Source organism: Crinia signifera, chromosome 11 (assembly GCF_055691185.1).
Source record: "Crinia signifera chromosome 11, ASM5569118v1, whole genome shotgun sequence".
Taxonomy (NCBI): domain Eukaryota; kingdom Metazoa; phylum Chordata; class Amphibia; order Anura; family Myobatrachidae; genus Crinia; species Crinia signifera.
This window is the reverse complement of record NC_139227.1, coordinates 5,101,480-5,173,568: the sequence shown is the minus strand read 5'-3', so window position 1 is coordinate 5,173,568 and position 72,089 is coordinate 5,101,480. Positions and strand designations below refer to the sequence as shown.

General features: G+C 40.8%; 1 protein-coding gene and 2 long non-coding RNA genes across 4 annotated transcripts; 1 reads left to right on the top strand and 2 right to left on the bottom strand.

Annotated features, from left to right (window-relative positions):
* Positions 1 to 28,647: 28,647 nt before the first annotated feature.
* Positions 28,648 to 33,104, bottom strand: LOC146045190 (uncharacterized). The gene is made up of 2 exons (XR_014465378.1): positions 32,836 to 33,104; positions 28,648 to 28,876 (listed from the first exon to the last, which is right to left on the bottom strand). It is a non-coding gene; the product is annotated as an uncharacterized LOC146045190 (long non-coding RNA).
* Positions 33,105 to 36,677: 3,573 nt separating this feature from the next.
* Positions 36,678 to 47,028, bottom strand: LOC146045260 (uncharacterized). 2 transcript variants are annotated; one of them, XR_014465396.1, is made up of 4 exons: positions 46,870 to 47,028; positions 40,553 to 40,795; positions 39,791 to 39,898; positions 36,678 to 37,460 (listed from the first exon to the last, which is right to left on the bottom strand). It is a non-coding gene; the product is annotated as an uncharacterized LOC146045260 (long non-coding RNA). The 2 variants fall into 2 exon arrangements; XR_014465395.1 differs by lacking the exon at positions 36,678 to 37,460 and having other exon boundaries at positions 37,850 to 39,898.
* A 2,370-nt stretch (positions 47,029 to 49,398) lies between these two features.
* On the top strand, positions 49,399 to 53,510 carry IRX5 (iroquois homeobox 5). The gene is made up of 3 exons (XM_083164181.1): positions 49,399 to 50,041; positions 51,719 to 52,121; positions 52,387 to 53,510. Exons 1-3 carry the CDS (start codon positions 49,793 to 49,795, stop codon positions 53,238 to 53,240), a joined length of 1,506 nt encoding a protein of 501 aa, XP_083020307.1. The 5' UTR covers positions 49,399 to 49,792; the 3' UTR covers positions 53,241 to 53,510.
* The last annotated feature ends 18,579 nt before the right edge of the window (positions 53,511 to 72,089 follow it).

Below are 72,089 nucleotides of genomic sequence, written 5' to 3'. Positions count from 1 at the left end.
GTGCATGCGATGCGATGCTATGCTAGAAAAGGCTAGTACAAAAAGTATGTGCAGCACTTTTTGTACTGTACGATGAGGTGCCACGGGAGCGCGCACCCCATCGTACAGCATCGCACCGCCCACATCGGTGCGTGTGTGGCCTCCATTAGAGTCAAGGGACCCTAGACAGCTGCCTAAAGCTTCCTAATGGTAGAGCCGGCCCTGAGCATAACCAGCCCCGGGCTCATTGAGCTGGACTTGGTTCCAAAAATATGGGGGACAAAAATGTAGGGTTAACCCTGTATTTCAGAAACCAGCCCTGGACTCTTGGACCAGTCCTGGTTATAAAATATGGGGGCCCCCCAGTTTTTTCATCCCCCCATATTTTTGGAACCAGGACAGCTCCAAGAGTCCTGGGCTGGTTTCAGCAATATGGGGGACCCCTACGCTTTTTGTCCCCCATATTTTTGGAACCAGGTCTAGCTCGATGAGCTCGGGCCAGCTATGCTCGTGCAATTTTTTTTTTTTTTTTTACTAAATACTGCACACTTTCAGGTCTAAAAAAAAATTGCACATGTCAAAAAAAATCACACATTATCATTACTAAAAAGTGCACATGTCTAAAAATCGCACATTTTCATTAGTAAAACCCTCACTTTTTTCTTAAAAATCACACTATCTTGCATGCAAATTCTGACTTTTTGAAATCTCACCCTATTACTATCCCCCCAATTGTTCCTTAGGTTATTTGCAGAAATAGCAGTGAGCTAAGTTGAGTACAGGAGGTGAGTAGCGTTATTCAGTATAAATTTACTATAGGTTGATTTAGAGTAAACTTAATGTTCTTCCACAATTACATAGTAATTTAAAATGTATATGTATTCCCCTGTTACAAATAGCAGTTTGTTTGCAGGTAATTGAGAGCATGACCTCATCAGCACATTCTCATGGTATCTAAATAAATTACATATATTTTATTACATTATTTAATGCTTTTTTATAATGCTTAAATAGGTTTGATAGTTTTCCATTGACTAATAAAAATATGTTTCATTTTAGCAATTTTTGGTATGCATTAAAACACCAGACTAATAATAGATTATTTACTGCATTGTAAATGACACAGTGTAAGGTTTTGTCAAAATATAATTTGGTGTTAAAATGTCTGGACTTGGTTCAAAACCCCTTGGCCATCACCCTTTTTAACTAATGGTGTGTACACACGGTCAGATGTGCCTTCAGATACTATCCACGATCTGATCAGATAGGATCGTGGATAGTATCTGAAGGCACATCCGATTTGCATACAATCTTGACTATATAGTGCAGATCTGCACTATATAGTCAAGGCAGACAAGACTTTCTGCCTTGCGATACGTGAACGCGCATCGGAATCGGATCGGGATCTGAAGGGTTAAAACCCTTGCGATCTGCTTCCGATCCGATGTTGACTATATCATCAACATCGGAAGGCAAAAAGTACCGTGTGTACACACCATAAGATGATTGTACAGTATTTATTTTTCATTCGTCAATAATAATAAGATGTCAGTTTTATGTTAAAAAAAGTGCATTGTGTTGGAAATGGGGGTACAAGGTATGGGTCAGGTTTAATATCAGTGTTTTTAGGCTTGCAGGTAGGAGTCATCTATTAGTGCTTTTAATTGACCCAAATATATATTTTTACTCATTTTCATGTCTCCTGATCATTTATTTTCCACTAAAAATTTTTGCTTTTTCACTTTTTCCAGTTTTTTTGTTAAATGCATATTGCAGTCATTTTACATATTTTAATTATAAAAAAATGGTGTTTTCATGCTTTCATACTTTGATCCTAATTTTGTCCTTTTTTCGGATATAGATTGGTAGCCCAAGTTTCACCTGTACTTGTAGCTGGGTAACACATTGCAGGCCCACAGTTTTTGGAAATTTGTAATAGGATAATTTAAAAATAGAAGTGCGCATATCAGCGAAAAAAAAAAGGCTTTTTTAGCAGATAAGTGGAATCACTGCAATCGTAGATTATCTTGGTTAATCGGATAACTCTCTTGCCTTAATTATTATTAATCTACAGCAACAGAGAAATGGATCATTCCCCTTCGAAATTTATTTTTTTATAATATTTTTTTACAGCTGCTGCACCAAGGAGGTGTAACCCAAGAAGAAAGCTACCAACTACGGGAGACATGGAGGCTGGTAAATATCAGGTTGTGCACATAATAACACACAACATTACCTACAGGTAGATGGTTCACCATATCTCTGTACTCTTAAGGGGCCTACACACTGGGCGATTTCAGGGTATTTCCTGAGTGATCTCACTAAATCGCTTAGAAAGTGCCTCCTACATCGCTCCGCATGTAGGGGTCATAGCGATAGCAATGCGCGTCCCTGTGATAATATCCAGCATGCTAGAGCTTATCCCATGTGTACAGCCAAGTACACTGTGTATGGTGGTTAGTGAAAATTGACTTGCCTTTGCAGTCTATCTAGCCAGGGGATAGCAACACTGTGTTTTATGAAGCATATTGTGAATTTTGACTTAATCTATGTAGCATTATGTGATTTTTGGCTCAATCTGTGAGGCATCATGTGAATTTTGGCTCAATTCGTGGGGCATTATGTGAATTTTGGCTCAATTCGTGTTGCATTATGTGAATTTTGGCTCAATCCATTTGGCATTATGTGAATTTTGGCTCAATCCATTTGGCATTATGTGAATTTCGGCACAATCCATTTGGCATTATGTGAATTTTGGCTCATTCCATTTGGCATCATGTGTAAGGGGCAAGTACAATGGGGTCTAGTATTTTGTTGCATAAAGTGGAGAGGTGGTATATGGTGTGGTACACTACACTCAAGGACATGCTTCCTTTTGAGTGACCACACCCCCTTCTCTGGAGCGCGCCTTCGGTGTGCACACAACTACATCCTTCAATTTTGACACCAAGGTGTGCCTGTGTACTTTTAACGCCAGGGCCTATTTTTATTCCCATTCCCGCCATCTCTCTGTTCTCCTCCTCTCTCTTGCTGCTCTCTTAGCATGTGCACTGGTACCCAGTGGGGTAACTATAGCCCCACAGCACCCATGGTGGCGGGGAGTGTCACTTTTTATTAGCAGCAGGAGCCGGGACCTGCAGACAGAAGCGCCGTCAGCGGGAGGTAACGGCCGCACGGGGGGGGGGGGGTTGTTAACCCTACGGGGGGTTGTTAACCCTAATTTGCGGCAGGGGGGTGCAAATTTAATAACTATGCCACTGCTGGTACCACTAACACCTTCCTCCCAAACCCTCTCCTGTCATGGTGCCCCCTGTCATTTTCTATTGGATCCACCCCTGTCCATGGCAGTGGTCCTTTTGACACAGTTCCTGGTCACTTTTTTTAAGGCAAGTGCTGGCCATTTCTGGTTTTGTACTCCATTAGTGTTGCTGGACAGTACTTTGCAGTCACTTCCTGAGGTTTCCAGGAAGTGGACATGATGTCAGACTGTGTGACTTGTTTAACAGTAGGTAGAGGTTCGGTCATTTTTTTTAAATGACAGCAATTGTGTGTTCATGTACCTCAGAAAAAAAAAGAAGAATCTGAAAAAAGAAAATGTATTAATCTGGTTGTAAACATGAATTATAAACGTGTGTGTGTGTGTGTGTGTGTGTGTGTGTGTGTGTGTGTGTGTGTGTGTGTCAACAGAACCGTTGTATTTCAAAATCCTGGTTTTAACCCGATGGAGATTTTGAAATTCGAAAATTGTTTGCATCTTTGCATTTGTTAAATCTCTCTACATATTTATTTCCTTCCAGTTTGGATTAATATGTATTAACCCTGTGAAATGTTTGATAGAGTTTGGAGACCATTGAAGATCGGTGTAAAAATGGTCTGGCACGTGATGTGTAATGGGACCTTTTTTGATGTTTTTGAAGTGTTCACTGATATGGGTTCTGGGCGGGGCCAGACTGGGAGCAGAAATCGGCCCTAAAATTTTGAGCACACAAACCCACCTGCAGCAGGCAGGACCCTTGCGCTGTGAAAAGGGGGCGTGGTCTCATGGAGAAGAGGTGTGGCATCAGAAAAAGGAGGCTTAACACATTATGGAACACACCGTAATGCCCATTACAGGGCTGCTCCCTGTGTATAATAACAGGACACAACAGTCTGTTCCCCCTGTATGATAACAGGAAACCACAGGCTGCAGCCCTGCACAGTAACAGAAAACCACAGGCTGCTCCTCCTGCACAATAACTGGACACTACAGGCTGCTCCCCCTGCACAATAACTGGACACCACAGGCTGATCCTCTGCACAATAACTGGACACCACAGGCTGCTCCCCCTGCACAATAACTGGACACCACAGGCTGATCCCCTGCACAATAACTGGACACCACAGGCTGCTCCCCCTGCCCAATAACGGGACACCACAGGCTTCTCCGCCTGCACAATAACAGAACACCACAGGCTGCTCCCCCTGCACAATAACTGGACACCACAGGCTGATCCCCTGCACAATAACTGGACACCACAGGCTGCTCCCCCTGCACAATAACTGGACACCACAGGCTGCTCCCCCTGCACAATAACTGGACACCACAGGCTGATCCCCCTGCACAATAACAGGACTGAGGAGTCAGGACACCACGGGCTTCTCTCAGAGAAGTTCTCTGGGAGAAGCCTGTGGTGTCCTGGCTCCTCAGTCCTGTTCTCCCCTGTACAAATGCTATTTATCTGAGGCTGTAAAGCTGATTTAGGATGGACACGAGGCTGTCTGCAGGCCTGCAGCACTAGCAGGGGGAAGTAATGTGCATGCATAAACCAGCCGGAAGTAGGAAGTATGGTGCCTTGTTAGGATCAGCACAGGCAGGCTGTGCTGCTTCTATCCTGGCTTCTCCTCCTGCCCCTCGTCCCGCCCGATGCCGGCCTTGTGCACTATCTAGACAGGTCCTCAGTGCAGGAGGCCGGCGGCCATGTTCCCAAAGCAGCAGCCATATCCTTAAAGCCGCAGCCAGCGCCGATGAACAGAGGAGAGTTCCAGCCGCTGCCAGCAGGAAGCGGGACTCAAATTCGGCCCACCTGGCCATCGGCCCTTACGGCATTTGCCAGAAGGGCCAGATGGCCTGTCCGGCCCTGGTTTTGGTTGCCCTGGCAGTTCTTCTGCCACAGTTACATTCTACCAGATATACTACATTTGTGGTGTTACAAGTTATGAAGTCCTTGAAGTTCAAAGCAGATCCATTTACTGACATGTGTATGTGAGTTTTTCACTTCTGATGTGTTTTCAAGGTATACATATCCCACATCTGTGGAATCATTTTGGTTATGATGGGGTTAATAGACTTTAATGGTAATCCACATTTTGCTTGGTGTCCTTCAAGTTTGTGGATTTTCTGTATATAAATGTTTGTTGGTTGAGGAGGATGTCATCTATGTATCAGCACCATTTGAGTATAACTGCACCCCAAGTTACACTTAGTAGAATTTCATTGAATTCCTAATAAGCCATGACTACAGTATGTCAGCAATACTGGGGGCAAAACAGGTGACTATTGTCGTCCCATTCTTCTGTAGTTAGTAGTCTCAATTGAAGTTATTTTCAAGTATGAAATGATTCCGTAATGAATTTCTTTTATTCTTCTGAGTGTTATGATCAGCCCAGTGACCATCTGATGGCTTCCTTTTCTTTGTTGTGTTCTACTATTGTGTATTATGATGTCAAGTCAGCAGTTATAAGTGATTCCAATTTTATTTCTTGTTCTTTATTTCCAAGTTAAGAGTTCTTCTTTAGTTCTTGTTGTTGATATTTTATAGATCTTTATTGACTAATTGTGGGAAGGTATTGATAACATTTCCTCTTATGTGGGTAGTATAAAATTGTGATGCTTTCTTAAATTTCTTACTATGACTCTTGATTTCTCCTGACTTGATGTAGTCCAAATGTATGGGTTCCTCTGTGAGCGTCACCATTGTTTCTTTTTCTTTACTTTTGAAAAATTTGCACAATAATATTTTTCTTGTAAACTTAATGTTTTTATTCTTGGTTGATGGGCATTTGTCGATGGTTCATTCTGTCTTGATCTCTATCTCACCTATATGTTTAACTATATTCCTGAGGTATATTGTGATCATTGTTTATTCTGTCATGATGGTTTTTTTCATAAGATTGCAATTTGTAATAAGTGGTTATTTTTCTATCTTAAACTTTAACAGCATGTATTAAACAATTGCACTCACATGCTAATACATATAAATAGCGTTGATACTATAAAATGTGTGTATTCTCACAGGATCATCAGTCCTCTGAATCAGTGGTAGTCCTCCTCCACAGATGTTAGTAATCGACAACATGAACCTCAAGTTGACTGGTTGGTGTCCAAAGAGATGCTTCTATTTTTGCCTAAATGCTTAAACGGACCTTTGTTGGCTAGATTTTTTGATAAAACTATTATCTTTTAACTATTATAGTTTCCTAGGTACCTTAATTTTTTCCATCTTTCACTTATAGATGCAAATCTAAAAATACAGTTACTTCCTGGCCTTTAAAAATATTATAAATAAATTAAATAAAAATTGCTCATGTTTAAAGAATCACAAAACAATTTTTGGCCTTCCACCAGCATATCTCAATATCACACAGTTTGATCTTCCCAGTATGACATGAAGAGATTTGCATAGCTAAGGGCAAACCTGGTGCCCATCACCATTCCTATAGGTTGTACATAACCATTTAAAAATAAAAATAATTATTCCCTAAAATGTATTTGATATTTGATCAATAAAAACAATCTTCAGCTCTCCTTAGTAGTCAGAGTTTTCTAAAAAAAAAAAAAATATATTAAATTTCTTCAATTTATTTCTCCTCTCTTATGGCATAGTACAGAGTTGAAACATTTGCACTAACTAAAATATATTGATCAATGCGGCACTGCACAGATCCCGCTGTCTGGCCAGGTACCACCTGCCTCCGTCCGGGGGGCACCCTGAGTGGGGACAGAGGAATTTCATATTATATTATATATTGCAGCTCGTCTCTTCCCGGCCACAACTTCTCGCTCCCCGGCAGGCGGGACATTAAATCCCACCTGCACGTTCTCGGTCGAGCTGACCGAGAACAGGATTGGGTCACGGCAGTCGAGCAAGCTCAACCGCTGTGACCCTCACATTGAATACCCCCCTTAATATCACTGACACACAAAATTCTGGGCCAAACCCATCAAGATGCCCTGGCTTGCAAGCTATGCCACGTATTGTATCTAGTTTTTATAATCCATACCAGGACTACGCTGCTGATGGATTTGGTTTGGTTTTGGAAAGGCAGCACATTTTTTTCTCCGGAGAACAGATTTATATCATAATTTACGATACAAAGGTGTTTTTTCTTAAACGTTGATCATAGCGCTGGGTTCCCCTGTGCGGTGCTGGGTCTTCATGTACACAGTGATCCAGTGCTGCCTTTTGGCTTCAGCAAAACTTTCTGGGCAGTGGCAACTCCAGAGGTGAGGCTGCAGCAGGCCAATGTTCAAATAGGGGAGCCACACCAACTGCCTCTCTAAACATTGCCCAACATTGCTTGCCGGGACTAACGGGCAGTTGGCGTGTTAACCTTATTTGAATTCTGAACTGTGTTGCAGCCTCACATGACATAGAAGTCTGTCTCTGCCAGATTGATGTTGTCAGCGGGAGTGCGGAGTATGCCGCTGAGGGAGGCAATGTTGGTAAGTATTTATTGGATTTAAGCTGTATTTTGGTTGGTATCACAGTGATACTATACAATAAATGCATAAGGTGATACATTATTGTTGATAACTGGGGCCTTTAGTGTGAAAAATAAATCAATGCAGTAATATATATGGATACTCCAATAAACACTGCTAAAAGTTTCCATTTTGATTGCGATGCAAACTGTTTTACAAATACCCCTCTTACACGTCCACGGTATTTGAACACACATCAACCTGGGTTTTCTGCAAGTCTTGATGCAAAATACCTGGGACTAAGGGGGTGATTCAGGTTGGTTTGCAAAATCAAACTCCTATTTTAATGGACAAAACCATGCTTCACTGCAGGTGGAGCTGATGTAACATGTGCAGAGAGAGTTAGATTTGGTTGAGATATTATGGGTGAAATTTAATAGGATGAGAGATTCAGATAGTGAGAGATTTGGTTAGAAATCTCCAGTTTTTTTACAGTGGTAATCATTTACACTTTAAAATCAAACTGGTTTTGCAGTGTAAATGATTGCCGCTTTAAAAATAGCTGTTCCTGTGCAGGGTAAATACTGGCTGCTTTATTTTTTTACACTGCAATTTAGATTTCCGTTTGAACTCACCCCACCCAAATCTAACTCTCTGCACATGTTACATCTGCCTCATTTTGCCCATTAGAGAGAGTTTTTGCTTTTGTGAGCCAACTTGAATTGGGCACTAAGTGCCAAGTCCCCGACCCTGCTCTTTACCAGGGTAAGGGCTGAGACCCGGCAAATTCCAGACAGTTGGTCTAAAAGTGGCTAATGAGGAACAATACCTATAGTATACACAATGCACAGTCTCTTTTTACATCCTACTGAATGTCAAGAATCCATGGAAAATCTTAGAGCATCGGTACTGCGCGCATTCGCATGCAGTACCCATGTTGTGCGTCTGCGCACGCGCAGGCGTGTTTCTGCGCATGTGCAGGCGCATGGTGCGTGCACTCACGGCGACCTTTCGGGTCGCCGGGTGCACGCACCCATGGCAGCGAGGGGGGGGCGGAGATGGGCGGGGAGCGCCGGGCTGCCCCATTACCATATGGGAATGCCCAGCGTTCCATAGTCGTTTTCATGAGAACGCTGGTGTATTTCAGTCATCGATTCTAGGTATTTGTTTTGAACACTATTATCCTTTAATGCCTTGTTTTTTTGTATATTTTTTGTTTTAAGGTTCCAAGTGAATGAATTGCCAAGCAAACATTTGTATTCACCATAATGACCTGTGAGGTTTATCTTATATAGGAAACAAGTTTGAGCGATGCTGGTATTTTTATGCGATAATTTGTGCATCTCTTACAGAGATCTTGGCACTCAAAGGGTTAAGCAGTAAAGGGAAAGAGTGGTAAGAGCACAATGGTGCTCTTGTGTTCTGTGTCCTAGTAACCGCTCCAATTGCGCATCTAATAGGTCCAATTACAGCAATTCAATTTTGAAGGTGTAAAACAAAGGGAAATGTCTTGCACTCTAACATCATCTACATAAATATAATTAAACAATGTTTGTGTGTGTGTGTGTGTATATTTGTGTGTGTGTGTAGGGATGTTCCACAATAACCCACGAAAGCCTTAACTTATCGTCTTCAAACTTTGCACAATACCTTATCCTCTTAAGGGACAATCTAAGGCCCTTAAGAGGATCTGATCGCAGTACAAATTTGTTTGGAAAATGGGCAAAACCATGTGCACTGCAGGTGGGGCAGATGTAACAGAGAGAGTTAGATTTGGGTGAGTTATTGTGTTTCTGTGCAGGGTAAATACTGGCTGCTTTATACTTACACTGCAATTTAGATTTCAGTTTCAACACACCCCACCCAAATCTAATTCTCTGCACATGTTACATCTGCCCCACCTGCAGTGCACATGGTTTTTCCCATTTTCCAAACAAATTTGTACATACGATCAGATCTGAATAAGGGCCTAAGTTTCAAGATGGGTTTAATTGGACAACCCCTTAAGGTCGCTGTCATAAGGGTCCTTGCTATTTCTGTTGTTTTCATGCATTGTGATATGAGGTTGGAAAACTTATGACTTTCTGAATACAACAAGGAAAGTGCCTCCAGGCCTCAAAATATGGGCGTGGTCAACAGGAGGTGCATATCCAATGGGAGGAGCATGGTCACGCCCCTGTAAAAAAAAAACATTTGCAGTGGGGTGCGGGCTGTGTGCCTCTCTCCCCAGCTCAGCACTTGTCACTAAGCAGCATGTGCTGAGTGGGGGAGAGAGACTGTGCTCCTATGGCAGCCTCTGCTCTCTACTTCCACTGCCCGGTCTCTGCAGCAGGTGAAGGGGCAAGGACCCAAGCCCCTCCAACAGACCCAAGCCTGGGTAAAAAGTACCTGCCCTCCCCTCTCGATGGCATTGAATACAACACAATAAACAGACTCCCTTAAGTGGACCCTTAACCCCTTGAGTGGCGGGTTTTCCTGGGACAGGACAAACCTACCAGGGCAGGTTTGTCCTGCCTCAGAAATACTCACCACAGGAGGGGCAGCCGCTGCCTTCTGCAGCATCTCCTGCTCCCCTGGGGCTGCTGCTGCCGGCTTCAGCGGATTGTGGCCACTTGGAGAAGTTCGGGGCCGTTTGGAGGGGCCCGGGAGCACTCAGCCATTAGACTAGTCACCAATAGGAACTACTTACTCTTGTTTGGACTGCCTGCATTAGTTCAAACATTTATGATTCATCCGAAATATTATTCATTTCAGTTATGCACATTCATGTCACATTTACATAGAATCCTGACGATAAGTGGAAGTCTGGCTGAAGTTATAAAGTGTCAATTGTTGAAAGATTTCTTTAATATATTGTTTAACACTATAATGCTTTACGTGCATGAATTGTACATTGCATACCATTTAGGGTGTATTTGCCTGTATGTGCATTGTACCGAATTCAACCCCAAACAATCTAGTGCAAGTTCTAGATCATTTACACTTCAACACAGAATCTTGACCAGAGTTCAGCACATTTCTGCCCCATCCTGGGGGTAGGGAACCGCTGACACTCTTTATCATCAGTGGTGGCTCCTACCTCTTTCAGGGAGGGGGGCTGCCTCTGCCCGCAGGCATCCCCCTCCCCCTGTCACCACCGCTGCCTTCAGGTCCCCGGCGCCTGTCCTATGATGACAGGCGCCGAGACTGGCGCATGCGCAGTACAAATATATGTACTGCGCATATGGCCAGCTTCTATGGGCTGCTTCGGCAGCAGCCCACAGAAGTAATCATGGTCCCGGCGCCTGTATGTTACAGGCACCGGGACCAGCCTGTGCGCAGTACCGATATAGTACCGATATAGGTACTGCACATGCCCATTCCTTCATATCACATGTGGGTTCTCTCACCTGTCACTTACCAGGGAGTTAGGATTATGAAGCCCGATGTCCAGAATTTATACCTTTTATTTCTGCTTATACCTAGTGCTAGTTAGTAAAGGTAACGCTACAGTATACAATAAAAATAACATTCCATTGAACACCGGTGGGAAAAACCTTTATCACTTTATTCTGTCTAGCTTACCTTTATCACTTCATACATGTTCTAACAGTATATAAAGCTTTACTTACCTGATGTAACATGTTCTAGGTCTGCTTCAGTTGCAAAGCATTCTAGGTACAGCAGTGTCTTCAAGGGATGCAGTTATAATCCCGGCGGTCAGAATCTCGGCGTTCAAAATCCCGACCGCTGAAATCCCAACACTTTCTCCCTCTATGGGTGTCCACGACACCCATAGAGGGAGAATAAATTAGTGTACCGAGCATAGCGAGGCACCGGGCCCGCTGCGTGGGCCTGGAAGGGGTGGTGATCCATGTCCTCCCCTTGTCGGGATTTCAGCATTCGGGATTCTGGCATCAGGATTTTCAATGCCGGGATTCTGACCGCCGGGATTTTGTATCAAACCCGTCTTCAAATCTCTTCCACCCTACACATTCTCTTTATATATTGGAAAACTCCCAAATACTTATATTCTCCCAGTCATGTGTGGTATGTGATTAAGGGCCCAAATGGAAATGTGATAGTCATTAAACATAATCAATATTATTGGAGATTTATTTTGGAATAAAAATATTTGGTACTTATGTAATATCTGGGCTCCCGTTTTTCTTATGAGACCGCGTCCGCTCGCCACACTATATAAAATCAACTCCATGCGTAGTTGGAAAATAGGGTAATGAAAAAATGGGGTGCATTTAACATGGGAGCCCAGATAATACATAAGTACCAAATATTTTAACTGGCAAAAGGAACTATTGTACTGGGGCACATTTTTCAGTTTGCAATGCACTATACCTGGGGTAAAAGGGGCTCCATTAAAAGAATTTGCCACTAACTGAATCTCAGAACTTCCTCTCTGCATCTGCCCTCTGGTTGTGCAGCAAAGTTGTCATTAAATTGTAGACAAGTCTTCATTTACTTCTGCACTTCATCGTAGATACATTCAAAATATGACCTATCCAAAGCAAGTTGGAATTTTCTTTATCTAGTAGTGGACTATAATAGGGTGCCGGACGGGGTCCCGACATTTACCCGACATCGGGATCCCGACTGTTAAAACACCGACGGCCGCTGGCTATTCTCCCTCGTGGGGGTCCATACGCCTGAGAGCTGGACTAATCCACTTTATATATATATATATATATAGTACACAATATCTCTAGATTTTGCGCTGAGCAGAGTTGGTCGCTTTATAACACTTGATCCCCTACTAGAGAGATCCACAACCAATAGCCAAACCAATAGTGTTATGTAGCGCCCTATATAATTGATCAGAATACTTCCAGTCTTTCCTTTATAATATAATTACCATAAACATTTTTCAATATAAAACATTTATTAAAACATTTAAAACAAAATGCAAATGCAAGTTTTGAGACAATTTTACAGATCGTGATGGTTTTCAAAGGTTACCCAACGCGTTTCGTCTCTTTATGAGACTTCATCAGGGGTGAACAATTTAATATCAGATCTACAAAGTAGAATATAATTTTAAAATTTCATAGGAAAGACAAATACAAACATATTAACAACTATAATTCAAAGTGAATTTATAAAAGGAGGAGGAAGGAGAACAGAAGAGGACAAAAAGTGCATATATACACATAACATTTAGCAAACCATGTTGATTTATATATTGGAATAAGGTGAGGAAACAAAAAAGACTCTGCATCCAGGTGAAGTGAGGAAACAAGAGAGACTCTGCATCCAAAATTGGTATTACATGTTCATATCACCACCCATTTTTAAGTGATTATATAGGGTAACTATAGTAGAATGTTACTGTACCTTAATAGGTCTTTTATCGGAACAAAAAGTCTTGCTATTTTGCAGTAGTACAAGGTCCGTTTAAAGGCTCAAGTTTTTAACTAGAAATAGATATATAATAGCATAAGGGTATATATATATATATAGATGTACGTGTAGCTTATATGTAGGTGTAAGTGATTATATAGGGTAACTATAGTAGGATGTTACTGTACCTTAATAGGTCTTTTATCGGAACAAAAGTCTTGCTATTTTGCAGTAGTACAAGGTCCGTTTTAAAGCCTCAAGTTTTTAACTAAAAATAAATATAAATATACACATATAATAGCATATGGGTTTTTATTTCGGTATACGTGTAGCTCCAGAATAAATGATAGATAGTTACCTCTAATGGGTAGAGGAGTGAACTCCTGGATCTTTCTATTATATTAAAGACCTTTAAGTAGTGGGCGGTTGCCCGTACTTGCAGCTCGAAGGATTATAGTTTATTCATAATTTTAGGTACCTATTGGTGTATAATTGAAAACATGGATAACTTTTAGTGACTCCCCCATTATAGGTTATTATTAAACTATTAACTGTGGTCTTTAATACCTACCATTAACGTATCTTTACTGTTCTTGAATCTTAATTTGAATATAGTTTATAGGATATAATCTTAGAAAGAGTGGTCCCTTTATATAATAATCGGGAGTTAACTGAAATAGATGATCATAATAATAATTAATTATCATTGATTAGGGAAAATAATATATATTAATTTTATAAAGAATGACTAACATACCTCCAATATCCAATAAGCTCCTCAAGGATCACAGGAGTGAAAATGTGGTCCCAAAAACCTACCCAATAATACAGATAGTGTTTAGTATTTCCTATTAAAGTTTTAAATAGGAAGAATTAAGTGAATAATGATATATTACCTTTCTGGCTCCTAGAGATGTGCGCTCTCCTGTGTCCAAACACCAAGTGAACTATTAGCTGCCCTAGCTGTGATATTTATAGGGAGTGGGTAGTGACATCACTTCCTGTTAGAGATGTTTTACTTATTATAATTTTAAGTGTTTTTAAAGTGTTTTTTTATGGCTAAAGTGTTAATTTTATAGCTCATTTATATTTTTACTTATTAGTGGTAAGATGAAATATATTTTTTTGAAATTTTTTTAGATTTTTTAGAAAAATTATTTTAGCTGTGTAAATAAAAAAAAAAATTAATTAATTTTAAAGTTTAATTTCATATTCTTCCTAATTCGGAGTGTATTAAAGGTTATTGTCTCAAAATCGGGATTAAAATCCCTTAAGGTGTACCTAAAACGACTTAATTGTATGGTTTGCGTTCCACCTGTCCGACGGTGGAACGCACAGCCATTAACGTGATCAATCTTATTTCATTATCCATCTACTTATTAGTTTAATGGGTGATCTACCTTTTTTAAGGTAGAACACCTAGCGATAAATCCGGTGGTGATCGTGCTCTAAGTATTATTTAGTAGGAGTAATATACGGAGCGGTAATCTCTGTGCGTTCCATCCTACAGCGGGTGGAACGCACCGCCATTTTGAAAGTAGTAATGGTATTGGGAGTACAATGCATTTATAGCGGTGTGTACGGTAGTTATCCTTATGCGTTCCACCCTATAATGGGTGGAGCGCACAGCCATTTTAATGCGGAAGTAAGTTTTAAAGATGTTCTTTTTCTGATACTAAAAGAACTTTTGTAGCGCATTCAATTATCTAATGAGTGGAGCGTAGTTCTATTTCCAAAAGGTACTATAAGTTTGTATCAGATAGTAACTACTTGGATATTTAGTACAGTTATACGTTAGCTTGATCCTTTTCTATAGGTAGTTAATTCTATTTAGAACGGGGGAATAATTATTTAATATTAAGTAATAGATATATTCTCAAATTAATTATTTTATTATATTATATTGGGAGCAAGGGTATGGATATATGTTCTTATTCACTATATGGGCTAAATATTTTTAGATAGCTATCCATAATAGGTTTTAATGGAAAAGGAAGATATAGATACTGATAGATAAGCATCATTCTATGGTGTGGTGGTAATTCTATTTCTATATACAAATATACCTTAGATGCAGTGTCACTCCTTAACCATCATCTTTTGCCAATATGAACAGTCGAATATTACATATTGCAACCTTCATCATTGTACTTATAATCAGAGTTTTTATAGTTTATAAATTTTAACCATCAATAGGTATGTAATATAAGAAGAATGACATTATATCACCTTTCTTCATATTTTTCATTTACTTCAAGGTTGGATTAATACCCTTATGAATATACATTATGTCATAGAGGTATACAAAAGATTAATAATCCTAAGTACATCATCACCATTTAGTCAAATATCCATTATGGACATAACATCATAATTATCTCAATGTACAGTTTAAAGCGGGCTCCATAGAAACCAGTAACAGTTTGTATAATCAGATGTTACATATTATAATCATGAACACTGTGTCCTTAAATATAGTGATTATTTACATAGTCAGATGTTACATATTGTAACCATAACAATTGTAGTCCCAATCATAGTTACACAGTCTAAGATTTACATTCAAAATACATTGCACTGATGATAACAGTGCTATATTAGCGTGGCTGTGGTGGGTCGTAGCTAGGGGTATAAAAAAGTTCTAATTAATCATTTTACATTTTTATCGATGTCTGTGTTATTCCATTATAAAAATGGGGTGATTTCAGTGTTCTCGTTAAGGCCCTTAGGGGCCAGCGTATCAAGAGAGAAAATCCAAAATGATTCTCTCATGGTCAGTTGTTTTTCTCTGTCGCCTCCCCTAGGGTTTTCCTTAACGTGCTCTAATACGGAGAATTTAAATGTGCTGATGTCCGAATTATGTTTTTGTTCAAAATGCCTGGGGAGGCTATGTGTTTGAACTTTTCTTTTTATATTTCGCAAATGTTCTTGAATTCTGATTTTTAAGTTTCTTTTTGTTTTTCCCACGTACGACATGCCACAGCCACACTTTACAATATACACTACGAATGTTGAATTGCACGTTACTATAGTGTTCACTTTATACTCTCTTTTTAGGTGGTCAGGAATGGAGGGGCCATGTTTCTCAATGTGTTTGCAACAAATGCATTTGTTGCAGGGGTATAAGCCCCTACGATCAAATGCACTTTTTTGTGCATTTGTATTTAAGGTTTCTAGTTGTTTTAATTGACTGGGGGCTAAGATACTTTTTAAGTTTTTTGCTTTTCTGTACACTATATCGGGTTTAGCCGGGAGGTGGGGTCCTAGAATTGGATCCATTTGTAGCAGATGCCAATGTTTTTCAATACATCTCTTTATAAGTTTGTTTTCTTGGCTATACTGGGTAATAAATGGTCTCATTTTTTGGGGGGGTTGTTTAATTTTTGTTCCTAAAAGATCTTGTCTATTTAGTATAGCTGCCCTCTGTTGGTCTTTGAAAAGATCGGCCTTTTTATAACCCTTCTCAATAAAGTCTTTTAACAATTTTTCAGATTGTTCCCAATAGATTTGTGTGGAACTGCAATTTTTCCTAATCCTCACGAATTGGGCGTAAGGGACATTGGTTTTCCAACGGTCCAAATGACAACTATTAGCTGGTATAAAACTATTTGCATCTGTTTTTTTGAAAAAGGTTCTAGTACTTATCTTGTTTTCTGAATCAGTAGTTAGCACCACGTCAAGAAAATCTATTTCAACCTTATGTTCTTTATAGGTAAACTTTAAGTTATAATCATTACTTTGTAGTTTTAAGATAAATGTTTCTAGACTAATACTATCTCCATCCCATATAACTATTAGGTCGTCGATATACCTTTTGTATAGTTTAATGTTATTAATTTTATAACCGTCTCCATCATATAAAGTAGTTTGTTCCCAGCTGTCCATAAAGATGTTCGCATATGATGGCGCAAATTTTGTGCCCATCGCTGTTCCTTGTTTTTGGACATAATGGACTTTGTTAAACTCAAAATGATTATGGTTAAGTACAAAAGAGATTCCATCAAGTATGAATGTTCTTTCATTTATAGCCACATTGGGGTCATTGAGTAATACATTTTGGACTGCTTCGAGGCCTTTGAAGTGGGGTATACAAGTATACAGGGCCTGAACGTCTATAGTGGCCCATCTAAACGTAGATTCCCAATTAAATTTTTCCAGTTCTCGTAGTATTTGAGTGGAATCTTTTAAGTAAGATTTTTGTCTTTTAACATAAGGTTGTAAACGTAGGTCCAAATAGTGTGACAGGTTGGCTGTTAAAGATTCCATTCCTGCAACAATGGGACGGCCAGGAGGATTTGTTTTATCCTTATGTATCTTAGGGATATGATACAATAAGGGAATCCTTGGATTCTTTACATAAAGGAAATCAAACTCTTTTTTACAGATAATACCATCTTTATGGGCCTTATATAGTAGGATATACAGTTTGTCTTTATATGCGTCTATAGGGTTAGAATCTAACTTTTGATAAGTGTTGGGGTCACTGGTTAAATTGGTGGCCTCGGATAGGTAATTTGTCCTATCTTGTATCACCACTGCTCCCCCTTTATCAGCAATTTTAATTACTATCTCATCATCGTTTTTCAGTTCCTTCACTGCTTTTTGTTCTTGCGATGTTAGGTTGCTGTGTTTAAGGTCTTTAATTTTTAGTTTTTTCAAATCCTCTTTTACCAGTTCGTAAAACATTTCGACATGGGGACCCTTAGACTCTACAGGGAAGAACTTTGAGGGGAGAGCCACTAGCGGTTTGGATTCAGTCTGATCTTTAACAGGGTTTTTTAAAAAATGTCTCTCTAGAGTAGTAGAAAAGTCTAAGGGTCCCCATGTCGAAATGTTTTACGAACTGGTAAAAGAGGATTTGAAAAAACTAAAAATTAAAGACCTTAAACACAGCAACCTAACATCGCAAGAACAAAAAGCAGTGAAGGAACTGAAAAACGATGATGAGATAGTAATTAAAATTGCTGATAAAGGGGGAGCAGTGGTGATACAAGATAGGACAAATTACCTATCCGAGGCCACCAATTTAACCAGTGACCCCAACACTTATCAAAAGTTAGATTCTAACCCTATAGACGCATATAAAGACAAACTGTATATCCTACTATATAAGGCCCATAAAGATGGTATTATCTGTAAAAAAGAGTTTGATTTCCTTTATGTAAAGAATCCAAGGATTCCCTTATTGTATCATATCCCTAAGATACATAAGGATAAAACAAATCCTCCTGGCCGTCCCATTGTTGCAGGAATGGAATCTTTAACAGCCAACCTGTCACACTATTTGGACCTACGTTTAAAACCTTATGTTAAAAGACAAAAATCTTACTTAAAAGATTCCACTCAAATACTACGAGAACTGGAAAAATGTAATTGGGAATCTACGTTTAGATGGGCCACTATAGACGTTCAGGCCCTGTATACTTGTATACCCCACTTCAAAGGCCTCGAAGCAGTCCAAAATGTATTACTCAATGACCCCAATGTGGCTATAAATGAAAGAACATTCATACTTGATGGAATCTCTTTTGTACTTAACCATAATCATTTTGAGTTTAACAAAGTCCATTATGTCCAAAAACAAGGAACAGCGATGGGCACAAAATTTGCGCCATCATATGCGAACATCTTTATGGACAGCTGGGAACAAACTACTTTATATGATGGAGACGGTTATAAAATTAATAACATTAAACTATACAAAAGGTATATCGACGACCTAATAGTTATATGGGATGGAGATAGTATTAGTCTAGAAACATTTATCTTAAAACTACAAAGTAATGATTATAACTTAAAGTTTACCTATAAAGAACATAAGGTTGAAATAGATTTTCTTGACGTGGTGCTAACTACTGATTCAGAAAACAAGATAAGTACTAGAACCTTTTTCAAAAAAACAGATGCAAATAGTTTTATACCAGCTAATAGTTGTCATTTGGACCGTTGGAAAACCAATGTCCCTTACGCCCAATTCGTGAGGATTAGGAAAAATTGCAGTTCCACACAAATCTATTGGGAACAATCTGAAAAATTGTTAAAAGACTTTATTGAGAAGGGTTATAAAAAGGCCGATCTTTTCAAAGACCAACAGAGGGCAGCTATACTAAATAGACAAGATCTTTTAGGAACAAAAATTAAACAACCCCCCAAAAAAATGAGACCATTTATTACCCAGTATAGCCAAGAAAACAAACTTATAAAGAGATGTATTGAAAAACATTGGCATCTGCTACAAATGGATCCAATTCTAGGACCCCACCTCCCGGCTAAACCCGATATAGTGTACAGAAAAGCAAAAAACTTAAAAAGTATCTTAGCCCCCAGTCAATTAAAACAACTAGAAACCTTAAATACAAATGCACAAAAAAGTGCATTTGATCGTAGGGGCTTATACCCCTGCAACAAATGCATTTGTTGCAAACACATTGAGAAACATGGCCCCTCCATTCCTGACCACCTAAAAAGAGAGTATAAAATGAACACTATAGTAACGTGCAATTCAACATTCGTAGTGTATATTGTAAAGTGTGGCTGTGGCATGTCGTACGTGGGAAAAACAAAAAGAAACTTAAAAATCAGAATTCAAGAACATTTGCGAAATATAAAAAGAAAAGTTCAAACACATAGCCTCCCCAGGCATTTTGAACAAAAACATAATTCGGACATCAGCACATTTAAATTCTCCGTATTAGAGCACGTTAAGGAAAACCCTAGGGGAGGCGACAGAGAAAAACAACTGACCATGAGAGAATCATTTTGGATTTTCTCTCTTGATACGCTGGCCCCTAAGGGCCTTAACGAGAACATTGAAATCACCCCATTTTTATAATGGAATAACACAGACATCGATAAAAATGTAAAATGATTAATTAGAACTTTTTTATACCCCTAGCTACGACCCACCACAGCCACGCTAATATAGCACTGTTATCATCAGTGCAATGTATTTTGAATGTAAATCTTAGACTGTGTAACTATGATTGGGACTACAATTGTTATGGTTACAATATGTAACATCTGACTATGTAAATAATCACTATATTTAAGGACACAGTGTTCATGATTATAATATGTAACATCTGATTATACAAACTGTTACTGGTTTCTATGGAGCCCGCTTTAAACTGTACATTGAGATAATTATGATGTTATGTCCATAATGGATATTTGACTAAATGGTGATGATGTACTTAGGATTATTAATCTTTTGTATACCTCTATGACATAATGTATATTCATAAGGGTATTAATCCAACCTTGAAGTAAATGAAAAATATGAAGAAAGGTGATATAATGTCATTCTTCTTATATTACATACCTATTGATGGTTAAAATTTATAAACTATAAAAACTCTGATTATAAGTACAATGATGAAGGTTGCAATATGTAATATTCGACTGTTCATATTGGCAAAAGATGATGGTTAAGGAGTGACACTGCATCTAAGGTATATTTGTATATAGAAATAGAATTACCACCACACCATAGAATGATGCTTATCTATCAGTATCTATATCTTCCTTTTCCATTAAAACCTATTATGGATAGCTATCTAAAAATATTTAGCCCATATAGTGAATAAGAACATATATCCATACCCTTGCTCCCAATATAATATAATAAAATAATTAATTTGAGAATATATCTATTACTTAATATTAAATAATTATTCCCCTGTTCTAAATAGAATTAACTACCTATAGAAAAGGATCAAGCTAACGTATAACTGTACTAAATATCCAAGTAGTTACTATCTGATACAAACTTATAGTACCTTTTGGAAATAGAACTACGCTCCATTTATTAGATAATTGAATGCGCTACAAAAGTTCTTTTAGTATCAGAAAAAGAACATCTTTAAAACTTACTTCCGCATTAAAATGGCTGTGCGCTCCACCCATTATAGGGTGGAACGCATAAGGATAACTACCGTACACACCGCTATAAATGCATTGTACTCCCAATACCATTACTACTTTCAAAATGGCGGTGCGTTCCACCCGCTGTAGGATGGAACGCACAGAGATTACCGCTCCGTATATTACTCCTACTAAATAATACTTAGAGCACGATCACCACCGGATTTATCGCTAGGTGTTCTACCTTAAAAAAGGTAGATCACCCATTAAACTAATAAGTAGATGGATAATGAAATAAGATTGATCACGTTAATGGCTGTGCGTTCCACCGTCGGACAGGTGGAACGCAAACCATACAATTAAGTCGTTTTAGGTACACCTTAAGGGATTTTAATCCCGATTTTGAGACAATAACCTTTAATACACTCCGAATTAGGAAGAATATGAAATTAAACTTTAAAATTAATTAATTTTTATTTTTATTTACACAGCTAAAATAATTTTTCTAAAAAATCTAAAAAAAATTCAAAAAAATATATTTCATCTTACCACTAATAAGTAAAAATATAAATGAGCTATAAAATTAACACTTTAGCCATAAAAAAACACTTTAAAAACACTTAAAATTATAATAAGTAAAACATCTCTAACAGGAAGTGATGTCACTACCCACTCCCTATAAATATCACAGCTAGGGCAGCTAATAGTTCACTTGGTGTTTGGACACAGGAGAGCGCACATCTCTAGGAGCCAGAAAGGTAATATATCATTATTCACTTAATTCTTCCTATTTAAAACTTTAATAGGAAATACTAAACACTATCTGTATTATTGGGTAGGTTTTTGGGACCACATTTTCACTCCTGTGATCCTTGAGGAGCTTATTGGATATTGGAGGTATGTTAGTCATTCTTTATAAAATTAATATATATTATTTTCCCTAATCAATGATAATTAATTATTATTATGATCATCTATTTCAGTTAACTCCCGATTATTATATAAAGGGACCACTCTTTCTAAGATTATATCCTATAAACTATATTCAAATTAAGATTCAAGAACAGTAAAGATACGTTAATGGTAGGTATTAAAGACCACAGTTAATAGTTTAATAATAACCTATAATGGGGGAGTCACTAAAAGTTATCCATGTTTTCAATTATACACCAATAGGTACCTAAAATTATGAATAAACTATAATCCTTTGAGCTGCAAGTACGGGCAACCGCCCACTACTTAAAGGTCTTTAATATAATAGAAAGATCCAGGAGTTCACTCCTCTACCCATTAGAGGTAACTATCTATCATTTATTCTGGAGCTACACGTATACCGAAATAAAAACCCATATGCTATTATATGTGTATATTTATATTTATTTTTAGTTAAAAACTTGAGGCTTTAAAACGGACCTTGTACTACTGCAAAATAGCAAGACTTTTGTTCCGATAAAAGACCTATTAAGGTACAGTAACATCCTACTATAGTTACCCTATATAATCACTTACACCTACATATAAGCTACACGTACATCTATATATATATATATACCCTTATGCTATTATATATCTATTTCTAGTTAAAAACTTGAGCCTTTAAACGGACCTTGTACTACTGCAAAATAGCAAGACTTTTTGTTCCGATAAAAGACCTATTAAGGTACAGTAACATTCTACTATAGTTACCCTATATAATCACTTAAAAATGGGTGGTGATATGAACATGTAATACCAATTTTGGATGCAGAGTCTCTCTTGTTTCCTCACTTCACCTGGATGCAGAGTCTTTTTTGTTTCCTCACCTTATTCCAATATATAAATCAACATGGTTTGCTAAATGTTATGTGTATATATGCACTTTTTGTCCTCTTCTGTTCTCCTTCCTCCTCCTTTTATAAATTCACTTTGAATTATAGTTGTTAATATGTTTGTATTTGTCTTTCCTATGAAATTTTAAAATTATATTCTACTTTGTAGATCTGATATTAAATTGTTCACCCCTGATGAAGTCTCATAAAGAGACGAAACGCGTTGGGTAACCTTTGAAAACCATCACGATCTGTAAAATTGTCTCAAAACTTGCATTTGCATTTTGTTTTAAATGTTTTAATAAATGTTTTATATTGAAAAATGTTTATGGTAATTATATTATAAAGGAAAGACTGGAAGTATTCTGATCAATTATATAGGGCGCTACATAACACTATTGGTTTGGATATATATATATATATATATATATATATATATATATATATATATATATATATAGGTACTTTGGGAGACCGCACTCTCACAAGATATTTTGAAGTAAAGACAGGGGTGCCCACAAGAAATCCATACTTCACAGCATGAACACTATTTGTAGTCCAAAATTCCTCAAATCGAGGAGTAAGCACTCTCCTTATATAAATCAGGCAATCCAGGTAAAAGTTAATTTTCATTTATTCATCCATTATATGTGCATTGTGCCCATTTTTGCCCCGACGTTTCGGTCCATAAGAGGGACCTTTATCAAGGAGCCTGCAGTCAGAGGAGACAACATGCAAACAACAAAGTGAGTGCATGCAATCACCGCCACTTACAGAGTACACAATGGTTATAAACATCAGAAATAAAATCACTTACATGGGTCATGAAATCAAAACGATAAATCGATCAAAAGAGCCAAGGGTAGGAGAACCTCTCTGTAGCAGGAGGATATCTAAACTAGACCTGCCCGGGCCCGGCTTAAATACCCTGTGTATTGGTTCAATTTGGCGTCACGTGGAGCGGGAGATTTCCCGCCACTCGTCCCGGCGCCGGACCTCCGTCAGAGACCGGAAGTGACGTTGCCGGAAACGCAGCTCCGAGTGAGCCGCTAGTGACACACACTGGAAACCCGGAAGCGGGTACTGAGTGCGTGTCACCTGGGTGAGACGCATCTGGAGCGCATAGTGCCGGAAATAGGCACTGATGCGCTATCTATAAACATAAATACAAATGGGATTAATTCCAAATAGTACTGGAAGAAAAAACACAGAGAAGCCGGGGCTCCGGGGGCTTCCTAAAGAGAGATACCCGCCCACTATTAGGATAGATTTGGGCATATTCATGATTGATTTTAAGACTATCGATGTCTAATAGCTGCATCGATAAGTACTGGTGTATATAGGTTTTTGGGTATATTGCAATTAGGGAGCTCACTTAGAAACATGAAACAGACTGGTATTCTATCAATGAAAATATAGGAAAAATTATTTTTAAGGGGAAATAAATTTTTTAGAAAAGAATTTTTTAGAAAAGAATTTTTTGAAAAAGATCCTTTTTGGGAGAAAAAATGGTGATTGGTACTAAAAATGATTGCTAGAGAGCATCATTCCAGCTTAGTATCTTTCTAATTAAGGTGATTAAATTTTATTCTATATATATATATATATATATATATATATATATATATATATATATATATATATATATATATATACACACATATATACACATGTTTTTATTTTTAATTTTTATTTATATTTATATTTATGTGTATTTTCTATACAAGGAATTAAGGTATATTAGTTATTTAGGAGATATTTTTCACTGGAAGATACATCTAAATAATGGGAAAAACACAAAAGTAAGTCAAGAAAGGGTTAGACAAAAGCAATTAGAGATAAGACATGAAACCATAGGGATGGGCAACTCAGCTTTTTTAGTGTCAAGGGCGACACGAATGGAGTTCCTGTGATTGGCCATGCGTTCCCTGAATTTCCTCGTGGTCATATGTGGGCATGACCACGAGGGAATTCAGGGAACGCATGGCCAATCACAGGAACTCCATTCGTGTCGCCCTTGACACTAAAAAAGCTGAGTTGCCCATCCCTAGACATTTCCTTCAGGCCTGTCATCAGTTATCAAGTCTTAGATGCCGACTCATTGACTGGATACCACCCCCGATCCGTGGAGGGGATAGAGGTCTCCTATTGAAGAAACGAGAGAGTCGATGGATATTTCGGTTGGGGACATTGGCACCGAACGGACTTAATGAGAACAATCCGCTCAATATATTTCTCAAATAATTATTCGGACTATATCCATATAACCATGATCGGTGGCCGTAAACCTCCGTACCAGTCCGCATCCCCTTGATGAAATTTGATGTTACTTATTTTTTGGTTTCATGTCTTATCTCTAATTGCTTTTGTCTAACCCTTTCTTGACTTACTTTTGTGTTTTTCCCATTATTTAGATGTATATTTCAGTGAAAAATATCTCCTAAATAACTAATATACCTTAATTCCTTGTATAGAAAATACACATAAATATAAATATAAATAAAAATTAAAAAATAAAAATTAAAAATTAAAAATAAAAAATAAAAACATGTGTATATATGTATATATATATATATATATATATATATATATATATATATATATATATATATATATATAGAATAAAATTTAATCACCTTAATTAGAAAGATACTAAGCTGGAATGATGCTCTCTAGCAATCATTTTTAGTACCAATCACCATTTTTTCTCCCAAAAAGGATCTTTTTCAAAAAATTCTTTTCTAAAAAAATTCTTTCTAAAAAATTTATTTCCCCTTAAAAATAATTTTTCCTATATTTTCATTGATAGAATACCAGTCTGTTTCATGTTTCTAAGTGAGCTCCCTAATTGCAATATACCCAAAAACCTATATACACCAGTACTTATCGATGCAGCTATTAGACATCGATAGTCTTAAAATCAATCATGAATATGCCCAAATCTATCCTAATAGTGGGCGGGTATCTCTCTTTAGGAAGCCCCCGGAGCCCCGGCTTCTCTGTGTTTTTTCTTCCAGTACTATTTGGAATTAATCCCATTTGTATTTATGTTTATAGATAGCGCATCAGTGCCTATTTCCGGCACTATGCGCTCCAGATGCGTCTCACCCAGGTGACACGCACTCAGTACCCGCTTCCGGGTTTCCAGTGCGTGTCACTAGCGGCTCACTCGGAGCTGCGTTTCCGGCAACGTCACTTCCGGTCTCTGACGGAGGTCCGGCGCCGGGACGAGTGGCGGGAAATCTCCCGCTCCACGTGACGCCCAATTGAACCAATACACAGGGTATTTAAGCCGGGCCCGGGCAGGTCTAGTTTAGATGTCCTCCTGCTACAGAGAGGTTCTCCTACCCTTGGCTCTTTTGATCGATTTATCGTTTTGATTTCATGACCCATGTAAGTGATTTTATTTCTGATGTTTATAACCATTGTGTACTCTGTAAGTGGCGGTGATTGCATGCACTCACTTTGTTGTTTGCATGTTGTCTCCTCTGACTGCAGGCTCCTTGATAAAGGTCCCTCTTATGGACCGAAACGTCGGGGCAAAAATGGGCACAATGCACATATAATGGATGAATAAATGAAAATTAACTTTTACCTGGATTGCCTGATTTATATAAGGAGAGTGCTTACTCCTCGATTTGAGGAATTTTGGACTATATATATATATATATATATATATATATATATATATATATACAGTATATGGAATATCGATATTTAATGCCCAATACTATTTCCCTTTCCAATTGACACAAGTATTTCATACATCATCTGGAAGGATAAGTGCTCGGTTTGCCCTGTTAGAGAAGTTGTGTACAGAGATGGTCTCCACTGACTCCATTCGGTTTACATAGATGGTCTCCACTATGTATGCACCTAGTAGTGATGTAAGAAATATAAAGAACAAAAGATCCATATGGACCCTCCCATCACAGGTGCCGAATGACGCTCTGACGGCCATTATACCAACATCGGAATCTCCAATGTTAAATGGCGACAGTAGGCATCCCAACTGACAGGGGATATTCTCCCTCCTGGGGGCCACTACCCCCATAGAGGGAGAATAGAACCCACAAGCCTTTAAGTGGCATCTTAGCACTTGCCCCCTTATAGGTCTACCGACGGTAGGGGTTTCCATGTCTGGAAAATTGACCGTCGGAATTTCGACTGTCGGAGCATCATGTCACACACCCCATAGCCCATCCCTACACCTGACTCCTGGAGATCATTTTACCTTTAGCATTAATAATCAGACTTTCCTTTTTCTAGATGGCATCTCATATATATATATATATATATATATATATATATATATATATATATATATATATTCATAATAATGAAAAAAAAATGTTTTGTTCCCTCATATACTCTCTCAGCTCAATAAACCCATTTTTCATATTGTATGTGACAGCCAGGTTCACATTTCAGGGCACAACAATAAAGGTAAAATGCCGGCCTTAGTACAGGACTTGGACCCAATAATGATGTTATACATTGTATGTAATAATAAATACAATTGACCATCTTTGTATACCAGTGGTTTCCAAACTTTTTTTCATTGCACCCTAGAGTATAGGCATATTTTTAATGGCACCCCAAAGCCAAAATTTTCTAAAAGAGAGATTCAGAAAAAAAGTATTAAGTTAAGTCAACTGTACCTAACGCATCAACATGGTATCAGCACAGTGGTATCAGCACAGATAACATGATACTGGCACAGGAATACATGTGAGAGAAGCGGTATCAGCACAGATAACGTGTGCTGACCACTTCTTCTCCTTTACGGAGATAAATAAATCCCTACCCCAGTGTTTAAAAAAAAGACAATTAGGAGGTGGTTGATTGGTACGTTACCTCTCTCCAGGACTTAGTAAATACACCCAACAGTTCCCAGAATTTTACAAACAGCTGGCACATGGAAAAGCATGCAAAGTATAGAGAAGGAATTAATATGTTGGTGTCAGTGTAGGTCAAGTTCATTTGCTGCTACAGTACCTGCATCTTAAATTATTCAGGGAGAATTTGGGACCTACAGAAAATATTTCTCACCTTCAGGGCCGGTGCAAGCCGCCGGAGCGCCACACTGGGGGGGGGTGTTGCTGCGCGGCCCAGGGGGGGGGGTTCTGGGAGTGATGCGGCTTGGGGCGGGGGGTGTCGGGAGTGTTGCGGCGCGGCTCGGGGGGGGGGGTGTGCCGGGAGTGATGTGGCGCAGCTCAGGGAGGGGGTGCTGGGAGTGTTGTGGTACGGCTCTGGGGGGGTGCCGGGAGTGAAGCGGCGTGGCTTGCGTGGGGTGGGGGGTGCCTGGCAATCAGATGCTCACCTCCATGCCACAGGACCCAGGCTGCTGCTGCTGCCACTCCACGGGAGGCGGAGGGGAGGATGGGCGATGCGGAGATGGCCATACCATCCAGGGGGGGGACACCTGCTCCATCTTCTGCCCTCCAGTGGCCAGCACCCTAGGCAAATGCCTACAGCTGCCTAGTGGTGGCGCCGGCCCTGCTTACTTTTGCCAAAATATACCTAAAATCACAGACATGGCAAAAGAGTGACCGGCAAAAGGAAAGAGACAGGAACATTTTATGTATAATTATTATGTACTCACACATTTAATGAGACCAATCTCATTTCACTAATGTTATAATTTTTATTTCTATTACAGATAATTCCACAGGACAAGCTGAAGCCGTTATTGCCCGCCATGTCATTCAGTCGGGGGTTAACATATATTACAGCTCTCTTGGGCTATGGATGGATTTGTGTGTGTGTATATTTGCAAACATGCTTTAATGTTAATATATTCAACCTTTCGCTCTCAGTTCCTCATCGGGATCTTCCACTAGACACTGGAAATGGAAACTTAGGCACACACACCTCTCATTTATATATATATATATATATATATATATATATATATATATATATATATATATATGAGGAAATGCAGAGATAAAGGGGGCGCCAAATAGTGCAATAAAGTTGTTTTTTATAAAACATATAAAATAGACATTTAATATCAAAGACTCGTACCGGGTTTGACCTCAGCAGTAAACTGATTACCACTAGATATAAAACCTCCTCACTGGCAATACAGCATGCACAAAGCCATAGTCACCGCTTCAGAAGACTTCCACAGGACCTCCTGTTTCTCTGGACTGCCGGCGTCTCACGGAGTCCCAGGGCTGCTCTTTTACCGGCTTGCAATTGCTCTCTGCCAGGAGATTTGGAATAACGTCACAATGGCCACGCCCCTACGTGTTTCGTCATGGACTTCGTCACTATCTCTCTATCTCTCCATTTCCTCTAGAATCCTTGTGCTTGGGATAAGCAAGTCTCAGAGGCGAGCGACGGTCCAAAAATAAAAAAAGGACAAGTGCATTCACAAATAACATTTATTGTCTGGTTGCTTAAAATAGCACCGACAGAAAAGCCCTATCAGTGGGCTCATACCTGCACGTATCAGTGCTCTTATACCACCAACAATAACCCGAAAATGTATATATATATAAATATATATATATATATATATATATGGCAAGGGTCTGTCACCCAAGGACCATGAAAACTGCAGCCAGTGCCCTCACAAAATCAGTAGACACAATCATAGATGGTGCGGCAGTCGCGGCTTATTCAATCAAATTAAGCAGACGAACGCCATAGCAGGTCAGGTCAACGTTTCAATTTTCATACAAATTGTCCTCAGGACAATACTGATGACAATTTCTATGAAAATTGAAACGTTGACCTGACCTGCTATGGCATTTGTCTGCTTAATGTGATTGAATAAGCCGTGACTGCAGCACCTTCTATGTTTGTGTGTATATATATATATATATATATATATATATATATATATATACATGTTGAGTATCCCTTATCGGGACCATGAGCATTTCGGATAAGAGATTTTTCCGGATTTTGGAATATTTTTTTCCCATACTTTCCTGGTCCCCTGGTGGTGCCCTGATGGTCCCCCAATGTCCACTGTGTCCCACAGCGGCATCTCCAGGCCCAGGGGTTCATTGTGCGAGTGCGCAGGTGTGGCAGTGATGCCACCGGTGCGCCAGCACACTCGCGTAATGCACCCCTGGACACCGGAGATGTTGCTGAAGAGGATCCTGAAGGCCACCATGGACAACGGGGATGAGGTAAGTATGAAAAAATAAATAAAAGAACAAACGAAATATTCTGAAAAACCACGGTTTTTGGAATATTTTGGTCTTTGGAATATACCGATAAGGGAGACCTGTGTGTGTGTGTGTGTGTGTGTGTATATATAGATATATATATATGCGATTGGTGGTGGTACTAGTGCTGTCAGTCCTCCTAATAGTTCCTTGTAGTGTGTATACACTTTAAAAGAGTGTTATAGAACTCTTTCTATAGTAGTTCACACTTCTCCCTCATTCCAGGGTGGCTACTCCCTCTCCAAATGGTTCTAGTTCCAATTGAACCCTTGTAGTTTATCTGAAAAAGGAAGTGAGATGGGCGCCTCCTAGTGTAGTGTGTATATATATATAAACGTCCAGGAATCGGCACTCCCAATAAGATGCAGTAATGTTAAACCGGTGCCTTCACAATGGGTAGGTATGTAGGTAGGAACGGTGCGGCACTCCCAGCATAATAAAGAAACTCTTAAACACCAATAGTGGTCAACGTTTCAATTTTTATAGAAATTTTTTCTATAAAATCTGAAACGTTGACCACTATTGGTGTGTAAGAGTTTCTTTATTATGCTGGGAGTGCCGCACTATATATATAATTTTGTGAAGTTATCCTCCACCTGAGCGATAGATAGCACCCCCAAAATTTAAGGAGTACCATAGACAGTGGTATCCAATAACTGTGTTTTTAGCCTGAAGTATTAGTCCTCCTGCTGGCGGGAGTAATCCATATGATCCTTATTCCCTACGTCTCATCATCATTCATAGGTAAGACAAGAATATACAGGGAGCAGAGATATAGTGTAATACTGTTAAAATATTTAATTAAATTGACAAAATAGCAATTTAGTTGTGCGTACAATGTTTAAAAATGATGAAAGCTTATCTGGTGTATGCTCCAAGTTGCATACATTAGCACAGTCACTGGTCAGCTGTCAGAGTTCCCTCAACGCGTTTCATCCGTGCTTTCTGTTGGTGCCTTCTGTTGGTGTGTGTGTGTGTGTATACACACACACAAACACACAGAAACACAAACAAACATACCAAACTTTTTGCAGCAATGTACAGCAGTGTTTTTCAACCACCGTGCCGTGGAACACTAGTGTGCCTTGAGCCGTTCTCATGTGTGCCCCCAGATATAAGGATTCCCCAACCAGTTTACAGCCACCACCAGTTCAGCTGTTATTTACTAGTATCTTCCTTTCATGTAAAGGGATAATGTATTTTATTTTTGTTACCTGTGGGGACCAGTGTGATTGTTTTTTATATGGGGGCCAATTGGTTTGTATTTTTTCCTGTGGGGGCCAATGTGTTTTGCCCTGTGTGAGTCTCATGGTGTGCCTTGGCAATTTAAAAATCTTATTTAGTGTGCCGCAAGGTAAAAAGGTTCAAAATCACTGATGTACAGGGAAGAGGCACTGATAGCTCTGAATGGTAATGCCTCAGGAGACATTTAGAAGCAGATGCCTCTTGCTGGGGTACTAATCTGCAATGCATCCTAGGATGTAGCATTGGATCTTTCACCATCCAATGGTTTTCAGCACCTATGGTGACATGCAAGCCGCCTGTTGTCAGGAAATATCTGTCCGACCGAGGTAATCCATGGTCTTTTCCTTCCTACTAAATGGTGGTGTTTGGTGCTTACCATAACCTTGACATGCCCTATATATTATACTCACAGTAACAATTTCATTTTCACCTTACAAAGTGTCTACTCAGATATACCATGAGATAACAGCTGCAAAGTAGCATCCCACTTTTACCTCACATAAGGAGCAATGTATCAAATATTGGAGAGAGCTATAGTACAGAAAGATAAATCCTATAAAATGACACTTGGAAGCTTATTAAAAAAAATAAACCAATCATCTTCCAAATCTCATTTTATAGGGTATGCTAGAATATGACAGAAATGGGCTGGTAATGTATACCTGTACTTTATCTCTCTTCAATATGTAGCCGGCAGAGAGGTGCTCCATCTGATGGGGATGCGCAAGTGTCCCACATGCACACACATCCCCGTCACTCGGGGGTGGGGAGCGGAATTCCTGCCCATTTCCACTTCAGGGAGACAGGCAGGGTTGGGGATGTGGGCAGTGAAGGGGGAGTGGCAGGGAGGTGACGGTGGGCGGCGGTGGGCTCAGACAGAAGGTGGCATGCAAGTGCGCCCTTATGTCTGATGGCGGGTACTGGCGGTTGGCAATAAAATTGCCAGGATCCATAAGCATGAGAGGTGCTCTATCTGTACCCTAAACTCACACATTTCCACAATAGGTATGAGGGAAAGGTGGGGGAGGTTAGGGATAGGCTGCTGGGGTGGGGCAGGAGGAGAGCGGTTAGAGTTATGCTGGGTACACACCAAAACGATTTGGGCACAATCCCATCAATCTGGATCCAATTCAGACCGATTGGATGCAGATTGTATGTAGATTGGGCTTGTTTGGATCGGATTCCGTTCCGATTCCGATCCGATGCGCATCCCCGCCATCGTTTGGTCATTTTACAGATCCTACCCGCTGCTGGTAGGATCTGTAAAAGATCCATTCAACTGAATACAGGTCAGATCGGATGCAAATCAGATGCAAATCGTGTGCTCAAAAGATGGTGCGACCATCGCACGATCTGCTGACAATTTGCATCCAATCCGATTCCAACCCAAATAGTTTTGGTGTGTACCCAGCATTAGGCTGCAGGAGGTGAAGATTAAGGGTAGGATTAGGAATATGTCACAAATATTTACCATGATTTGTTGCGACCCCGGTGTCGGTAATCTGTCGGTCCTAGGATTTGGTACCCAACCCGTTTAATGTAAGCAGCAGGTGTATTTTTCAACCAGTACGTCTCATTACATAACACCTACAGAGATCACTTTGACCATCCTTATAATAATCCTAAATTAACCGTACGCAGTTGTCTTCGCTGAAGTTCTCTGTCCCTGTTGAACTATCCACACCACAGTTGGGGCTATAGGTTTACATTTTCAATGCTACATGAAACTAATTAATACCTTGGCTCAGGGTCAACGTTTTGTAGTTGTCCGATTCCTAGGTTGTCTCATATTTTAATGTCTCAGCAATGGGATCAGCTGCATCTGAAGTCAAGAGGGTCCTGTGTATATAGACAAAGTTCCACAGTTACATATGCGACATCTATTCTGGTGTACCCTATATATTACAGTCATAAGGCACGGCGCACACTGAACTACCGGAATGAATATAGCTAATCATGAGACTCCCCCTAATCTCTGTACCTCTGTACTCCGGGGGGGGGGGGGGGGGGGGGGGTCACGCTGTTAAAGCCCCTTACTAGTTTTAAGATGAGGAAATATGTATTATTTTCAGTTATTAAAACAGCATTGATTTTAAATGGAAAACACATAGGGGGAAATTTACTAAGATGGGCGATAAAGGCCCTTATTCTGGTTCACTCGCAAATGCAAATTTCTTCTCAAATGGACAAAACCATGTGCACTGCAGGGAGCAGTGTGCGGAGGGGGGGGTGGCGCATTAGGTCGCCAGCATGTTTGTTGATGGTTATTAGGTCGACACCATTAAGTCGACATGCATTTAGGTCAACATGCAGGAAGGTCGACATGAGTCTAGGTCGAAATGGGTTAGGTCGACAGGGTCATTAGGTCGACAGTCAAAAGGTCAATATGGTGTTTTTCAAAAGAAAAATTATCCTAAATGTCGACACAGTTGACATGGAAATTGAAACGTAGCACAGCATCCCCTCGCTTGGCTCGCTGCGCTCTCCTTGCTTGGGGCACGGTGCCTCACTGCGCTCGGCAAACTATTTTACTCTCCCACCACGCCCTAGTGGATGGTAGTGCATGAAACACCACCTGTCTGCACATGTCGGCTCAAAACATTTTTAAAAACCCATGTCGACTTTTTGACTGTCGACCTAACGCATGTCGACCTAATGACCCGGTCGACCTAACCCATGTTGACTCATGTCGACCTTTCTGCATGCCGACCTGGACTCATGTCGACTTAATGGTGTCGACCAACATGCTGGTGACCCATGCTGGTGCGTATATCGCAGAGAGAACATATGCAGATTTAGATTTAAGTGAGTTATTTTGTCTCTATGCAGGTTAAATACTGGCAGCTTTATTTTTACACTGCAATATAATGTAGATCCCGCTTTGAAGCAAAACCCCACCCAAATCTAACTCTCTCTGCACATGTTACATCCAGGGACGGCAATAGAAATCTTGGGGCCCCATATACTGATATCTCTGGGGGGCCCCTACCCCCTAGGGATAGGCACTAATGGGGAGTGCTACTGTAGGCCCTAGTGGGAAAGGTTCAGGTTAGGAACTAGTGAGGCCCCTAGTGGGGAGGGTTAGGCTACTGGGGGAGGGGGTTAGATCGCGGGAAGGGAGGGTAAGGGGGGCAGGGGAAGGGAATCCCTCTTTTGGGCTGGCATTCTAACCCCGGTCATCCAGATGTATCCCATATACAGTACTGTATCTACACACGTATACCTATACACATATAACCAAACATACATATATATATATATATATGCCTACACACACATTATATATATAAATATATATATATATATATATATATATATACCTACACACACACTATATATATATATATATATAAATAGATAGATACACATAAACATATATACTGTATTTGCTGACGTATAAGACTACTTTTTTCCCCTGAAAAACATGCCTCCAAGTGTGAGGGTCGTCTTATACGGCGAGTGCACTTATATATCAAACTCTATATTTTGAGTGTTAGGGGGTCGTCTTATACGCCGGCAAATACGGTACCTACAAACATAAAATACATGTAGACCTATGCACACATATATAAGCATACATACCTATTACATGCACCTGGAGGACTCACCGTTTCTATAGTCAGGCTGTCTCTTATCTGTAGGGACCAGGGACAGATACAGATGGGCGATTGGCTCCCCTAGGCTGCCCTGTGCCTCGGGCTGTGCATGTGATCACTGCAAGGAGAAGATCGGGGAGGGGATGTCCCTCACATCTGCTCCCTCCACCCGCAGGGCTGCACCTATTGCTGGGTGGGCTGCAGGGCTAATGGCTTGCGGTGGGAAACAGCAGCGAGGTCATGTGCCCTAGCGGGGACAGTTCAGCAGTGGGGCGGCAGCTTCTGCCACTGTCTTGCACTTGTGTGCCTGGCACAGGCAGGAGACTGGACTGCTCCGGAAGTTCCTCAGCAGCAAGAGGAACGAAAAAGCCGGCACAGCGTCATCGGAACGGGACTCGACCAAGTGGGTAAGGGGATAAATGCTGGTGCAGCCGCCGTAGTCCCTGTAGGTGTCTCTCATATCCATCCAGGCCCCTCTGACCCTCGAGGCCCATTACGGGTGTCCCCCCTGACCCCCCTGTCACCGGGCCTGGTTACATCTGCCCCCCGCAGTGCACATGGTTTTGTCCATTTCAGAAGGAATTTGCCTTTGCGAGTGAGCCAGAATAAGGGCCACAGATCACATGAGATGTTGCTATGGGCAACCAATCAGATACTATCTATTATCGTCTAAAAATAAATAAGAAGTAGATTTTGATGGGTTGCCCATGTAAAATAGAACTCCCGTCTTAGGGGTTGCATTCTATATAATTTACATTTTGCTGTCAAAACTGAAAAAGCCTCTTCTTAGTAAATCTATCCCGTGGTAGAGAAGTCTTCTGTGCAGGACAAACTGTGGTTCATGTGAGAAGAAATGGTAAAAGTTCTGTTTATCTCTCAAACATAACGGAAATTTGCACCAAGCTGAATGTAATTGGATGCAGGCATTTGTAGATCTGTTCTTGGGTTTCCCTTGGCAGTTGGTTCTCCTGCGGTTGATATTAGAATTACTACTTTTTATCAAGTAAGTTATTAACATCCTCATTCCATGAGGTAGTGACCTTAAAAAAGACTGACCTAAAGGGGGCACTTTATTATTAATACATATATCTTCGCACATCTCATACCTCCCAACGTTCTCCCACAATTATTCGGAACTCCTGCAACACCCACTGCGCCAATTCTCGAAATGATGTGTGGCCTTGCAAAACAGGGGCTTAGCGATGCGGGAATGTCCGCGACCAAGAGACACACCTCCATATTCCGTTACTATGAGGTCATGGTCAGTGCTCTGTGAGCTTCTGCATGCCCCATGTCCCTCTGTTTGCAGCATTTAGATGTTGAAGCTGATTCAGTATGAAATACCAACGGTCAAAATCCCGACGGTCAAAATCCCAACATGGTCAAAATACCAACATTTAAAATCTCGACAAGGCCAAAATAACGACATTTAAAATCCTGACAAGGTCAAAATACCGACATATAGAATATAGACAGGTGAAAAAAGTCAACATGACTTTCGGTCGACAGGTCACTAGGTCGACATGGGTTTTTTCACAGTTTTTTTATCCATGTGTAGACACAGTCGACATGGACACAGTTGGAAGTCAACCGCAGCCCCTCGCATCACTCGCTTTGCTCGCCATGCTTCGGGCACTATTTTATTCTCCCACCACTCCCTAGTGCAGGGCTGGGCAACACCGGCCCTCCAGATGTTAATGAACTACACATCCCAGCATGCCTTGCATCAGTTTCAGCATGGCCACATAGCAAAACTAATGCAAAGCATCCTGGGATGTGTAGTTCAATAACATCTGGAGGGCTGGGCCGGTGTTGCCCAGCTCTGCCCTAGTTGATGGTAGGGCATGAAATACCGCCTGTCGGCACACGTCGGTCAAAAAATAGTGGAAAAAACATGTCGACCTTGTGACCTATCGACCGAAAGTCATGTAGACTTTTTCACCTGTGTACATTCTATATGTCGGTATTTTGACCTTGACTGGATTTTAAATGTCGGGATTTTGACCATGTCGGGATTTTAAATGTCTGTATTTTGACCTTGTCGTGATTTTGACCTTGTCGGGATTTTACATTTCGGGATTTTGACCCTGTCGGGATTATGACCTTGTCAGGATTTTGACCGTTGGTCAATGGTTGTCGGTATTTTGACTGTCAGGATTTTGACCGTCAGGATTTTCACTGCATCCCATTGAAGCGAGTGACAGCCCCCCCCCCCCCCCCGCCTCGCTCACATGGGGCCCTGCTGCACGCAGGTGGGACGCGGGACAGTCACAGAGACTGTCCTGTAAAAATCAGGATAGTTGGGAAGTATGCACATATACAGCGCTTTCCAGTACTGACTCTTTATAAGTATCGCACCATAAGGTCTTATTCTATATCAGACTGACGTTCAAAGTCATCTAGGTATACATACTGTACCAGAATTTAATGCAAAACATTCTGTATTTAAGGGCAACTTTCAATAGTAACATCTACCATACGACAGAACCCATAGCTAATAAAATGATAATGGTAAAAGCATATTGAGAGAAATGTCACATGAAGCACAAAATATAGATGTTGTAAAAACATGGCTTCAAATTTGATAGAAAACGACAGTGAAATGAGCAATGACAGAACCACAGGCCTTGTCACTCAGGTGAAAATCATCTTCCTTGGTGATAAATGAATCTATGAAATATCTGTGCTGTAATCCAGGAATGTGTCTGCTGAAGGTGAATTCAAGTTCTAGTTGTTATTGTCAAATATGAGAGCTCCAGAACTGGTTCTGTTAAAACAAAAAACAAAAGAGATAAAGCATATGTATACTTTAATACAAATATACATGACAGTCAGTGGCGTAACTAAGTTTTGGGCGCCCCCCCGCCGCCGCCCCGCCAAGCACCCCCAATCCCCCGCCGCCCATGCAAACCCCCCCCCCCCAATCCCCCGCCGCCCATTCAAACCCCCCCCCAATCCCCTGCAGCCTTACCTATAGCGCTGGTCCCGGCGGCTTCGTTCTTCTTCTGCTGAGGACCACCACAAAATGGCCGCCCCCATACAGCAGACAGTTTCAGAGAACTGTGTGCTATATGGGGGCGGCCATTTTGTGGTGGTCCTCAGCAGAAGAACGGAGCCGCCGGGACCAGCGAGATAGGTAAGTCTGCGGGGGATTGGGGGGATGTAACTATAGCACCGCAGCCCCCGACGCCCCCACATGCACAGCGCCCCTCCCCGCGGTGGCGGGGGCTGCGGTGCTATAGTTACGCCGCTGATGACAGTGGCAGGACTAGCAAGTGATGAGCTCAAGTACACACACACAGATGCTGTGATATATCACACTACACTTATGCCCCTTTTACACCAAAAATCACGGATCTGACCCGACATTTGGAACACAGACAGAGACGGCACTGCCCCCAGCCCCCGTCTGCGAGATGAATGGATGCCGCACACAGGCATCCATTCACCTCCTCCATGCCGCCGCTTCTGTCTGCAGAGTACAGCAGTGGAGGCTGTGTGTGCCCCCCATCCAACCTGCGAACGCTGCGGTCCGCAGGTTGGACTTCCCCATTGATGTACACGGGAGCTGGGTCGGATGACCAGGGTACCAATTTACACTGCTCTCTACCCAGATCCTAGCCATGTTCAACCCAGGACAGGACCTGGGTGGAAGTTCAGTGTAAAGGAACACGGGGTGACCCATTTACACCACCGCTGGCTCGGGTCTGACCCGCTGCTGACCCAGGATTTTAAGGCGGTGTAAAAGGGGTATAAATCTCCCCTATGCACTGTGATGCATCACTACACTACATCCCCCATGCGCTGCACTACAATACATCCACTCACAGGCATCACATGGGGGTGCAGACTGCCAACCTTCCAAGCAGGGCCACTTTATGAGAGGAGGAGGCCTGGGTTCAGCCTTCTCCATTCAGCCCACTCCTCTCTGCCGGTCGCAGCACCCCGCTGTGTAATAGAGTCTGAGCACTGTAGTGCTCATGCTCTACACCGCATGCGCAGAACTCCGAAAAAAGGGTGCAGCAAACTTCATTGTGGGACTCTATAGGTGTAAGTATTAAAAAATGGGTGAATTGTATGCAGTGTGGGCCCTTTATTGTGCAGAACATATAATCCTGGCCCCACACTTCTCTGTAATGTGAAGGGGATGCAGGAATTTGACCCACTCTTCTGTTGGTCCATGTAAACATACCAGGAAAGTAAATTTAGACTGATCCTTCTCTACACAAAGCTACTGCCTATATTTTAGTATTTAATTATGAATATGCTTGGCCAGAATCAAGGTACAATGACCATATGACAGTAAGCCATCCTTCATTGCATCCTGGTCTTTCAATGAACCTGGAATAAGTCAGGTCTGATAGCCACTCCCTGGCAGGTACTTCCTGGCATACATCCAAAATGAAGTGGTAGACTGCAATGTCCAAAAGTCTCTTGATAATCTCTTCTCTCTGTGTAATGAAATCAACACCTACAGTACTTAAGAAAGTGTTTACAGGAAGAATATCAACTCAGAACATGCAGCCTCCTTGTGGGTCTCACACTCGCCAGTAAATGTTTTATCCTGATGACCATTCTAAGAAATCATGCATGAGAACCAAGTTCGTCTTTCCCATTTCCATCCCAAGTAAATGGGCAATTTCCCATTGTGCTGCAGAAGCAGGGGAAGAATGATGGGTTTTGCATACATCATTTTGTAAGCCACTGTTTCCTAAAGCTGGAAAACACCAATACCAAAGTGGTTCTGTAGAAGCAATCCTGGAAGATGATAACAGTGGATGAAACAAGATGATACAGGTTGAGTCTCCGATATCGAATATGTTTAGTTCCAGATGTATTTTGGATATCAGATTTTTCTTTTTTTATGTATATTTCCATATTATAATGAGATATCTTTGGGATAGGACACAAGTCTTAATATAGAATGCATTAATGTTTTATATACACATAGATTAAATTATTCTATAGAATATTTTTTAATATTTATGTGCATGAACCATCAAAAAAGCAAAGGTGTCGTTATATTAATTGTGCTCGAAAACTAATTGTATTTTAGAATTTTTCATTTAAAAAAATTGTGGATTTAAGAGACTCTACCTGTAATAAACGTATACTTCCCTTCTTATCAGAAATTCCTTATTGCATCTTTGAAGCCACAATAAGTTCTTTACTCGAGCTGCAAATCATTCCAGTATTTTGAAGTCCCTGAAATTAAACAGAAGAACTTACTTGTGCCTCAGTTAAAACAAGAGTGAAACAGATTTTGTCTTAACTTGACCTATTTTCCATCCAAACAAAAATACCTTAAAATCTACTCCTTACATTTCTATGGAAATTATTATGGATACATTATATAGCCCACTGGTTTCATAGTCATCAGGGTTATGCAAAACCTTATTATCTAAATCATTGTTGAAAGAGGTCTTCTTTCAATCTAGTATTTTATGGAGGATTTCTGATTGTTTCCAGATTATAGGCATTATTAAGTTGGATTTTCGTTATGTATACATAATACAGGGCTGTAACTAGGGCTATGTATCTGGTCCAAGAACTTTTGGGGTGTCTGGACCAGCTCCCATCTCCAGGCCTTCTGGAGTTTATCGAATCAAACACTACCTCTGCCCCATCACAATGCTATGAAACATTTGCTCCACGAGGAAGAGTTTGTACATAATAATTTTTTTCATGTCTAATAAACACAACTCCTCACTCCATTCACTGAAGTGTCTATTGCCAGCTTCTTCCTCTTCTGCTCTTACTGCTGTAGATGTGAACCACCATTGCCTCCCAACATTTAGCGTATTCTTTGACAATAAATCTGTTGTTACCTACCCCCACATTTGACATGAATCAACTTACATATTTGTGTTGTCCCTTGATTTTTTTTGTCCAACTTGTATCATCAGTTGGCTATTGAGGTTATCCCAAGAGCCACTGTTGGTGGCACAGTGGGTGTAGTTACAGCATAACGTTTCACTTGTCCTTACAGGTAGATCACAGTGCTTTAACCACAGATTTATGAGTATCTTCTAAAGTCCCTCAAATGGAGCTGGAGCATCTGAGCCATCAAAAGGCCAACATGACTGATGTTCTTTCATTCCTCTAGAATGATACAAGCACAATGCAGGAGATATAACCAATCATTCAGCCTGCACCCATCAGCACAATGCAATCCATCACGCAGCCAACCAGTTTCACCTAACTTAAGAAGCGCACCAACTATTTATTGATCAGCATAAAACAAACCCATGGCATCCACACTGTTGGCACCCCTGGCTTAGATTAATGGATATTAACAGTGTGGTCTTGCATTGTAGGTGTTAAACAATATTAATCCCTTCCATATCAAACATTCATCAATGATCTAGACAGATCATAGAAACATAGATCCCTGATCAAGAGATGCAAACAGCAATTACTTCTGCACTGCTTATGTATACTGGTTTCCTTTTGTCCCTAATTCCTAACTAAAAACCTGCTGGCAGCACCAGGACCTACCGTACTGTATCTGCAAACCAGAGCCCCATAGTTGGTTCCTGGTGACTTAGTTACCTTGCTGGAGGTATCAGGGACTTAGACTCAAGCCCCAGATGGCAACACCTATTCAGCACACATAACCTGGTGCCATTGTGAATTTGCACCCCCTTGAGGTTACAATGGCTGCTGCATGTACAGTATGTCACCACATATTACCGTGAAAACTGCTAATAGGTAAGGATTTTCCCCTATCAACTCCATACAATGGTGTAGCAAAATGTACAAATTAAACTTTCTTTTTGATTTTCTTGTAATTTCTATTTACCACCTGAAAAATTCAAGCTTGGTAGTTAAAAATCTTGATTTTCTACTAATAATGTCAAAATGCGGTGTATAATTGGCACATTTAGGAAACAAAAGAGTTCATATTTCGGGCAAATACTCTTTCTATACAATACACTGAAAAATGGATTTTAGAACTTTTTTTTTACTTTATTTTTATATTATAATTAAATCTGTAAAAAAATGGAAAAATATTTCTTATATTCATTAAAATTAGCTCTATTTCTTTGTACATCTGTTTCACAGGATACACTGGTAAAACATATTCCTCGGTGGTAAAACAGTCCAATTTATTGTCAATATAAAAAAAATACATATATTCAAAAGGATCCTATACAAAATTGTTATTTTCATTATTATAGATTTTCCAATATATAATCTTATTAAATTGTACCATAACGGTATCATATGTACTGTTACATCAGTCAGCCACTAAAGGATGTTTTATGGCTTCTACCGTAATTATTAAATGCCACATTACCTGCGCAAGTAAAATAATTAAATGCCACATTACCAGTTTTGCTCCCAGCAGATGTTGTGTTGGCAAATGCATAAATTACAAAGAATTACAAATGAAGTGACGACATACAATGTAAAATTCGGGGATGTCTAGATGAATAATTGCTTTTGTTTTTATTTCTAGATTTATTTTCCCATCTATTCTCAAAAACGTATTTTATTTTCTGAAATAACTTTGGTTTTTGTATTGAAAAATGTAGCTAGCAAATGCCTGTGTATGTCTTTTAAATAACAACATATTTTAACAGCAAACGCATCTGGTATGGCCTTTTACGTTCATCCTGAAAAATGTTATTATGTTAATATTATTAAGGAAATTCCATTTTCTTCTTCCTGTATCTCAATTAGTGCTATGCACATCTCACAGATATTCATCTTGGTTGGCATATTTGACCGCTGTTGTGTGATACAGTTTTAAAGACGACCAAGGATATGAACTGAAAGAATGCACCTTTGCCTACACTCATGTTTGATGTTGAAGAATGTATTATAGATACGCCTAATAAACATTATCTACTCAGTTATAGATTAACAATAGAATTGTAGACAGAACATGATTGATAACCCCTGAAACCTTCAGAACTCGATCTTATGCTTTTTGAACCACTTGAATTACATTTTTTATAAGGGCACACAACATTGCCTTAGTTCAGCTGTAAATAAATGATGCACACTGACAGCAATGTTTATACTCGCATTGAACAGTAACGATACCTCCCTATTGTTACAACAAGCGTTATACCTAATATTACATAATCTTCTAATAATGGTATACTCGCATCAGTGAGTTTGTACGAGAGAGGTCAGCCAACTGTCCCACCCCTTTTTTTATTACTAGAGGCCTGAACCCAAATACCTGATTTGAAAACCCACAGGCAATCATCCTTCAGTTGAAATCATGATTATATTCCCACAATAGAAAGCTAAAATGTTGTGATTTTCTGTTGGGATTATAGAGTGCATTCTTCAATCATAAATTCACTGGGGAGAGGTGCATGTTACACTGGTAACCGGGGAGATCCAAACAGGGTTGATGACCTGGAGCAGTTTTTAGATAAGTAACTATGAAATAATACAGCAATTCCTATATTAGAAACTCTATCTAGTTGGTAATCAGGAATTGCTGGCTATTTTGGCAGCAATAAGAGGTAAACTATACATTGGCTCCGCAAGTTATTTAAACTACTACATGATCTCGCTGTTCTCTTATAAACCGAATGACAACATAAACTGATTTTGTTTCGTAACTACCATCTATTGTGAGGTACAAATGTCAAATTACTTTGAATAATATTAACAACAATCTAGTTGACATGGCAGTTCGGCAAGTAAAACTATTTATGGTATGTATTCCTTCATTTTCCAGCATTGCACAGAAATTAGTGCTGAACTTTTAAGCAGCCCCAAGTCACTAAAGCAAAGCTCAAAGGTCTGCAAACAATCTCAATTTTTTTTTTTTAAAGACATTCATTGTAGCTATTAGTGAGAAGTCGGTTAGCCAGACAAATGTATCAAATAAGACAGATGCCTTGAAACAGTCAATGATTCACATCATACTAGGAACATTTTTCCTTAATGCCAGTTTTAAATAATGTTTATAAACAGTGCCTACCAAACTGCTTTCTAGTTCACTGCAATCTCCCCCCAGGGCTCTAGAAACACAGTCTGCTGGAAGACTATGTTTCAATTACTATTGCTTAGCATTCAACAATACTCCAAACTGGCTTAGTCTTGAACAAATATTATTTAACCACTACTGAACCAGACGCACTCTGTTTCTATTTGTCAGAGGACTATGAGGGTCACTGTTACAATATACTGGTTAATGTATAGATATAAGAAAAACGATTACCTTTATGTTTACTGCTGCATAGCATATGGTAATAGTGTTAAGGCCTTGCGTTCATTTCCTTTCAAGACTCAGGTAGTGCTGAGAAAGAGAGAGTGTGTGTGTGCGCGTGCGCGTGTGTGTGCGTGCGTGTGAGTGCTTGTGTGTGCGTGTGAAATAATATTGTAACCTCAATTACTGAGTTGAAAAGATAAACATCATCTGGGTGTAATGTTCTGTATAATACATTATCACAATTTAATAAAGAACAACTAACAATAAACTAATAGAATATTGGTGACCGCCAATGTAGAGTTACATTGTGGTTAACAGAAATTAGTTGGTTTATGTACTAAGCCCTAGAGAGAAAAAAAGTGGATAGAGAGAACGTATTGGCCCATCAGCCCCTAACTGCCATATTACTGTGTTTAAAATATGACAGTTAGTAGCTTGTTTTTTTGTTTAATTTATCTACGTCCGCTTTATCTGTCTCCAATGCTTGCTACATAGACCCCTCAGTTACCTAGACCCTTCTACAAGTTATAGCTTTTGCCTGTTACAATATATATATATATATATATATATATATATATATATACATACAGAGAGAGGGTCATCGCCTTCTTTCAGTTCCTAGCATTACTGAATAGACATGTTTCTCACACAGTCCTATTGCTTCCTATCACTTCTAGAATCCCTTGGCTTACCTGTACACTGTAACTCCTCCCACCCTTCACTCTTTCTTTGACAAGAAACTTTTGAAGTATTTTCAGCTCGTCTTTTTAGATATTATAATAAGACGATGATAGACAAAAACATATATCATCGATTCACAATCAATTTTTCAGCACACCTAACAAGTATACAACAGAATGTAATTATACATGTGTTATTAAATGAACGCCTTTCACAATTTTGCCCGTTGCAAAAATCTCATAATTCTATTCTTATTAGCAAATATGCCCCCTTTCCAATGTGAGGCCAGCGGACAGTGACACTGTATAAGTCTTTCTTTTGACCTTTCGGAGCAGTTCCAAAAATATCAATGTATTAAAACCATCTAATAATATCAGTGCAAAATGATTTTCAATATACTAATATAGGACATTGCAACTGATGAAACTGTATGCACAACCCATAACTGTATTTATACATAACGCTGCCTGCTTATGAAACATTATTTCAGCATATAAATGCCTAGGAGGCTTACAAATATATTTAGGCTCAGCAAAGATTATGCATTGCATTTCAAGAGGTAATTGAAATCAGAGTTTTGACACAGTTCCATTTAATTTGAATAATTATATTCAATGTATAGACCATTTTAAAATGTGAAATGGGTTTTTCTGTGCTTAAGTGAGGATTAAATATTTAGCATAGGTATTTTAAAACCGGTAAAAGAAACCAGAGGCATATTCCATTTCAATGAACTGTTGATATGATATTGTGGGGACATTAGCTATAATTTTGCCTTACCGTAATATCCCATTAGTCCAGGACAGTCATGGATTACACAGGTTAGGTGGCCGATTAAAACAAGGTGAAATGTAGTCTTAAAGTTCTAGCCGTAGAACCTGGATAAGTCATGAGAGTCCTGGTTAAAGGTATAGTTTGGTAAGCCAAGTTATAACAGAAGGTTAGGTTTTCACCTGTCCAGAGGTGACTTTAGAAGAGGGTTAATTAATGCTATAGAGGCATCAGGTATAATTTTGTCTGAGTAGTATTAATTCATATAGATTTGTCCCTTTGCATTGCAAGTAGAATTTTGATGGTAGATAAGAACCACTTGGTCCATCTAGTCCACACTCACACACACATATACACACACGTTTTTTTTTTTCAGGAGCCAATTAACCTACCAGTATATTTTTGGCTTGTGGGAGGAAACCAGAGTACCTGGAAGAAACCCACGCAAGCACAGGGAGAATATACAAACTCCACACAGTTAAGGCCATGATGGGAATCGCACCCACGTTTCACAAAAAGCCATGCGATGTGCGATGCAATTTCACTACGTTAGCGTACGTAGGAAATTTGGGTGCCCTGCTAGGAAACAAGTACTAACGATACATATATATATATATATATATATATATATATATATATATATATATATATATATATATATATATATATATATAACATTTTCTAAACAAAAATCTGGATAGCTGACAACCAACCTTTTTAAAAGCATGAAAAAATGATGAAATGAGACTGAAACTAAATAATGTTTTATTATTAACATTTCCAGTATTAATTGGCTGTGGTCACCCCTCACTCTCTCCTGTGAACCATAACTTCAAAACTGCCATTCCAATATTCATGGGAATCTGAAAAAGTTCCAATTATGAAACTAAATAACAGGTCTGAAATAAAATTTAAAAAAAAATTGTTTTGGGGTTTTTCTTTACTCCAGATTTGTTATTGGTATGAAAACAAAAGAACCTATGCAATTAAAATAAAGTAACAGACATATAAAATACAAAAAAAGGCAAAAGAACATGATGCAATTGAAAACTAAGCAACTGACATACAAGAAAGCAAAAGAATGTGATACCATTAAAAATCATAGAAATATAAATTGGGAAAGAGGGGGAGGGGGGGGGGAATCTTGTAAAGTTAAGTATTTTGGTGCAGTGCCTGACAGGCAGAATCACGTTAAATGGAAAGGAGATCGTCATCGATACAATGGGATCTCTCACAGAGGGACACCCCCGCACCCCTCTGCATATATAGGGACCTGTAAATATTGGAGGATGTGTGGCTGCTGGAGCCTGTGACCCTCTTCTGATCCCCAGTGTAGACAGGCACAGTCAGATCCTTTCCACATGATGGAACAAGCAAAATGAGAACTCGGAGCCTCCCACAATGGAAACAAAAGTTGGCCAACAAACTCTCAGGGACACTTTCTGTTGTCATGAGCACAAGCTGATGCACAGACAGAAAGAAAACCCCAACAGTGTGTATGTGACTCTCCAGCTCCACCAAATCCCCACCAGACCCCTCTTACCTTCCTCCAGATCCTGCCTCTTGGAAGCATAGAACATCTCTGAGCTGGATTCTATCCTCTGCCCTGGATCCCTGTAATTATTAACTGTCTGATTGCACAGTGTATGGGAGCTGAGCAGGTCACTATTGTCACATAGCAGGGCATCAATGGGCGGTGACGTCACTATAAGAAGCACTCTCCTTCTCCCAGGGATCAGCACCTCCCCTGGGCCAATCAGCAGCCAGAGGTCTGCACAGTAAAAACCAACCACAGGCAGCGGGCGTGCATTTATGTTAATTAGAATAGAAGGGGGGGTGTTATTAGTGGGAGATTAACCCTTGGTGCGCTTCCACAAAGTCTGCTTCCTTCTCTATGGCACACATGGTCTCACACTATTATTATTATTGTTATTATTATTATTATTATTATTATTATTATTATTATTATTATTATTATTATTATTATTATTATGGTTATTGTTGTTGTTATTGTTGTTGTATTTATTTATTTATTTCACTGCCTACCAATCAATGAAGATCTTATATCGGTCATATGCATGTGTGCAGCAATAAGTGCACAGCTAAGGATTGCATATGAAGCCAGCAAATAGCTTCTGCATAACTGGTTCTTGTGCCGGCTCTCACAGGCAGGGGGAATTATTGCTGGGCTCTGATGAGCGCTATATAAATACACTCAATGAATTAGTAAAAAGCCTGGGAATTGAATCAATAATCAGGAAGCAGAAACCCTCCAGATAATGCTCAGAACGCCAATTAAAGGTCTTTCCCCCAGGAAGAATTCTGCTCCATAGAAATGATGGAAACTCGGAGAGTATTTACGTGACTCTGATCTGTATCCAATGTTTGCAGGGTATATAAACTAGATCAGATCCTCACCGCTTACTTAGGAGTGGGATAGATCAGGAAAATAATTTGCTGATTAATATATATAACTCCCCCCCCCCCCCCCCCCCCACACACACACACACACACACAGAATCGAAGTCGTTTTTTCATTATATACTCTGCAAAAAGGAATAATGTGACAGCTCTGACTAGAATACAGTAATTACTGTACAGTGACCATACTGGCAATAATTACAGCAATACACCAAATCAGGGGTACCCACCTGGGATCACACAGAGGAGCAGAGATCGCCCCAGAGATTACTGATGCAGACAGGTACATTGTAGGGAGATACAGATATAGTTATATATATATATATATATATATATATATATATAATCTTCTCCAATGTCCTGTGAGTCTGCTGCACGTTTGTCTGTAATCTGTTTCCGAGCTCACTGAGATTCTCTAGAACCCTTTGCTGTTATTTGACAGGGCACCCCGCGTTTCTGTTGGGGTCCCCCCAGTTCTGCGGCCATCTGTCGGTCCCCTATTACTGTGCAGTAGGTAATCTGTGAGCCCAGGTACTGGATGTCTATGGGCTGCAGTCGCGTCCTCGCCGCATAGCGATCATTATATATCACACAACAACAACCGATAATGGTTTACACACAACACATAATAATCAATCATCAATGTGCATCTTAGTACATTCCTTCCTCCAAATGTAACTAATGCAGAACACTCTCCAATCCAATCCGAGCAGAGAATACATGAATACATACCTGTGTACTTACCAATATATATCTATACTTCTCTATAGTCTTATATCTGTATATCGCCATAAATATATTATACATATTATATATCTGTGTGTAGTATATATATATATATATATATATATATATATATATATATATATATATATATCCATATCCTGCTGGGAAATATATCTGCTGGAATCAGAGGAGATTACATTCTTTGATCTGTAGGGATTTACTATACTTCATATGGTTTTAATCTGCTTTCTCTCAAAACATTTTATGAGTTTTAGATAGAGGAGTAAAATACCTTTATTCTTCTAGATCCTGAGCTAAGTCCATCGCTATAAGCTCATCTTACGTTCTGTCTGTAATCACTTATATTCCTGGAAGTAGGAACTAGAGCACAATGCTGGGTGTAGTAGTATTATCACCATCACCTTCATCATCATTATTATTATTATTATTATTATTATTATTATTATTATATTTCTTACACTTTGCGCTATTTGATAAATACATATAATACTCAAGGTCAGATGTAGCAACAGGTGACGTCTATCTATGTAATATCTATAACAGGTGACGTCTATCTATCTATCTATCTATCTATCTATCCATCCTACATGTTGATGTACCTTACAAATCGCTATCGTATGAACTGGCTGTGTCATTATATATAATCCGGCTGAGCACAGAGTTAACGTGTGTCCCCGGGACCTGCAGCAGCAGCAGCAGCAGCAGCAGCACCCCCCCCCCCCCCCCCCCCCCCCCTTTAGTTCTGCGGGTCAGGAGGAGAGCCGAGCCTTCATGGTAAGTGCTGAAAGTTAAGGCTGCTCCTTTATAGAGCTTGCATTGTTCCTGATGGTCATCAGAGGCAGATTTTCCTTTGCTAGGGAGTCACAGAAGAGGAGAAAGCATGCTGATAATTGGGCAGCCCCATCCCCATCCATCCCTCTCCACTGACAACACCCAGAAGGAGGAGCATTAGGCGTCAGATTCCTCAATTTCCAACTTAGCATCTTGGCAGGACCTTTTTTTTCTCCTGCTTCCAAAGCTAAAGTCTAAACCAGCCCACACTCCCACCCAACCTTTCCCCCTCCCTCTCTGTACAGAGGGAAAGCACAAAAAAAAATCTTAGCAGGGAGAAAGGCAGTAAGGAGAAGAGTGAGGGAGAGGAGATACCAGCAGCAAGAGGCACCAGGAACAGCCCTGATCTCCCCCAAGTCTGCAACTGGTGGGGTTCCTCACCTGCATTACATTCAGGGGACCCTAGCACAACTGCTCCCCCATTTTTTCCTGGCAACGTGTGCGCCTCCAAAGATTAGGGTGTATGTATGTGTCTGGCCATGTCCTATCCTCAGGGCTACTTGTACCAACCATCTGCTTCTCTGGCTCTGTACTCCTGCCCTGCCTACAGCACCAGTGTCATCTCTGGACCCAGGACTGATGAATTGGGGAGGTCCTCGTCTGGTTCTGCCTTCTCCCCCTATGCTGGATCCACAGCCTTTACCGCCGGTTCTGCTGGCTTCAACTCTCCCCTCCAGTACAGCGGGGATCCGGCTGCTGCCTTCACCTCCTATGTGGTAAGTACAGTACTGCCCTCATCACTTCCATCATAAGCCTACAGGATAGGGGTGCTCAGCACAGGGGGGGGGGGGGGGGCTACATAGTCCCCAAATTCTAACTGTGGTAGAAGTTAAGAAACTGAACTGTAATAGTCACAGGAGTACATGTAAACCATTGCAGCAGGTTGTACAGTGTCAGATCCCATTGAGGGCTGTGTTCCTATCACACCTAAGATATTCAGTGTATATTATTACTGTATGTATATATATATATATATATATATATATATATATATATATATATATATATATATATATATTCAGACAATGGAAATGCTGTATTCACCTTTATGCAAATTCACTTCCAGTCTATTTCTGTAACCCCTGGATAATTCCCTGGACCCAGAATCCAATCTCCTGCTCTTCTGTGTGGTTTTAAAAGTTTTAAAAACAAGAACTGAAACTAGTCATATGTTGGAAGTCCAAGGCCTATTTGATTGATGGCTCTTTAAAGTTAAAAAATCGCTGGGACCATGAATACGTCAGATAATTGTTATACATTTCCCCTAACGTATTAGTACATATAAGTGTCTCTATCTTGCCTGGCAGTGAAGGAGTTAAAGAGTAATCTGAAATATGAGGTATGTTTCCAATTACAGAGGATTCCTCCATTAGACAGAAGGAAAAAAAAAAATCAAATCGAAATGCGATCTTAAAAGCGTCCATTTGTCGAATCCGTTTCACTTGAGGCGGATAAGTGAATGCGATTTCACAACCAATCTAGACTTAACTATTTACAAGCGCTTAATGATTGATTACCAATACATTCAATGGTGTTAGCAGATCGCTTTAATGAAGTGGATAATTGCAGGGCGAGTGTGAACTGCAGCCAGGAGCATATCTATGTTAGTAAATACCTGATTTGCGTGCGTGGTTGTGTTATTGTGCGTGTGCAAATGTGTTTATCCCAATCCAGATACACACAGGAGTGCGGCCTGTCCCTGTGTATTTACTGCTCTAGGAAATAGAAATGTTCTTCATCGCGTTTGTTAGCTCAGTGCTGATTTAATTACCTGTATGAAACCCCTTGCGACTGTCGATTTAATTAGATCTTTGCGAAATGTTTAATTTATAGTCCTGTGGTTCCCTGTCAGAGACCCATTCTTAGGTGTGGTTACGCTGGCAAATTAAAGGGTACATTCAGATTCCGACTGTTGTTTTGGCTTCCAGGTCCCAGCTGTATAAAGAGTCGTTTCAGTGTACATTAGTGTCTGCTGGTGTCATCACAAGTAGTAGTGTAATTGTGCATTCAGGCATTGCAAAAGCCACTTAGTAATTGTGCAAGACAGGCAGGGGCCCAGACTGAAGGATGCAAATTGTTACAGACCTATGTGACTTGTGTTTGTTATGGATTGGGAACATTTTCTGGAATGCGATATTTATATATATATATATATATATATATATATATATATATATATATATATATATATATATATATATATATATATATATATATATATATGGATAGTAGTTTTAAATCATCTTTCTCGATATAAGATGCAATGTACTAAATAATATTCGGCTCAAGGACGCTTTGCTGTAATACTGTATATACTGTAATTCTGGCGATACATTTGCCCTTATTGCGTGTTACAGTTGGTGACATTTACTATTGTGTCTCCATTTCTCCAGGGTTCTCCATATGACCACGGCACAAGCATGGCCGGCTCCTTAGGGTATCATCCATACGCTGCACCCCTGGGTTCTTATCCTTATGGGGATCCGGCTTACAGGAAAAATGCTACCAGGGATGCTACCGCCACTTTAAAGGCCTGGCTGAACGAGCACAGGAAGAACCCTTACCCCACCAAGGGGGAGAAGATAATGCTGGCCATCATTACCAAGATGACCCTCACCCAAGTGTCCACCTGGTTTGCCAATGCCCGGAGGAGGCTGAAAAAGGAGAACAAAATGACTTGGACCCCCAGGAATAGAAGTGAGGATGAGGAGGATGAGGAGAACATTGACTTGGAAAAAAATGATGATGATGAACCTCAGAAACTGGAGGAAAAGGGAGATCCAGACGGAGATGCAGGTTAGTCCTTTGTGCTCTGAGTGTGTGTGTGTGTGTGTGTGTGTGTGTGTGTTTGTGTATTTGTGTTTGTAGATGTGTGTTTTGCTTTGCATGAAGTTACTTAACTGGAGGTTAATGGTAAATGATAATGATAATTACCTAGCTAATAGTAGAGTAAGAATGAAAGTAATATTGTAGATATATACAGAATACATGTAGACCATAAGGCCCACCGCACAGTGCTGGGAATTGTCCTCACATCTCCATATCTCTATTTAATTTGCAGTGAAGAGGAGCCCACTCGTGGAGGAGCATGGTCTGGTAGAACGTGACCCCATACAGGTGAAGGAGTTGGTCTCTGTCAGGAGTGACTCTGAGTTGAACGAAGTGGAGGACAGTAGTGATAACCTTTCCAAAAGTTCTGCTCCAGCCTCCCCACCATTGTGCCCCGCCAGCCAGGCCCAGGCGGCAGTAGAGGAACAGACTGTACACAACCACAATCATCATCTCCACCACCACCATCTCCACCACCACCGTCAGCAGCAGCAACCATCCCAGCATCTTCACCACCAACAACTGTCCTCCAAACCAATAGACCTTGTTCACCGGAGCCCCCCAATAGACCTTGTTCACCGGAGCCCCCCTATCCAGCATGGCACAGCCTCCAGTAATGTCACCTCAGTCATCCACTCCCCCCCAGCGGCTACTAATAAGCCTAAACTGTGGTCCTTGGCAGAAATAGCCACATCTTCGGACAAGTCCAAGGAAAGCAGTGAGGCCACAATTGGACCAGGGTCAACTACAGCCCAGAACATGGTTGGCAGTGCCTCTTCACCATCCAGATCGCCCTCAGCCCCATGCCATTTCCCTGGCAGTACAGTTTTGCCCCGTCCCCTGTATTACAGCACACCATTTTACCCTGGTTATACGAACTATGGCTCTTTTGGGCATATTCACAGCCACCATGGACAAAGCACGACCCCATCAGCCAACAGTAACCCACATTTCAATGGATTAACCCAGACTGTGTTAAACAGAGCCGAGGCTTTGGCCAAAGAGTGTAAGCTCAGAAGCCAGTCTCAGGCAGACCTTAGCAAAGACACTTCTTATGAAATGAAGAAAGGTATGTCCAGCCTTTAACTTTGGCTTCTCCGAGCATTGGGACAAATGTAATTTATTAAAACATAAAATGCCTTGACAGCTTACCAATTCACCATCGAGAATATTAATAATTCAAATAATGGGCCAGCGCAGAGTTCATTTTTTGCTGGTCTGAATATGTTTTATTCCATCTGCAAAGAAAGACATAATTTGTATCCATATGACTCTGTATATTTAATGTAGACATTTTTGTATTTAAATGGATCATCACTATCTTTGAAGTAAATTATGGAATTATTCGTTGTAAAATGAATTATGCTGTTTTGTAATATAAATATATATATATAAACCGCATTGTTTTTTTCCCCCGAACTGTTTCATAGTTAATAATACAAATTTAATTTAATTTTTAAAAGGTCTCATGATTATTTTGTGGTTTGCACCTTTGCTAATTGCTGAATTAATGGAAATCAGATTTGCCCAGGTACACGTTAAATGGTCTTCATTTTTTTAAGACGGCTCGGCAGATACATTGGGGCGACAGGTCTTGTCGATGTATTGATAAGTCGTATACGGAAAACGTCTCCGAACTAATGAAGGAGAGGAACAGAGTGGCAATCATTTCCTGTTCTTCATTGGCTGTGAATGTGTTAACCTAATTAATTTCAACTAGTGGCCTGCTTTGTGCATGGCAATCAAACAGTGACCTTTACTAATGAATTCGATTTTATGCAGGAATGTTCTCATTAATGTTAGAGACTGGTCGAGTTAACAAGTATTCTATTTTGTGTGTGTATATATATATATATAAAAACAAATTAGCAATACATTCAGATATATGAACAATCTCAAACATCTCCATCTACTGTTTTGAAGTGTTCAATCGACAAGATGTTTCTGCTTTGACTATCAGTAGACTTGAGAGCTGCTGTTTGTGAGTCTATTTTGCTTATATATTATAACACGCACTATTGAGAAATCCAATGTACGAGAAATCTCATGCAATACTCAGCTTCACAGGTAGGTGACACTATTGCGCCTGATTTCAACCTCAAAGATATGCAGTCGTGGGAATAAGAGCTTTATCATGAAAGCTTAAAATAAAATTGACTCCGAAATGCAAATCAAGAATTGGGCATTGAAAGGTAGAAAGTAAAAAGAGCTTCAAACCAATGGAACGGTTTACAATAGCCGAATCTCAGGCTAAGAAAATCAGCAATATACAGTAGTTTTTGTATGCACTCTGATATTTTTAATTTTTTTTTTTTTTTTTTACTTATGAAAAATTGTTCAGAAAGGCGTTTTATTCAGGAGGAAAAAAAGGTAGATGTTTATTATGTACATATAGAAAATCGTGGGCCTTTTTATTAGGATGTGGTTAATATATACTGTTGATTTTTATATTTGCATTTTTATTCATTTATTTTTGAACCAAAATTCTACTATTTCCAACGGGTATTGTAGAGTGATAAAGTTTTATTAAATTAGATGTTATCTCCATTTTGGTGAAAAAAATTCTAGGCTTAATTAAATAATTGGTAATCGCGCCATTAATAAGCGCAAAATAATTATGTTAATGAGACCAACAATTACGTTGAAGTAAAAAAATAAATGTTAAAATACATCAGCTTTTTTTCTGAACTGCCTTCATTTAAATACGATGTATTTGGGTCGTAGTTTCTCCAATAGTCATTAGATAACAGGCACTTGAGTATCGTATTTTTGTTGTATTTTTTTATTGTATTTTTAACAAAGAAAAGAAAAACCAAAGCCATGTATGAAAGTTGCCAGTTTTGAGTTCTGCACTGGAAACCTTTCGTTTTCATATATTTATTTATATTATATTTATCCGATTCTAAAGTTGGTGTTTAATGTGTTTTTACATTAAGGGGGAGGGGGGGGGGTGATACCATAGTCTATTTTCTTAAAACGATATATGAATGAAAACTTTAGTGCTTGGCTAACCCGCTTTATAGTTTCCGATATTTGTTTAATTAACTCCAGAAAAACGATGTTTTTCCAGTATATAGACCGATTCCAATGTCTGCAATACTAAAGTGATAGAATTATTTACCATTACGTGGAGGGATCACTTTTTACCCAAAATAAATAAAATAATACGTGTATTTATGTCAGTATGCAGTAAGGTTACAAATAGCAATTTTTACCTATTACAGACTATTTTAGTTTAAATATCAATTTGTTTCTAAATGATCTAGCCAAAAAATGTTAGGATACTACTTTTCATTATTTACAGGAAAGATGGTTAAATATGGTTCCAACATAGCACTTATTACAAAAATAAGCATAATAAAGAAATATAATAAAAAGTCGGGAAACCTCTCCAAACCTGTAGTTAAAGGAATGGGAAAATATCCTTTTTGTTTAATTAGCATTTTATTATTAATGTAATAAGGAATAATCAGGTATATATATATATATATATATATATATATATATATATATATATATATATATATATATATATATATATATATATATATGTTTTCGGACACAAAACTTTTTTTTATACGTGAGCAATCACCCACTGAAAACTCTTGTGTGTAGATCGTCTTCAGCATGTACTGTATGTATAACATTATACATGTAACTATATATATATATATTTCTAATACTTTTTATGTATATAACTATAGAGGTTTTAAATCTTTATAGACTTGCAAAACTTACACAAATAATTTTAAGATTGATTTTAGGGCGAATATATATATATATAGTTTTAGATTCTCACTCCGAGGTTCGGTAATGAGTTCGGAGGCGGATTTGTGTTGGAACCCTAAGTAATATTATGTTTTGCAGTGGAAGTAATAAGCCTGGTGATTATATTAGTTTGCTCAATTGCATGTGGTTTATTGCGATTCATTCCCTTCAAAGCACATAAATATTGTATAGAGGATTTTCTTTTTAATGAAACGATCTTTACGCCTGTCCATGTGGAATTGGTGGCCCGAATAAGATTCCTTGTGGATTGAATCGAGTCACCATCCCACCCCCACCCCCACCCCCCTACTCTAGAAAAAAAGAAGCTACTTCACTTTCCACCTATAGAAATCCTCTATTGACCCCTAGCTCTGACATTTGTGGTCAGGAGAGGACCGTGCAGTAGGCACAACTTGTAGAGATGATAGCTGTGAGTCACAGCAGTCTCTTTTTAATGAGACATAATGAAGACTATAAGGTGTGCTCCCATGTGTAATGCACACCATTGTGCCCGATCCCCAATCTCGTGTGTGTAATGCACACCATTGTGCCCGATCCCCAATCTCGTCCCTTCAACCTCGCTCCATCAAAGTTAACTCTTTCTTTACTTTCAGTGACTTAACTCAGCAGAAACCAGTGTTAAGCCCTGTACACATGCATCGATTTTTCCCGATTATCGATTCCATTTTGCTTATAGAAGCAAAATCGAATCCTAAACTAAATCGAATGTTTTTTGTGTCACTTTCGATCTACATTCGATTCGATGAGCGCTCCCATTTTCACAAAAAATCAAACATAAAAATCTACTGTGCAGCCAAGGAAATATCGAATCTGATCTAGTAAATCGAATGTGTACAATGTACCATGAATGTGTGTCAAATTCGATATCTTATTTTATTTTCTCCAGGATCACAGTGATCACGGCACTTACTTTATAAATGAAATGTGGAAACTATTTACATATTACTAATTACTATATATTTTTTAATAGTCATAACATTAGGATTACAATTGCCTGGCGTGAACCATCAAGGCTGAGATTATGAGTTTAACGTGACCCCTTTGATGTTATTTTAGCCTTTGCTTTAGAGTTTGCTGTTTTTGCATATGATTTCTTTGTAATCGTACCATGTATTACTAAATAATAGGTATGTACACATTTCCTAAACGACAAATGGCATTGCACTCCAATCAACTTCTGTATACCTGTTGGCAAATTATATATGTAAAGAATTCTAGGAACGGTGTCTGTGCTTTATCCCACAATAAGCAATGCCCAATGTCATTATATATGAGGAACAGATTTCATATACGCCATCCCCTGTGAATATATATTTTTTTTACTGTGCATTGCTGTTTCATTATTTCCCAATACTGCCCCTTTCCAACTGTCTCTTACTCCACCCCTCTTACTCTATTCCATAACTCATGTTATTTGTCTTGGGTTTGGGACAACTTTATAATTAGCACACAATTAAAAATACAAAAGCACCAATTAATTGCACGGTTTATAAAGAGCTGTTGATGTTTTCAAACTTACAGAACAAAATATGTAAAGATTTCCTTGCAAACGGAGAGCGAAAAGCATTTTACTCTACAAAGGTGACATATTCTCAATGTGACGAATTCCAGATCTAGTCTTACAACTTTTGTGCTGTGTATTAACCAGTTAACATTTCACATTTTGCTAAAGGCAGGGTAATCATTGTCTTAATAATTTAAAACAAAAGTTACACTGTTTTAAGAGTGAAAGAACAAGATACATTGTGATTACTATTCAGTTTTGCAACTAAGGGGGTAATTTAATAGGAGGAGAGAATCAGAAAGTGAGAGATTTTGTAAGAAAGTGTTTTTAAAGCGCCAATCATTTACACTGCAAAACCAGTTTGATTTTGCAGTGTAAATGATTGCCCCTTTAAAAAAAAAAACCCAAAAAAAACCCTGGAGATGTTTTACCAAATCTCTCACTTTCTGAATCTCTCATCCTATTTCAGCCTAATTTTCTCATTTTTGGGAGCAGCTCAATTGGCTGTAAAGTAGTAATGCAATACCCTTTGTGTTGGTCATATCCTGCTTTGAGAGTTATTGTTACTGTTCAGTTGGAAAATTCTAATTTATTGTAGTCTAAATCAGCCACTTAAAACATGCATCATACCAGTGTGTCCTGTTAGTCTTTATTTCCCGTCCTCTCTCAACTCCCACCCATCTACCCCATTCTCTTGTCTATATGACCTGCTTAGATTATTAGAAAGGACATCTGGGCTGGCAATGGAACAAGTGTTTTGAAACAGAAGACCGTCTGTTTTTCCAAGTGAGCAATATGTTAATTCTAAAGACCCCTTCTCTCTTTCTTAAGAGTAAGAGGGGGAAATCTGCCACAAATACATCAATAGAGGAGAAAGAGTTTTCCCTGCAAAACAAGTGTCAGTTTTTAATTTAGTCTTTGTGCTGGCCTCAGATACAATCATGTGGCATATTTTCTAGGCTCTTCAAGCCAAGGAGCAGAGAAAGGGACTTAATCTGTCTCGCCTTGGGACCAGACAAAGTGGAGAGGAGTGTGCATGTGTCTGGGTATAAATATATATTTATATATATATTCAGAAAACCACATTGGGAAACGCTCATTGAATCATCAAGCCCTAGAAACTCGAAACTTAATTAATTATGGGTGCTAAAAATTCAGGCCAGCTGTCTCCTGCTTGTCTGTAGGACTAAAAGAAATGCAGGCCTGGTCTCTGTATACATTGCTCATGGTACGGAACATTTCACTGGTGTCTCTTTCAGCAGATGAAGGCGACGGTAACAGATGGCAAATTGTATACTGCATTCCTATACCTTAAACTGGACCAAATATTAACAATACTAAAACAATTTGTGGCCCCTAAAGGACAAGTCTACTGTTGAATAGTTCAACTGACACACGCTAATTATTATTAAGACGGTTAGCATTTTATAGATGCCTTTGTCGCTATCTACTCTTGGAAACTAAAATAGGCATTTAATAGAGTTGTTTCTACCATATATAATTGTGAGTTGTAGATATTAGATGACAGTTGTCAAGTGAGCCTCCAGAGTAGGGAAACTGGGACACACCTCCTACTTCCTTTATTGTCTATGTTACATCAGATTCCTGCTTGTGATTGGTCCTTACACTGATCCCCATCCCACTGGGTGCCATCTTTAAAGTGGCAAACCAAATTGATGTGTTGGTTCTCTAATACAAAACTGTCAGACTTCCAGGAAAACAGCTGGTAGGAGAGGGAAAGTTAGTAAAATCATCTTCGTAGGTGTCAAAAACAGCTTTAAGTTTTCAACCAGAAGGCAACAAGGAAGTGGCTAGTGCATACACAGAAGACATCCTACCTGGCAGCTTGTCTTGCATTATTTGTAAAAATGTAAAACAACGTTGCAGAGCTAAAACAAACATATTTCAAAAAAAGTTAATATTTCAATATTAAATACAAAAAGCAATGTGACATAAATGTGTTTCTTTCTCAAAAGTTTTTGCTTCATAAATGAGGGGTAGATTTATTAAGCTCGTGAAGTGATAAAGAGTCTGGTTTGTATCACCGGCCAATCAGCTCCTACCTGTCAGTTAGGAGCCGATTGGCCGGTGATAAAAACCAGATACTTTATCACTTCATCGAGCTTAGTAAATCTGCCCCTGAATTTCTATCTAATATGGAAGTAGTTTTGGCACCAATAAGTAATTTTTGTTATTAAAAAAGTTACAAATGTTACTACTATAATTGTGGGCAGTGGTGTCACATGAGGGTGTGGGCAGTGGTGTCACATGGGGGTGTGGGCAGTGGAGTCACATGGGGGTGTGGGCAGTGGTGTCACATGGGGGTGTGGGCAGTGGTGTCACATGAGGGTGTGGGCAGTGGTGTCACATGGGGGTGTGGGCAGGAGTGGATCTTTTGTGAATGTAACAAAGCTTAAGATTCAAGGCCCTTAATCTTGGAGGGGCCGATTTTCACCTCTTATTTTTGTGTATGCTGATAGCTCATCACCAATAAACACAGGACTCCCAGGTTTGTAGTACAGCATACATAACTGCTACTAGAGCTTGGATGCACTTCACTTAGAATCATGGCAGATGGTGGGAGCAGGGCAGCCGAGAGGAATGCCGGGCCCCGGTAACATATTGGGGGCGTGGCCTAAGTGTGGGAGGTGTGGGCACCTCCAGCACATAGGCCACACCCCCAAAATGTTAAGAGGAGGGTAAAAGAAAATCTTAAAAACTGCATGTGCTGTGCTGACAGCAGGCTCAGCATGATCGCTCACGCTGTGAGTGAGACACTCATGCTGAACCTGCTGTCAGTACAGCACATGCTGTTGCTACCCAGGAGGGATGGAGGGGTAAGGGAGGAGGTCAGACCAGCAAGCCTGGGCCCGGGTAATTAGTACCCGTCCCCCCTCTCGGCTGCCCTGGCTGGGAGTTATAGTCTAGCTCTGGGAATTGTCCTCAGTACATAGCATGACATGTGCATTAGTTTTAAATTACAATTCCCAAAAGCCTCCAGAAGTTTTATTTATGACATGCCCAGGAATGGCAGAGCCCGAGGGGTGCCGGATGATGTCCAACAGCCGGAATCCAAATGGTCAGTATACTGACATCTGATTCACGACTGTTAAAATGCCGGACAGTTGGGACGCTGACTGATAGGGGCTACTCTCCCTTGTGGGGGACCATGACCCCATAGAGGGAGAATAGGTCATACCACACTCTGCCTGAGAGGGCCTGTCCTACGAAGAACAGCGAAAGACTATAAGAACCTGGGACAAGGGACATTTAATATTGCTGAGTGGTGTGGTGTCATGTGTTATTATAGAGTGTGTGTGTGTGTGTGGGGGGAGTGTCTGTTAGGTGATTACTGAAGGTTGGTGCTGTTTGGAAATTCCTCCCCCACACACTCTCGCCCTGTCACCCACCACATCTGATCCGCAGATTCTGTCATGCCATCACTTACCACATCAGACACAGGCTGGTCGAATGGGCTCAAACTCACCGTCCCATTTTTCACCATAAGGTCCTTGATGTCCTGGCAAGGATGCCAAGGCCATTTGGACATTGTTGGACATTTCCCTATTGTTGCAGTTTAGGAAGGGGCCCCCATAACAGTTCAAGCTTCAGCGCCTCAAAAATGTAGGTCTGCCACTGGGTGTGGGCCCCTTGTCATCATGTGAGGGGGTGACACCAAAATAGAAAAGCTGCTCAGCTATTATGGTGTCACTGTTGCAGAATGTGTCATCAAGTGGTCAGGATACAAGGGTGAGGCTGGTGGTCATCACATTGCTGTTAAATGGGGACAGCAACACCCCCATTGTGGAAAAGAAGACCATGGCCACTCTGCTCCCACAAAAGACGGGGCGGCAGCATTCTATGCCTGTCCGCCAGTGAATGTAAGCCGCCACAGCAACAGGAAGTGCCTGCCATCATAGAGAGATTATTTCACACCAGAGGACAAATGCGGATTTCCCACAAGGCAGTACAGTTGGCCACCTCGGGGGCCCATCTGCTGCCAGATGTTTAAGTTTTTGGGACACAGTAGGGAGGACACTTAGACTCTGTGGTCATGTGGTTTTCCCAATTTTTGGAGAACTACATTAGGGAAATGCTGGGTGGTGGTGTGTAATACATAGGGGTCATAGGAGCATCTGCTGATCCCAGAACATACTCATCTGACCCAAGCAGGGGGTGGGGCTACAGTGGAATGTTCATTGTTTCTCCTTGCGGTCAGTGTAGAAGAGGAAGGTGCTGCTGGAGGCTAAAATATCCGGTCTGTCTGGTTGTTTGTGACCCTGTCTGTATGTACAGTATGCATGTGTCTGTGTGTGACCCTGTCTGTATGTACAGTATGCATGTGTCTGTGTGTGATCCTGTCTGTATGTACCGTATGCATGTGTCTGTGTGTGACCCTGTCTGTATGTACCGTATGCATGTGTCTGTGTGTGACCCTGTCTGTATGTACCGTATGCATGTGTCTGTGTGTGACCCTGTCTGTATGTACCGTATGCATGTGTCTGTGTGTGACCCTGTCTGTATGTACCGTATGCATGTGTCTGTGTGTGACCCTGTCTGTATGTACCGTATGCATGTGTCTGTGTGTGACCCTGACTGTATGTACAGTATGCATGTGTCTGTGTGTGACCCTGACTCGGTGGACAATATACCTGCGTCTGTGTGTGACCCTTCATGTCACCATAGGCCTTATTCTGGTCGGTACGGCCGGATCCGATTATGCGGCCAGGACCGTTCGTGCGAAACCTCGCCTTCCATACGGATCGCCAACTCCGTCCGTATGCGGTAAGAAGCTGGCCGAACGGACCGCACGTGTATTTTACACGGAATACGCCTCCTCCATCTAAGGGAACCTCCCCCATCATTCGATGGTCGCAGACCGAGTGCTCCACCAGCTCCCGCAACCTCAGACCACACGGACATTTTTCCAAGCAAAAGCAGGGATCTGGACGGGCAGCTGACATCCGGCGATGTCATATGTCCACCCCCTACACGTGCGTCACGGCCGCATTACCATACGTACGCCCAGCGTTTGCATGGGAACGCCCATGAAACGCGGGGCGTATGCATATGGTAATGAGCCCAAATAGCCCTTCACGCCCCTCTCCACCTCCTGTTCGGAGTGTCCACATATCATGCGGGATTTGGCCATACGCCCCGCTCGCACATGCGCAGAGACGCCTCTGCACATGCGCAGACACAAAACATCGGCGGCCCGAACGCACGCGGATATATCCGCACCGACCAGAATAAGGGCACATGTTTCTGTTTCCCTACTCCAGTCACCAGTACCTCTTACAAAATAGTTTAGTTTAAAATTTTTTTTTAGATACTGATGGGGCCTCAGTCCAGTAACTGGCACATAGCCCCATGTATTCTTGGACACAAGGCCACACCATAGTCTCTGTGGGTGTGGTGTGCTAAAGCTTGGAGAATGGAGAAAGATAAAGTATCAGTCAATCAGATCCTAACTGTCATGCTACATGCTATGTTTGGAAAAGGCAGTTAGGAGCTAGTGGATAGTTTACATCTCTCCGTGTTATCACTCTCCAAGGAAGACTTGGAAAACTAGACATTTCAGAACCCTGTGCTCACCCCCCCCCCCCCCCCTTCATACACACACCAATATTTTGAATAGAAACTGCGTGTGCCATAGGCACATATCCAAAAACGGGGACAGGAAAGGAACTTGATCATGCCACACATTTCTGCTCTTTATTCAAGTTATGCAATAGTGCTACTTATTTGCAGTATGGGGGTTATTTTGGTTCACTCTTTCTGACAAAATCCTTCTTAGATGGACAAAACCATGTTCACTGCAGGTGGGACAGATGTAACTTGTCCAGACCAAATGGGAGGCTGTAATCTCACCTTCCCCATGTCCCTGGTGAAAGCTATCACAGGCTTCCACCCGGACAAAACACCACCTGACTGGACACCCCTCAAGTTTGGTGTACGGTCTGGCGTTCCAGGGTCTTCTCCAAGGTTTTACTTAGTCCCCATTAGTCACGGACAATGCAGGGTAGGTAAGGTGATTCCTCGCAATTTGACAGTCTTTACTCCATGTGGAGACCAACGGAGGTGCTGATGCAGGTGTCACGTTCACCCACAACCTTGACTAGGCCTCCAGGGCATTTAATTGGCATCGGGGACACATAATAGAGGCCATTTCACTTGAGGAGTTAATATCAGTGTAGGGGAGGTAAGCTTTCCCCCCAATAGCCCTGCCCCAGCTCAGAACACGTTCCCTCACAGAGACTTCCCACCTCTGAGTTGCTCCTCCTGCCCCAGCTCAGAACACGTTCCCTCACAGAGACTTCCCACCTCTGAGTTGCTCCTCCTGCCCCAGCTCAGAACACGTTCCCTCACAGAGACTTCCCACCTCTGAGTTGCTCCTCCTGCCCCAGCTCAGAACACGTTCCCTCACAGAGACTTCCCACCTCTGAGTTGCTCCTCCTGCCCCAGTGAGATGCTGAGGAAGCTTTTTCAGCTGTAATCTGCAGGAGAAGTCACGTCCAGTCTCCCTGGATACCTCTCCCCAGGGCCAGGTTATAAAGTGCTGATCTTACCAGCCTTGAGAGCTTGTGTAGTTGATTTAGTGCCCATTGATTCTATATGCTAGTAGTAATGGTGTATATGGATATTTGTATCTAATAAAGACTATTACTTTCATGAAATATTGGCGTGCTGTGCGTTTTGCTGATATACATATATGTATTTCGTGTAACGTCTGTTAGCCTCTGCTGTTGTGATATATTGTCTTTTTAAGTTCTCTTTCAGCTATATCTATCCCAGCTACTTTTTCCCAGTTTTGTAGCCTTATACTCTCAGGATTCTGTGCAGGACATTCGGTGTGTTATGTATTACATACAACACCAGCCCGCTCCACCAACATCAGTCCAGATACCACCTTGTGTGTCTTCCTTAAAACATATAGGGCAAATTTTACTATGAATACAGTATGTCTACATCTCAGTGGCATCGGTAGTGTATTTGTATCTGTCAGTCGTATTTTTTTCCAAATTTACTAACCTGTCGTATTTTTACAAAGCAGCGGTCTTGCCCACCTACCTGAGGCGCTGGGAGGACCACTCAATTCTGGGAGGCTCCCTGCCATTTCAGAATGTCAGGCAATTATGCTTTAAGGGATTGGAAAATAGTTATTGGTGGTAGTATGGGGGGGGGGGGGGGGGCTGTAGGTTGAAGTTTTGCCTATGGTGCTGAGAAGCCTTACACTGGCCCTGCTTATCAGCAAACCGGATGCTACATAACCCAGCAGGTGGGTTAGGTAGCAAGCCTCCCAAAATTTGCTGATGCAGAGGAAAGTGAAAGAAATGTCACTGTTCTCTCCCTGGGAATGGCTCTTGAATTGGTTTGTATTTATACCCACTTGCCTCATAGACTCTACTATCTATCCTCTGATGGTGGAGGATTTAGCGGAGCGATAAGGATTCTACAGGTGATAAAGGGTTGAGTGATATTGTCTATAACTGGAGCCGTTAAGGTAAGGTAAGCAATAACAATATGCAGTACATAAAATGTAATGCTAAATAAAGTAAATGTGAAATAACTATTAGTAGTTATGTAGTTAGTAGTAATGCATTTAATGCAACTACAGAATGCAAATTTAAACATATTTCCAGCATAAAATCTAAAAAGGCAAGTATACATTATATAGGACACGTCATGGAAATTCACCTTGTTAGAAATGCTGTCAGTAGCTCACACAGGACTTTGGGCCTTATTCTAGTTCACTCTTAGAGGCAAATTCCTTCTTAGCTGGGGGCAGATGTAACAGGTGCAGATAGAATTAGAGTTGGTGAGTTGTGTTTCTGTGCAGGATAAATACTGACTGCTTCATTTTTACACTGCAATATAGATCTCACTTTGAAGTAAAACTCCACCCAAATCTAATTCTCTCTGCACATGTTACATCTGCCCCACCTGCAGTGCACATAGTTTTGGCCATCTAAGAAGGATTTCGTCAGAAAGAGTGAACTAGAATAAGGCCCTTTGTATGGTAGAAGAGATTCTCTTACCCATAGATCAGTTCCAATAAAAATAGTCATAACAGTAACAGAAAGGTATATTTCTAAATATAATTTGCGTATATCACATATTAATAGAAAAATGTCATGTTGTCTTATTGCTGTGGAAAGCAGACGTCTGAGGTTGCTGCTAGAATACTAACAAGTTGGTCTCTGTGTATGGTCGGCAGTTTGCTCCTCCTACAGGTAGATGGTGGTAATTCCCCTTGAACAGCATCTTTATAACTCAGAAAGTGTCCGCGATAAGCACCAGCAATTTAGCTTAGCGACTTACTATGGAAGATTTCAGTTCAGCAAGTTAATGCAGATCACGGATCGCTTTCGCCTGCTACAGAAAACATGGGTGATATGCAGTCTCTTACCAAGCGATCCGACTAGATTTATAATACATTCTCATTCTTCCTCTACCGGCAATAGCGACATCTAAGTCTGCGCATCACTATCGCTAGGGGCGCAACTAGATATTACTAGGCCCCATAGCAAAAGTTTGTAAGGGCCCCCTATTTAGCGACTTATAGTGATAAATATATGTAAAACATATTACTTAGACAGTAAAGATGGACCCCCTTCAGCTCTGGGCCCCATAGCCGTTGCACCCCTTGCACCTATGGTAGTTACACGCTTGGCTATCAGTATGGGCTCTACACATGCAGCAGTGGCATAACAAAAACATTTGGGTCCCCCGCCGAGACAATTTCGGTGCCCTCCCCAGTTAAAATACAAGAACCCTTCCCCCAGTTAAAAGACAAGACCCCCCCGGGGAGTTGGCAGGGGGGTCCATGCTGCGTGGGGGCACCTGCGTTCAGGGAGAGGACCCTATGGCGCTGAGTATGACGAATCAGCCAATCAGCGTGCGGCCAGTGCTTTCAAAGTCAGAAGTGCTTCCCACGCCGCCACACGGTGGATAGCGCGTTGTTTCCAGGTCACTAGTGCAGGGACCCCGGCAACGTCATACTCAGTGCCACAGTGACTGCAGATACCCACGTGCCATACGGACCCCACAGCACACACAAGGAGGGGGGAGCTGGGGGAGTAACAATAGCGCTCACAGACCCCCGGCACCTCCCCGCCATCACGGTGGCTGCGGCGCTATAGTCACTGACACGCAGCCTAATTTCTAAGCGATCTAGAGAAATTAAGTCAAATTGCTTAGAAATTTATTATTATTGCTATGTGTGTAGGCCCCATTCGTACATAGATCTCTTTGAGGCATTTGTACCTATTGATTAAATAAAGGTTTTATACTCTCAAAATCATGCACCAGAAAGTGGTTCTGTCTCTATATTGCAGCCCTTATATAATCAAGAAACTGGCAGCACTGTTTAAAATATTAATGTGGGCACTGCCTACCGGTGGAGAGTAGCATGAGACAGTGTTACAATTGTTGTTCTCAATTTCCCTAATGTGCAAGGAGCTTATTTCATCAAATGTCTTCTCCCTTGGAACAAACAAACGTATCAAAAAATAAATATCACATTCCCTCGTTCCCCGACTTCCAGCGCATTCCCCGGAGACCGGCTGGTTATCCTGCAGATGTGATTCTCAGCTTCATTATAAAATATTATAACACAGGTTCTACGCAGAGCCCCAATTCTCAGACAGACAGTACTAATAAGATGCATTTCAATGAGTGGAAAAGAAGGCACTTTCTACAGCAGGCTTATTCCTGATCTGACGAGCTCGTTTTATCAGTGTCTTCAGAAGGACGCACTGTTACATTTTATGTGCAAAAACTATATATACTTAGTGATTCAAAATGTAACACTTCATAGTGTTATAGTATTGCTTGGTACCACGTCTGATGTACTGATACACATAAAAATAATAATAAAGATCTATACAAACTGATCCAAAAACAGTCAAAATGCATATTTATATACCTCATGAAGATGGAAATACAAGGCGTTATGAATACTTATTTGCATGTCACTACCCCATGTCCCTAGATGCTTTGCAAACACTTTGTACTGTATGATTTTGTTCTACTGACAGACGTGAACTTCAACACGTGAAGATGAAGCCCTTTGAATTGAGAGTAGCAAATGTGATGCCGTATATGCCAATTACACTAAGGACTATTCCATGCTTTAAGAAACATTAGCAGATGGAGTATTTGCTCCTAGCAACCTACCGCATTCTACCTATCATTTTAAAGAATATACTAGAAAAATTATACAGAACATTGGATTGGTTGCTACGGGCAAATTTTCCCAATGTTTTTAGAAAGTAGATTGACAAATCCCAAATAGAATCCTATGCGTGTACAATAAATACAGCACTGGGCCTCATTATCCTGAAAGGCTTCGGTAATATCCTTTTTAGTTTGTGATTAAGAGGGACACATATGTAAAGTCCTCCCGAATCTGCACGCATATATAAGTGACCTTAGAGCGACTTTATATATTCTACCAATCCCAGCCCACTTACATACATCAAACGTATATGTTTACATGTACTAAGCAATTTCCCCCTACACTAAGTGGTTGATGGTACATTCCATGAGGTGCAGCCGCCACTGTCTGTCTCTGCTGATTGCAGCCCGGGCCACCAAGTGAATGAAACATCTCCCTCGGGCTACCAGTCCTTTGTGTGATTGGCAGTTAGCGCTTCGAAAAGGGAATCCAAGGTCAATTTTCCATGTGGTCTCTCAATCCTGCCTCTTGGGGATACTTATTTTTTTATAGTTTTCCCCCAAAATGGGTGTTTTCAGGGATATGCCTAAAGTATACTTCAATAACTAGGCCCCGTTAGTTGTGCCATGCTTTGCTAACTCTTTATAGTCGCTCCTACTGCCTCACAGTGCTGAGATCATGGGTTCTATCCCCACCATGTGTTATATATAGGGGGCAGTACGGATGGTGACATGGTTAGCATTACTGCCTCACAGCGCTGAGGTCATGGATTCTATCCCCACCATGTGTTATATATACGGGCAGTACGGATGGTGTAATGGTTACATTACTGCCTCACAGCGCTGAGGTCATGGGTTCTACTCCCACCATGTGTTATATATACAGGCAGTATGGATGGTGTAATGGTTACATTACTGCCTCACAGCGCTGAGGTCATGGGTTCTATTCCCACCATGTGTTATATATACGGGGCAGTACGGATGGTGTAATGGTTACATTACTGCCTCCCAGCGCTGAGGTCATGGGTTCTATTCCCACCATGTGTTATATATACGGGGCAGTACGGACGGTGTAATGGTTACATTACTGCCTCACAGCACTGAGGTCATGGGTTCTATCCCCACCATGTGTTATATATAAGGTTTTATTGCAATAGAATAATTGAGAAAACATCTTTTTTAATTCTTATTTTATGGGACTTATAGGGAAGATGCGGCAGGGACAGAGATAATGGGTGGATCAGGCCTGCCAATAGGGGGGTGCTGTGGGTTCAGCTGTCTCTGGCCTGGCCTCTCTGAGAGAGAGAGAAGGGCCGGTCAACTCATTTTGCCCACACCCCTGCCACGGCCTCCACTGTGCTGCCTCCACTCTGAATGCAGAGTCCCAGAGGCTTATTCACCTCCAGACACGGCAGCCAATCAGAGCTTGTGTACCACCAGCAGCCGCCCTGATTGGCTAACAGCACGTGAGCTCTGATTGACTCACCAGCCGTGCCACATTTTCGTTGGCTGCCGGCATCCGGAGGGAGCAGGGCTTCGTTCAGCCGTCCACAGCGCATTGAGCAGGAGGCAGCACAGCGTAAGGGGGTTGGGACCCAGAGCCAGGGGCGGTAAGTGGTCAGCACAGTGTAAGGAGGTTGAGACCCGGAGCCGGGGGCGGTAAGTGAGGGGGGAGCCGGGCAGTAAATGAGGGGGGGAGGGGGGAGGGCGGACTAAAAATCCATCCTGGGTACCAAAAATCCTAACGGCATCCCTATACTAATTACCCTGATGACCCCACCTATGCAACAGCAGCCTGTCTCCACAATCTAAATAAGTGCGGCTGGTCAGATCGAAATGTTTTGCCCGTGTTCAACATACAACTTGGCCAATGTAATGGAGTCCTAGTTCGAGAGGCGGGAGGGGAAACAGCTCAATGAAGTCAAACAAAATCAGAGCTAGGTTTTTTAGGTGAGATACATTTGTCAATGTTATAAATCAATAATGAACATGCAATGACAGCACATTTGCAACAAATAAACATTTAAAATGTCTAAGTTTTAAAATTAAAAATATTATTTGATCTCTCAAGTAGGTCATGTAGGGTACTTGCAATTAGTTTAAAAATGTTTCCACATAAAATGCATCTTATTTACATCACTATGCAAATAGGATGCACGACTAGCTTCTGCTGATTCAAATCATATGCAGCATGTATAATTTGTGTGCAACTGTATCTGCATACAAGATGTAATCAGGGGCGGACTGGGCCGGGGGCAGGGTGCATGTGCCCCCCGGGCTGCTCTATCAGGTACTGTTGCGGGCAGCCTGTTTTTTTTACCTCATATCTAGTCCTGTAGGCAGACGTGGCGTCTTTCAAAACATGGCCTCGGCTACAGGAACATGGCCGCAGGCCTCCTGTATGAGGACATATCCAGCCACCTCCGGTCCAGGGGCCCGGCCGCCTGCCTTACATTAGTTTCCTCCTGATCCCTGGATGAACGCCACGTGGGTGGCTTCATAACGCCGACGCCACCCACCCATGTGTCTAATGTGGGGGAAGAGCCGGCAGGCGGAGGACCGGGACTCGCAGGATGGAGGTTGTGCCTGCTGTGGCCGCGGCATGGTAAAGCGGGGCAGAAAGGCTGGAGCAGCAGCAGTGCGCGGCATGGACCTGGAGCAGCAACACTTGAAAGACAGTGGCACTGGTATGGTAGAGTCTTGGACACACAGGCAGGCAGGTGACACGTTATTTACTAAATAACTCATCCTTTTATTATGCAGGAAGATCAGCCTGTGGTGTCCTGTTCAATTTATGCAGGGGGAGCAGCCTGTGGTGTCCTCTGTTATTATGCAGGGGGAGGAGCAGCCTGTTGTGTCCTCCGTTACTATGCAGGGGGAGGAGCAGCGTGTGGTGTCCTCTGTTATTCTGCAGGGGGAGGAGCAGCCTGTGGTGTCCTGTTCTTTTTATGCAGGGGGAGCAGCCTGTGGTGTCCTGCTCTTTTTATACAGGGGGAGCAGCATGTGGTGTCCTGTTCTTTTTATACATACAATGGCAGGAATATCAGGCTCTGTACTGATATGCAGGTTATTGGGCTGGTTACCGATGGTCAGGATATCGGACTGTTTACTGATGGTTAGGCTGCACTGTGTATCTTGGACTGGGCTCTGAGGCTAACAGCAGATGTTTAATCTGTAGAAGGTGATCTGTCAGTAAGAAAGTACCCAGGAACAGCAGCAGCAGTATCCAGGTAGCTGATAACTGGAGCAGCCTGGAGCCTTAGGAGAACTCTGCATCAATCACAAGAAGCATACCTCCCAACTGTCCGATTTTTTATCAGACCGTTCCGGCATCCCACCTGGGGCCGGTTGGGAGTCCCCCTTTGACCCCTGAATAGATGCTGTGTGCAGCATTTATTCCTGCAGCCAGAAGGGCTGCGTGCATGTCCAGCAGTTCACAGAGCCGCTGGCCATGCCCACACAGCAGTGAAAATGGGGCGTGGCCTCATGAAGTGGACCAAATATATGTCACACACCCAAAATTCCGGCGCAGTGTCCCGCTTTGCATGTATCCAATGTTGGGAGGTATTAGGAAGTAACAAGTTGTTCACGGGGAAAAAAGGCAAGAAGTGGTGGAGCGCTACATAAAATATGAATATGACTAATTGGGTGTTACATAAAAAAGATATTTATTCTAACAGGTACATGATATAGATGTTAGAATAAATATCTTTTATATGTAACACCCAAAAGGTCATATTTTAAGAACAAAGTTGCCCTGCGGTCATGTCTGCATGAGACCCAGTATGCCTGTTCTCATTCTTGCCATTACCAAAATTGCATCTGCAGCCCCTTTCGCACATATGGCATACACAATGTATAGCATTTTATGTGAACGTTCACATATGATTTTCACATTTATACATTTTGACTTGATTGTAAGTAATAAGGTTACACTGAAATAAAAAGATTTCTGCAGCTACAATATTTCTAAATGAATCCCCTGTAACCACAGATTGCAACTTCTGACCCAAGGATGATGCCAGTGTATTCCCCTATCATTGAAAGGATATAAGAACACACAATGGTTTAATATAGCAAGTAATGAATTATTCGGTACTTCTTTACTTTCACGGCGCCACTAGATAGGACAGATAGGACAGATAGGATACTAGATAGGATACGATTTGTATGCGATTTGACATAAGATATCGGATAAGATATAGGATAAGATTTACTATCCATTTCATTACCCCACTATCCACTAGGGCGTGGAGTTGATTTTATATAGCGTGGCGAGCGCAGCGAGCCACCGAGCCCGAAGCGTGGCGAGCGCAGCGAGCCCTGCGAGGGGACACGGAATGTATTTTATGGAATTGCATGCAAATGGCATGCGATATTGGGGACTTGCTTTCAAACAACATCCGTGTCCCCTCGCGGGGCTCGCTGCGCTCGCCACGCTTCGGGCTCGGTGGCTCGCTGCG

Bases quoted from the DNA above. Each gene is read 5' to 3' on its own strand.
- IRX5 (XM_083164181.1), top strand. From the start codon at position 49,793: ATGTGTCTGGCCATGTCCTATCCTCAGGGCTACTTGTACCAACCATCT. The intron at 50,042-51,718 runs GTAAGTACAGTA...CCATTTCTCCAG, and splicing joins CTGCCTTCACCTCCTATGTG to GGTTCTCCATATGACCACGG. The intron at 52,122-52,386 runs GTTAGTCCTTTG...TTTAATTTGCAG, and splicing joins AGATCCAGACGGAGATGCAG to TGAAGAGGAGCCCACTCGTG.